General features: G+C 33.8%; 4 protein-coding genes across 5 annotated transcripts; 1 reads left to right on the forward strand and 3 right to left on the reverse strand.

Annotated features, from left to right (window-relative positions):
* Positions 1–1,180: 1,180 nt before the first annotated feature.
* LOC100376579 (protein AATF-like) lies at positions 1,181–28,055 on the reverse strand. Its single transcript, XM_006818746.3, has 13 exons — positions 27,910–28,055; positions 27,199–27,450; positions 25,810–25,992; positions 25,545–25,673; positions 25,291–25,428; positions 19,020–19,149; positions 16,129–16,339; positions 14,040–14,204; positions 10,116–10,193; positions 9,518–9,579; positions 9,253–9,333; positions 7,403–7,474; positions 1,181–1,309 (listed from the first exon to the last, which is right to left on the reverse strand). The coding sequence occupies exons 1-13, from the start codon at positions 27,998–28,000 to the stop codon at positions 1,246–1,248; spliced, it is 1,656 nt and encodes a 551-aa protein (XP_006818809.2). The 5' UTR covers positions 28,001–28,055; the 3' UTR covers positions 1,181–1,245.
* Positions 28,056–29,777: 1,722 nt separating this feature from the next.
* LOC100376731 (BET1 homolog) lies at positions 29,778–37,654 on the reverse strand. Of its 2 annotated transcripts, none has more exons than XM_078010841.2 (4): positions 37,522–37,654; positions 34,146–34,243; positions 33,307–33,363; positions 29,778–30,941 (listed from the first exon to the last, which is right to left on the reverse strand). In XM_078010841.2, the coding sequence occupies exons 1-4, from the start codon at positions 37,538–37,540 to the stop codon at positions 30,786–30,788; spliced, it is 330 nt and encodes a 109-aa protein (XP_077866967.1). In that variant the 5' UTR covers positions 37,541–37,654; the 3' UTR covers positions 29,778–30,785. The 2 variants fall into 2 exon arrangements, with proteins under 2 accessions (XP_077866967.1, XP_006818810.1); XM_006818747.3 differs by having other exon boundaries at positions 34,146–34,246.
* Positions 37,655–37,872: 218 nt separating this feature from the next.
* LOC100376881 (membrane-associated tyrosine- and threonine-specific cdc2-inhibitory kinase-like) lies at positions 37,873–59,507 on the forward strand. The gene is made up of 15 exons (XM_078010849.2): positions 37,873–38,106; positions 40,637–40,772; positions 42,761–42,861; positions 43,232–43,314; positions 43,482–43,607; positions 44,184–44,259; positions 44,543–44,665; positions 45,335–45,426; positions 45,852–45,958; positions 46,272–46,417; positions 46,861–47,038; positions 49,143–49,272; positions 55,702–55,806; positions 56,832–56,979; positions 57,231–59,507. Exons 1-15 carry the CDS (start codon positions 38,035–38,037, stop codon positions 57,264–57,266), a joined length of 1,659 nt encoding a protein of 552 aa, XP_077866975.1. The 5' UTR covers positions 37,873–38,034; the 3' UTR covers positions 57,267–59,507.
* A 2,562-nt stretch (positions 59,508–62,069) lies between these two features.
* Positions 62,070–70,322, reverse strand: LOC100377185 (brevican core protein-like). The gene is made up of 6 exons (XM_002736573.4): positions 70,196–70,322; positions 69,810–69,876; positions 67,631–67,856; positions 66,645–66,725; positions 62,616–62,952; positions 62,070–62,355 (listed from the first exon to the last, which is right to left on the reverse strand). The coding sequence occupies exons 2-6, from the start codon at positions 69,873–69,875 to the stop codon at positions 62,268–62,270; spliced, it is 798 nt and encodes a 265-aa protein (XP_002736619.1). The 5' UTR covers position 69,876; positions 70,196–70,322; the 3' UTR covers positions 62,070–62,267.
* Between the last annotated feature and the right edge of the window lie 1,767 nt (positions 70,323–72,089).

The following is a 72,089-nucleotide window of genomic DNA, read 5'->3' on the forward strand; positions in this document are numbered from 1 at the left end:
GTACAGGATGTATTTGAAGGTCATGCATTTTATTAATTTTTTCACTATATTTTAATATTACGTACATTTAGCATTTCATTTACCAGCAAATAAATTAAAATAATACATTAAAAAAAATAATAAGCCCAAACTAGTGTCTTATTTTAATCTGATTGCAAAAAGAAGCATCTTCAACAATGAATCAATAATGCATATGTGGCTTTTGTCACACGAATTGATTTGACAGATGTCATGTCGTAATGAACCAAGGAATAAACAAATTTAGAGTTAGCTGATATTTAGCTGCTAAGTTGTTTTTGCTTTTTTCTCAGTTAACAAAAAAGCAATTCATGGTAACTACAGACAATTGATCCAAGTATTTTCTTCACACTCTTTGACATACTTCCTTTTCAACTGGCTTGGAAATTTCCCCATTTTCTTCCTTGTTTCAAAATGGCATTCTGATTTCTGAGTACCAGAAACAACCAATCACTTTTTTTTTTCAAGATAGCAAAGTTAATTTTCCCCCAACTACATGTACTATGTAGATAATTATCTTAAACACAACAAAATGGTGGTAAGTATCGTCTGAAAAACTATTTCGTTCCACTAAATATCATTGGTTCATTTAATTTTTACAGCAAATGGCTTTCTATGTTTACACAGAGACGATGTGACTATACACGTGGATATGCAAAATATCCATCCAATTTCCATTAATATATAGCTTTGTAAGGCTCAGTAAATATTTTATATGAAAAAATCTGTTTAGATAATCACATCCTTAACTGAATCACCCCTACATGGAAACACTGTATTTTGAAACCTCTGTCACATGTTTGGGCAATGGGCACCTTGATACTGGTACTTTGATGACCCTGTGAGGTCACACATCCTGGTATTTAAATGACCCTGTGAGGTCACACATCCTGGTACTTTGATGACCTGTGAAATCACACATCCTGGTATTTAAATGACTAAGGTCTGGCATCCTGGTACTTTGATGACCCTGTGAGGTCACATATGGTACATTGATGTCCCTCTGAGGTCACACATCCTGGTATTTAGATGACCATGTGATGATACTGTTCATCCAAACACATCAAACAAATGAACAACGAAGTAAAAAAAAAAACCTTGGAAGATTTGTTTCCACACAGAATATACCACATATACCATAATCTCAAACAAACAAAAAAAATACTTCAGGCATTTTTTTTTTATTCAAATTATTTCAAATTTAATTTGTTAATCATCATGACTTCATTATCTGAGATCTTCTTCAACTGATGATGATTTTTTTCCAAACAATGAATGGAACAACTCAGTCCTGCAAGATGAAAATAAAACCAAACATTCAATAAATAAGTCATGCAAAACTTAACAGGGTGAATGCAAACTACGAAAGTGGCACAGTTCCATGCAACATAAACACCATGTGTAGTATACATATTTGTACGATGGCTATACACGATGTGTGAGTCATCGCACCATGTCACGTATGATATGGGTCATATACAACACAGATAAAATACATTGTTTTGTTTCTTTAATATGCGCTGCATGACTGCGACACTGCCTTCTTGCTTTACCTATGTTAATGCTAAGAAACGTTCTCCAGACAGATCTCCAGTCCTTTGGAAATTAAGTATTCTTTGTGACTTTGATCAACTCACTGAGACTTTGCTAAACAAGTGTTTTTAACATATTTAACATGAAAATGTTTCTACCATATCATTTTTTGGCATATATATAATACTCATATCAAATACTTTATAAATAACTAATCACATTAAGGTAGCGGGACTATTATTTGCATACTTGTGTTTATCTTCTAATTGTGACCAAATGACTACAAATAGACCCAGGAAAGTATATTTTTTTAGAATCGCCAGACTTCAAGCTTTACAAAGGTGTGTTTGCCATGCCCATATCTGCATTCTATGACCCGTTACTTAATCAAAGGTGAAAAATTACTTTTTCTGTAAAAAAAAAAATTACGCATTTATGCTGGCGATAAGAAGTATTTTTTTCACTTTTCCTAGTTGTTCAATAGTCTGGTAAATTGAATGTGTCTGGTCAGTTTTATGCAAGCAACGTGTTTTAAAAAATAGTGTGCTGAATTTCAATTACTGTTTTAGTCGCATTGCCCCCAACTCAAACCACAACTCGTTGGTAAATAATCGATGAAATAGTTTGTCTGAACACATTTAAGTTCCTCTCACTGTCACCTTAAAGCTGTGAAAATTTGGTGTTAATCCGACGACAATAAGTATACGTTATTTTTTGTTAAAGACCTTGTATTTTGAAAAACATAAACTCCTAGAAAACGTCCATGAAGTAACAGCAAAGATTTTCAAGCTTGTTTATCGGCACAATCAATTTGTTTTCCCATCAAGGTCTGCTTAAACATGTGTAGGGACATCCAAATGTGTAAGGCTATTGGAAACCAAAAAAATAAAGGAATGGGATAGCTATTATTGGATAAATTCGGCATATGAAAACACCAAAATCAATGATTTTTTTTTAGTGGCTGTGTGACCTTGTGTCTGACCATTCATATGCAAATGACTAATCTGTGAAACAAACAGGGGCGGAGACAAACCACCCAAATGTTTGGAAACACTCATTGTGTGTCAGATCGCTACTGATAACACATACTAACATTGCTTTGTCTTGAGTTTATCTTTGAAACTTATAGGCACACAGATTAAACCTGTGTTGTTGATTTTGGAAAACACTACTGAGGCTGCCTTGCTTCCCTTCAGAAAATCTACATTTTAACCAACTTACATGGCATTCTATGTTATGTTGACTTTATCACATGAAAGTTTATAGTGCAATTCATCAATTAATAAATAAATGTGAAAATCATAATTTTCAACACAAATAATAGTCTCGCTACCTTAAATACTATGTTACATTATTTGAAAGATAAGTGTGGCTAACACAAATTACAATTACTTTCCCCTCTGAGGATGTTTAGGGACGACGTCAAAAGAACGATGTCGGATAAAAAAACTTAATTCCTTTAGTTTTTTTCCAAACTCCCCTACCCCCCACTGAAACTTAATTGATAAATATTGGTCATGGCGTCAGACTACATTCACCATTAACCTGGAAATCTACGATTCTTGTTCCACTACACAAATCAGGCGACAAATTAAATCTTGGTAATTATAGAGCTATTGCATTAACAAGTTGTCTCTCAAAACTATTTACTGGCATAATGAATCAAAGATTGACCACATACTTGGAAGAAAATAATTTATTTACCGACATGCAGTTTGGCTTTAGGAAAGACAGGAGAACGACAGACGCAATTTTCCTGTTAAAAACAGCAGTTGAAAAAACAATTTATAATAAAAATAAAAGCAGCAGTTCTGGAAGACGGTTATACACATGTTTTGTTGACTTTAGAAAGGCTTTCGACAGCATCTGGAGGGATGCACTCTTTCTGAAGTTACAAAACAGTGGTATCACGGGGAACTTTTATGAAATAATAAAATCTATGTACAAGGATATTAAATATAAAATTAAATTGTCAGAGGGTATAACTGATGGATTTCAGTCTACCTGTGGAGTTAAGCAAGGCTGCAATTTATCACCAACTTTATTTAACATTTTTCTGAACGATCTGCCAGAATTATTTGGGGATCAAATTGATAAACCAGTTCTAATGGGCGAGAAACCTATAAATTGCATCCAATATGCAGATGACCTTGCACTTATTTCAGAAACGGAAGACGGCCTACAAAGCTGTCTGAACAAATTAAATGACTATTGTATAAATTGGAATTTAGAAGTAAACGTAAAGAAAACTAAAGTCATGGTATTTAATTGCAGCAACAGACTGATTAAAAACATGAATTTTAAAATCAACAACCAAGACATAACAGCTGTTAGCGAGTTTTGCTATTTAGGGGCAATATTTACTCCAAATGGGAAATTTAAAACAAACTTATCTATGTTAAAAAATAAATCAATGAAGGCTCTTTTCAGCATCAGACAAACAGTCTTAAACCACAAAATAATCTCACCAGCACTTAGTTTGAAAATTTTCGACCAATTAATTTCACCTATACTCATGTATGGTGCAGAAATCTGGGCCAATGAAATCACAACTGACAGTAACAGTTTAGAGCAAGTTTGCAGTCATTTTTACAGGTTTATCCTAGGAGTGAGTAAAATGACGCCAATTAGTGGTTTGAAAGCAGAACTTGGTAGGTTACCAGTAAAATTAAAAATTAATTTGGCTCAAATTAAATACTGCCATAGACTATATAGTCTGCCAGATAATCACATTTTAAAATTAGCCCTGGATGAAATGATAACAATTAATTCAAACTGGGTAAGGACTATTAATGCTACACTGGGACATGATCTAATTAAAATAAAAAATGATCACAATATGGAAAATTGGAATCAAATACTAAAAAAAGTAAAACTCAGACTATCTGAGTTTTATATTCAAAGATGGAGAGAAAAACTAAATTTCAGTGAAACCAATGAAAATAGGGGAACAAAACTGAGAACATACAAACTATTCAAAGTAAGCTATAATATGGAAAATTATTTGCAAAACATTTCAAATTTCAGCCTCAGGAAAATGCTTTCAAAATTCCGTCTGAGTGACCACAACTTAGAAATAGAATTAGGTAGAAGAACAAAGCCCAAAATAGAATTAGAAAATAGACACTGTAATAAATGTAACACTAAAGCATTAGGAGATGAAAAACATTTCCTGCTATTTTGTACTGGCTATATAGAACAAAGAAAAAAACTGTTTGATGAGTGTTCAATAAATATTTACACAATGGATGTAAATTCCATATTTAAAAAGATTATGGAGAATAATATAGCTTTAGCAAAATACTTAAAGAGCACAATTTTTAAAACCACAGAAAGTAATTAATTTATTTTTTTATTTTATTTTACTAACATTTTATTTTTATCTCTTATGTATTGTATGTATTTATGTTCCTTACCATACAAAAACCCTCTGAAGGTTTTTTAGTAGTGTAATAAAGTTATTATTATTAAATACAAATTGATAATCGGACAGTAGTATTGCATAGCAGTTGGTTGTCGGGTTGGTGTAAAAGATTTTACATTTGACGCACAGATTTACACTCGAACCAAACCATTTTTCTGTTGTTTTTTTCTTTTTCGGTTATTTCTGTCCATGATTGGATAGAAAAAAACGAACTACAAAAATCGTTTTTGTAGGATGGAAACTTTTTGAGGTCAAAATCCCCCACCCCCAAACTAAAGAAATTAAGTTTTTTATCCGACATCGATCTTTTGACGTCGTCCCTTAAGTTCATCGTGTATACCTTGTATACCTCAATGATGATTAAACAAATTTCTTCTTCACAGGCTCTCCTACTTTAGGGGAGAGTAGGAAATCAAACGGGCGGTGCACCGCAGTCATTACCGCGGTGGTGGTGGGTGCTCGCCGGTCGACCGCATTTTATGCAAATTTATGCATAGATTCATGACGCCGGCTGACTGCAGTCGTCCGCGGTGGGCTCGCACAGCAATTCACACTTATTGTCAAGACCATTAATGAACACAAAGAACTGGGAAATTAAAAGGATCACAAAGTTCTAATGAAAAATTAAACCAATTTAGCTGAGCCAAAAGCTAGAAAACTAGTCTACAATAGTTGACATTATTTTATTTGCCTGAGCCTTGGAATAAAATCACAAAACGATCCAGAAAGACGTAGAGATCAACATAATATAAAATATGATCAAATTATTTTGTGAATATATATCATGCATGGTCTCAGAAAATGTTTAGAAAGATTAATGTTTCACATAGACCAAATATAATCACGCATAAGTATAAATTCAAAGTGTTTTAATACATTGGTGAGAGGTCGAATTTACGTGAACAAGAACATGCACTAAGAAGGAAAATCAAGCCAAAGTCGAAACAGGGTGTATCATGGACTTGGTACAACATGCGCTGCGACAATTGAGTGATCGTCGACATCATTTTGGGGCACAATTGCGAAACTTGCTACGCGGCGATGCTGACATCAAGTGTGTGTTGACCGAAGTTTGACCCCAAGTCACGCACTGAACTGGCTTGTTACATTAGGAACCCTTTTCTTTCTTGGTCCGCGCATTGATTTCGTAAAATTCTTATTATATCCGGCGATACTGTAATAACACAACCTGTATCCAACTCTGTATTGGCTTTGAATATTTCAACATCGTTTACTTAGTGTGCTGCTTTTCCAATAACGCAAACATGTTTACAGTATTGCACGGGCTCTAAATATTTCAACTTTGCAATGTATTGCTTTTATAATAGTTACGCAAACTAAGTTATTTTTATTATTGTTGGGACACTAACCTGGGCTATTAAAGTTAATATGTAATATTAACCATACAATAACATACAATATCATGCGTAATGTTAACTTTTTCTATAATAAACTCGCAGCACACTTCGATCGCATTATTCACGTACATTTAGACTGAACTCTAATAACCACGCGTTTGAATTACAAAAATGTACCGACATTTAAATTCGGGCAAAACGCAAAACAATACAGTTACTTAACATTTGTTCAAAAAATCGATAAACTCTCACAAATACCATGAACGCGAAGAGTTAACTGAAAGGCAACGTTGTTTTTGACCCCCCAAAAAACACATCAATACAAGATAATGTGTGCAAGGTTAGATTTATAGAACGTACATGACTGCTTAATTCTGTGTTTTTTTTAATAATCATGTCGCACGTGAAACACAGGAGACATTTTAGTTTGTCTATTTCTTGTTTACCGATCTTGAACTTTTTGTCTGGAATGCGATACTGGCAAAGAATAAACACTAATGATACCCACCGGAAGGCTCGGCTATTTAAAACTTCGTAAATAACATTCTTTTCATGTGGTAGACTTTATTCAAGTGTAACAAACGTAAGTGAAATGTATGGACGAGTCATAATACTTGTACCTTCGAAAGTTACGACTTTTACTCTTGGAATTGGTGATAAATACATGCATAAAATACAATATTGTTTCACACAGCAAAAATTTGTATACAGCATTGGACTTGTGGATTTTTATATTAATAAAATATGTGAGCCGATAATATTATCATATGCTTAGTATTTCCATGCCAGCGATGCTCGTAACCTGCTCGATATTAAAACAGCTATTTGAAACAAAGACTCATGGAATCACAAAGGAAACTGTTAAGTATGTATTTCACACCTTTCTTACGACCGCGTTTGCAACCTGTACCGATGGCCACCGCGGTAGAGACCCCTAATTATAAGCAGTCCGCGGCTCTCCCCGGTGTACCGCGTAGAGCCGCGGTGATTACCGCGGTGAACCTCCCGTTTGATTTCCTACTCTCCCCTTAACAACATACCCCCACATTATAATTTGCCTATCCCTTACCTTGATTCATCTGCCATGTTAGATCTGTCTACTGGAGCCATAAAGCTGATCATCTTCTGATGGACATCATATCTACAAAAGTGATTAATTTAAATCAATACAACAATTTATTTACTACCCTAATTGTGCTTAGGAGCCTACAACTTTATAAAATTTTCTGCAACATACAACTATGAGCTGTTGGCTATTACGGTAAAGCGAGTGCTAAATCCCAAGGTAAATGACAATGTCTGTGTGTCTTTCATAACCATTTCACTGCCATTGTCACTTTCCATAAAACAGTCTCATCAAAATATGTTGAAAACAAATCCAAAATCAAACAATGTGATATGGACCAAGATTAAACAAAATTTTTCAGTTTCGGGATGCCAGAAATGCTTGAATTTGATGAATTTTAACATTTTAAAAATTGGATCATCAAACTAATACATAAACGTATGATGAATATATAAAGTTTGAAAATAAACAGTCAGGGTATGTCAGACATGTTGCCCCTCACAGCATTCATTAAAACAAAATGGCCACCAGTCAACCATTTTGAATCTAACCTGAAACATGCATCTGCCCCATCTTGTTAAATCTTTACAAGTCTGAACAAAATCCATCCAAGAACTGGTTCTGGAATGACAGAAATGCTTGATTTTGATTAACTTTAAGCCCAAAAATGATCACTATTTGGCAATCTTGAACCAGATTGTGACGTGCATCTATTTCCCAATATGTGACGATGTATTTGTGAAGTTTTAATATGATCAGTCCATGCATGCCTGAGCGAGACTAATAAGCAAATAACATATTTGCTCAATTGGTAGTGCATGTCTTTTATTGACAGAGGTGGGTCTATAGTCAAAATAATCCATATTTAAATGCATACAGAAAATAATATTTTTGTTTTATATAGGCTTCAATAATAGGCATTTGTTATTCTAAAACCAGCTTCTATCATGGCTGCTATCAAAGTTCAGTATATCTCGGGTGATTTTTGTCAATCATATGTTTATTTCACTATCAATCCCGCCACAGTATCAGTGTGGATTTAGATAACGAAATCGTCATATAATCAACATAATTTTTGCTGCAAATCAAATAAAAGTATAAAGTTCTAGGCAATTTCCAATCAGTGATTTTCTGTTTTCTGCGACATCTTGTGTATTCTGCCTCAAAAATTGATTTTGATTATGAATTTCTTTTTTATAGCTCAATGTCCAAACACCGATATTTGAGAGGGGAATACTGTGTTAAGATACCCATACTTCATTGAAATTGACCATCGTTAAATGTGTATAACACATTAATAAGCATGAACATACTCCCAAAGTGCTTTCATATTTGTCAAATCCCAGCAATGTTTTGATACCTTTGTTTGTCCTGGTTTTTTTTACACGGGATCTCGTGATGAAAGGAAAATTGTCTATTCAAATGACTTAAATTAATAGCTCAAATATGTATAGAGTAGATGTCTTCAAACAAAATTTCCACTTGCCAGTAGTATGAAATATTAATATGATAAACAGTGCTCTTAAGCATGGCAGTGACATATTGATTTATGAGGGAACTTTAATGTTAAAATGAAATTGATGCATGTAATAACTCACTGTGTTCAAATGTAGAACATAGAATAGGAGCATCTGTTTTTGGGATTCTCAAAACAAACATTGCTGTCAATATTTCTAGGAATAATGCAATGTTGCAAGCAAGGTTGATGAGAAGATAGTGAATTTTCCTGATCAGTTTATTTTGGATTTACTGTAATTGCATTTATTTAATTAGTCACAATTAGCATGTTTTATCCTGCTGACAGTGTAATTTGCTGTGATTTACTCTGTGACCTTCTCTCATCCACAACTGACCTTATTTTTCTTCCTTTACTTGCTCTTGTATCCACATGTTTTTTAATTTTACTTCTTAATCTCTGAATTTGTAACCATTGTCTGGAAAAAAATGACACATTTCTTTTTTACAATTCACATACTGAATTTAGAACTAACTTGACTTGATTTATCATTACTGAAGTTTGAGGGCGGAAAATAATTTTTTTCTTTGGAAAATGCAAATGACAACAGAAAGTTTACATGTAACATCCTGCTACATTGATATGATTCAATATACACTCACCTTCCCATTGCAATTGGATCTGATGAACCCATGGTACGTTTTTCAATCAACTCTCTCAGAAGCTGAAACAAAAATATTAAATTTGATTCTACAAAATTATTTAACCAATAAAGGAAAGTAAATAAAGGAAAGTTAGGGAATTACTGCATTCAAGAAAGTATGAAAAAATAGAATTTTTTAGTGAATACATTTTTTAACTTTTATAAAAGCTTTCTGAGTAGCTGTCCAGGTATAGCCTTTCCACTATCAGACTTTCTCACCCAAATTATTCAGTGCTTTTTCTTATATCTTCAGTATTTCTGGAAATAAACCATAATTTTGGAGCCAACAGACAAAAATTGAGTATATTTTCAGTTTTTACTCAAATAATTTGGCTATTTTAGCCCCAATCTTCTGAAGGAAAGTGCATACTATAAATGGGACTATTTCATGAATGAAAAGGGGAACTGGTGGTGAAGAGATTAGAAACTAAAAATAAATGTGACTGTAGACAGATGTTTCACCACCTGTTGCTTCTTGTAAAAAAAATCCAAAATTTTTTTCTCATTAATTTTGATCAAAAGTTATGGAAAAATACTGAAGAATTTAAAATGTTTACCTGGTGATAAAAGTCGTCATCATCAAAAATCTCTTCGTCATAGTTTTTAAGATGTGAATCAGTAGTTGGAAGTACTTCCTGTTGAAACAACATAGAAAACTATGATTTAAAAACAAATGTATTTTGTAAATGTATTTGGAAAATCAACAATTGTACAGAGGTGGGGGTGGTCGGTTTTAGGGTGTCTGGCTATAAGAATCTCATCTGTTTAGAAATTAGAGATGTAAAATTATTTTTTAGGATGTGGGCAATATGTGCTAGCTTATGGAATTATTGTTAATTTATATTTTTATTCAGATTTTATTTATTTTATATACAATGAACAAGTCATGCCATTATGTAGCAGTGAACTATGCTCACAAAAAGAACCAGTGACTAGTGGCTTTGGAAATGAACTTGAATGAGCAAATTATGACAAAAATTACAGTATTTAACATGAATTAGAGTAACCTTCAAATTGTATATGACACATAAATTACAATTTGACAACAACCTTCATAAAAATTGCTGAATTCAACAATCAACGGTGTGGCTACAGCACTAATAACAATGTGCTTATGGCAGTATAGAACTTGGGTCAGAGAAGAGAGTGACTGATCACACTGTAAGATGTAATAATTTATGGTTGCTATGGTTACAATTAATATATAATAAATAACATTCATAAAATTTCATTTATTTTTGCTGATTACTAACTTTCACCCAACACAGCTGCTACAGCTGAAATGTTAATTCAATATTTATTGAAATTACTAATTTTGGTTAATTTGATGTATTTATTGGGCATAAATTGCAATATTTTATGTAATGTGGATTATGTGCTGTTCTAAATGTAGTAAAACATGTATGACCTAAATAGTAAATGAATTTTATGAATAAAGTATCATGGTTTGACAAACATGTGAGAACTGGGCTGTCAAAAATGTGAGAACTGGTGGGAAACCATGTTGAAATGAAAAACATCAAGTTATTTAAACTACAAGACAAAATGACACCCTGACTCATTCTGACAGTTTTACATCTGTATCCATAACAACTGTTTTACAACCACACCCACACGGTATTTATGTTATGACTGATTTTAGCAGTATACAGATGGCATTAGGCTATGAGGAAAGACATGTTATCAGGTGTGTGCAATAACCAATTGTCAAATCTTTGTTGGCTGTCCTATGAGCTGTCAACATTGAATAAAAAATATTTCACCTCCTGTCTACTTTTTGTCTTTTTGTTCAGTATGAATCAACACCTGCAATTGTATGTATATAACAACTGTACCAGTCATAATATTGATTAGTGAGCAACATGTTGACATGACGACTATCACATGATCAGTGCATCAACTCATCAACGTGTCCAGCAGTCAATTCAACAATCACCACATGACTTTGAAATTCTATGGGTCAACACATTTTGTGTTTTACAAAATAAAATGCTCTGCTTTGCTGAAAAAAGCTTGTGAAAGAGAAGATAATACAAACAAGAGTGACACAAATTACAAATTCAATGCGTAAAACAAAGTGAAAATGTTCCAAAGTTTCAAAGAATTTGGTTCAGCTAATTTGTTATTGAAACACAGACAAGGCAAACATGCATCTTACTTTGTGTACCGTAAAATCTGTATTAGAAACCGCATCCCTAATAGAAGTCGCACCCATTCTTTTTAAACAATTGGGAACCAAAAAATCATCATTTCCCATATGTGTAGATGCTTTAATAGAAGCCGCACCCCCTCTATTGGATTGTACCATTTTAATAGAAGCTGCGGTTTCTAATACAGATTTTACAGTAGATACTAGTAGGCATCCAAAAAACAATTAAGGATGCTGTACACGTTTTTGGTATTGATTTTCTAAACTGATATTTTCATATAAAATATTTACTGAACAACACAAAGCTATATATTGATGGAAAGCTTATTTCACACTGGATATGAAATCGACAAGATATTGTGTGTATGGACGTGTATAGTCACGTGATCTCTGTGTAAACACAGAAAGCCATTTTCGGTAAAAAATAATTGAACCAATGAATAAACAAATTTAGTGGAACATTGGCAACAAAACAGTTTTTCAGACGACGCTCACCACCATTCCGTGTTAATTGAGATATATATCTACATGATAGTTGGAGAAGAAATAATAATTTAGCTATCTTGAAAAAACAATGCGATCTGGTTCTTTCCGGTATTCAGAAATTAGAATGTAATTTCGAAACAAATAGGAAAATAGAAAAATCCCAGCGCAGCTTGAGAGGAAACATATCGAAGAGTGTCTGTGCGAAAAATTAGTATAATGCGTCCACTAAAACTCGATATCAAAGGCCTGCAGTTGCCGTGAATCGCTGTTTTGTTTAACCGAGAAAATGGCAAAAACAACTTAGCAGCAACGTATCGTCGGATAACTCAAAATCCGTTTGTCCCATGGATCAAAACAAGCTCATAATGAATAGTCATGGTGTCTGTCTGTCATAATCACGCAGATGTGTGGATATGCGTGGTTGCAATTGGTTATAAAGTACGAAATTATGCTCCCGAATCCAATAGGAAACACTGTTTCACGGCGTGACAAAGCCGCGCCAAAATGACATCATGATTTACATATTCATTAATACGTTGTGGGAGGAGACACTCCTTTTCTGGAAGACTCATTACCATACATTGCCCTCCATGGAAGGTCATTCTCTTGCTCAGCTGCTGAACCAATAACCGTGGCTGAACGCACCACCAGAGTCAACTACATGTAGTTTTCTTTCCAAGATTTTTTTTTTACTGCGCGAGATGTCTCGACGAAGATCTGTATTATCTGATTTGAATGGCAATGAGGGGGAGAGAAGTCACAGCGAACGCTGAACTGAATCGGGAGATGCGATCGCTTAGGTTTAAAGTTGTCTGTCGATCGGGCGGTGAATTTTCAGTTTGTTTACTCCGTTATTATTTTGTTGATTTGTAAAATAACCTGTTCGCCATAAATCGTGTTTTCCGTTTTTTAGTTCCCAAAACTGTTGTGACAAAATTAGTGTGATGATTCTTTATCCATCTTCAATGCGTAATACATAGTACCGGAACAACTGCTGGCGGGGACTACTGCCGGTATCTTACATTCAGTTCACTTTCTATATCATGTTTAACAAATCTAACTTCATTGAATCTGTCAAATTATTTATTGAGAATGTGAAGATTAAGAAAAATAAAACAGGTAAAACAAGGATGCTCACACACACGCTTTTACAGCTGCTTGACTCGTGCTTTACGTGTAGCCATGGTGTAGCCAAGTCCGGGCCCATGTGTTTCACTTCCGACTCATTGTGGTCGGAGTCCATGACACGTAATTTGGTCACGAAAACTAAGTCTGCCATGTGCTCAAATTTTCTACCTTCTGTTTATACCTCCATGGTCTGATCATGATTAAATTTTCATAATAATCGCTTTACATACTGTCGACGTTCTTCTCCAAATTTCCTTGCATTCGTTTTCTTTCGTCACTGTCATAGTCGACCCCAGGACGGTTTCATAGTCGACTGCTTGAAGAGCGAGAAATTCAACGAAATTAAATTTGCGGACGATCGTAAATGGAATGCGTGTAACTTGTACCTCGGACTACTAATACTTGTAATACTAGTCTGAGCTTGTACTGAATGCAAGAGACTGTTTATATTTGCTATGGGTGGTGACTATTATGCAAATTATCTGTCTATTATGTCTTTGGCTGATTAATTAAAACATGGCTTTCAAAACAATGACATGTGCTTTTGTTTTTAATTAACAAAAATTGATTTTTACACCCTATAAAAACATCCAATTCACTTGTTTTCCTACTGAGTGTTTGCTCCTTGTAGTCCAGCATTGAAAAATACAAAAAAGTAGAATTTTGGGTTTCAAAGCAAAAAAAGGTGTACAGCATCCTTAATGAAACAAAAACTTACCTCTTCATTGGCTTCTTCTTTTTCATTTTCCTCTTCCACTGTCTCAGGTTTACCAAGTACTTTATAAACTGATCTTTTCAATTGCGTTCTCTTAACTAATCTTTCTTTATCACTCAGGATGTGCTTGATTTGAGTAATCGCTGAACGGTCAAATGAACTAAATGCCTAGAATTCAACAAAGTACATCATATCACATTAGTTGCAAGGTAAAAGACAATTTTTATTCCAAGGAGGCATGAGGGTACTTAGACTGGTGCAGTCGAGGCGATTAATTTGTTTTTATAGTTTATACTGGTTCATTCTGCATGGCCCTCTATCGACACTGCAGGAACCCGGATAATTATGTTAATGAGTGTTCTAATTGACAATTATCTAAACCAATTACAATGTCTCTTCAACTGACCTCTGACCGAGAAGACGTCAGCTGATTGTAGCAGCCGTTTTTTTTTAATTCTACGACTAGTACGAGTTACTTTTTTACACATTGTGATGAATTAGAAACGACGACTGCGACAAACTCAAATTTCAACGTGCCGCCATGTTGGGTCTGCAGTGTGACCTTTACCATGTTGACCTCATTATGCATGTATTTCCACGCCCACCTCAATATAATATGTGCATTCATGAATATTTAATAGCAATGAAATCCCTGCAGAATAAACTAGTCGGGGCTAACCCCTCCATTTCAGGAATTTTTTAATTTTATTTTTTAACAAAAACAAATTAATCGTCCCGACTGCACCAGTCTATGGGGTACTGTAAGCACATTATTAATACACTGGTTTTTAATTTTAGTAAAATCAACTAAATTAAATCCATGTGAACATGTAAAATAAAAGTCATTAATAAACCCATTAAAATTGCTCAATACATCAAAGTAGTGAAATTAAATGCCAGTGAAAATAAATGGTTTTATGTTATATAAAATAATTGGCAAAGTAAGGAGGAAACATGTGTGTAGATCTTTTTTTTTCAAACTTAATATTTCAATTATTGTAAAGCTGGTTTTCTTACAATACATCACAAAAGTAATTTTTTTGCTTATTTTTATCTCTTTTTATTTCTAATTTGATAAATACATGCAATAATTAGCCATATGAATTTTTGGTACCAAATGAATATTCCATGTTATGATCGAAGACTAAAAAGCAAGAAAAAAAAATTTTGTTTTTCCAGTAACCCTACCTACCCACAAACAAATGAACTAAAAATTATTTATATTTTATGCAAATAAGCTTGGGTCATTCCACCAATGTTGTCTTATTTTATATTCTATGCAAATAAGCTTGGGTCATTCCACCAATGTTGTCTTATTTTATATTTTATGCAAATAAGCTTGGGTCATTCCACCAATGTTGTCTTATTTTATATTCTATGCAAATAAGCTTGGGTCATTCCACCAATGTTGTCTTATTTTATATTTTATGCAAATAAGCTTGGGTCATTCCACCAATGTTGTCTTATTTTATATTTTATGCAAATAAGCTTGGGTCATTCCACCAATGTTGTCTTATTTTATATTTTATGCAAATAAGCTTGGGTCATTCCACCAATGTTGTCTTATTTTATATTTTATACAAATAAGCTTGGGTCATTCCACCAATGTTGTCTTATTTTATATTCTATGCAAATAAGCTTGGGTCATTCCACCAATATTGTCTTATTTTATATTTTATGCAAATAAGCTTGGGTCATTCCACCAATGTTGTCTTATTTTATTTCATGTACTTCCTTCTATGTAGTGAATGACTAACACTTAGTTGAATTAATAAAATAGATTATGAAACTTACTAAGATGTCATTTTTCACATCTGTAGATAAACCATGATTATGTTCTCACAAAAACTTAAGCATACAACTCATTGACAAAAATAAAGTTATATAAAAATCCCTACGCACTTACCAAAATTGTGTAATCTTGCATATAAATGTAAAACACTTAGACATCTGAAAATTAAAATTTTGTTCAAATAAAAACTAATTTCACGCTATTTGTTATTATGTAACCTGACATATTGACATTTGACCTGACATACTCATTTGGTGCAACAGAGGTCATTTTGGCCAAGTATTAAATCAATTTGCATACCTTACTGTTGAATTTTCCGGAAACTAATTTAGTTTTGTTGTTCCATTTCTGTATCGTATTATTCTGATATTTTTGGAAGTCTTTATGTCGTTTTGAAATGAACTCGTCATAATCTGTAATATCCAGCTTGCGTTTCCTGTTTACTTGAGACGTCTGTGGTTTTCTTTCCTGTTCCTCATCCCCACTTTCATCACTGGTTATTTCTTCATTACTGTAAGTAGTAAGTAGCAAGTAGTTAATTTTATTAAGTTTCACAACAATTGTCATAAGTATATTTGCAAATAATTAATAAATCCACAGTGTTGTTTTTATTTTCAGTTTAAAAACATAACACGCCTATTAAAACAAGCAGCCTCTCGGCTGAGATAGCTCCGCTGTTAGCAATGCACATTTCAATTAAAGAACAGAAGATATCATTAGAAAATGAACAATATGCATAGTATCAATGCTATGGGACTTGCTGTTTTCAACAAGAATTCAAAAATATAATTTTTCACCATAAACGATTGTGGTTTTTAACAAGAAGTCGAAAATATCACTTTTTACAAAAATGACAAAAATATTCATCAAAATTAGAGAATTGAAGATATCATCATGAAATGAACAAATTTGAGAGTGGTCCACATGTAGTACATATATATGTAATATCAAAGCAATTGGACTTGCGCTTTTTAACAAGAAGTTGAAAATATCACTTTTTACCAAAAATGTCAAAAATATTCACCAAAATTAGAAAATTAAAGATATCATTACAAAATGAACAACTCTGAGAGAGGTCCACATGTAGTACCTATATATGTAATATCAAAGCAATTGGACTTGCGGTTTTTAACAAGAAGTTTAAAATATCACTTTTTACCAAAAATGACAAAAATATTCACCAAAATTAGAGAATTAAAGATATCATTACAAAATGAACAAATCTGAGAGAGGACCACATGTAGTATCTATATACGTAATATCAAAGCAATTGGACTTGCGGTTTTTAACAAGAAGTCGAAAATATAATTTTTTACCAAAAATAACAAAAATATTCACCAAAATTAGAAAATTGATGATATCATTACAAAATTAACAAGTCTGAGAGAGGTCCACATGTAGTACCTATATATGTAATATCAAAGCAATTGGACTTGCGGTTTTTAACAAGAAGTCGAAAATTTAATTTTTTACCAAAAATGACAAAAATATTCACCAAAATTAGAGAATTGAAGATATCATCATGAAATGAACAAATCTGAGAGAGGTCTACCCAAGGTACATATACACCAAGTATCAAAGCATTCAGGCTTGTAGTTTTCAAGAAGAAGTCGAAAAAGTAAAACATTGACACGGACGACGACGACGGACGACGACGACGGACAATCACTCATATGATAAGCTCCGCTCGACAAAGTCGACAGCGGAGCTAAAAATGTCAAGTTTTATCCCATATATCTTGGCAGTGCAGTGTATTAATTTTCTATATCTCCATACAATGTAATAAAAATAATATTTTGAGATTTAGGTGATTTTACACAATATTTCTTGAACTATTATAAAGAATTATATTGATTTGAATCTTTCTGGTAGTTTCAGATGTCGGATAAAATGAGTGTGTGATATAAAGCTGCGTGTGTGAAAGACCTCATTTCAAATTCTCCTAACCTCAACTTCTCCGCACATATAAATTTGTTCCAGGCATGCCTTGCAGAAATTTGTCACGAATTGTGCAACCCAAAATTACTAATTGTGTTACCAATGCATCCCCATACCATAAATATACTGATGACTCCAAAAATAACAACATTTGACATTTCATAATGACAATAGGGTAAACTAACAGTAATTGGTGTGCATGGGGATCGGTAATATAAATGAGCTGGAACACAATTTTACAAACTACTATCTTTGCATTAATTTTTAGCCTTGAGAAGCTGGGAAATGGATACATAGAATAAACAGGATATCAAATTTGTAACACTACAATATCATATTTATTAAACATATGTAAAAATTTGTATTTGTTCCGAGACTTTTAATTGTAAGTTCATCATGATTATTTCATACAAACTCTGAAAGCAATTTTTTGTTGGGACACAAGCAACTTTGGACTACCCTAATTGGCCAGTTACTAAAAACTTGATATCATTATCAGCTATTCACAGAGATAAGCAATTTGTACATCTACCAGTCATGGACAAGTGGAAAAGCCTTAATTTTGACCTTTGTTAAGTTACTGTATTTGTTCTATCAGTAAGGCCATGGCTTCAGCAAACGACAGAGGTGTGTCAACAAATAAAATAAGTAATTTTTTTAAAGAATTATTTTTTTAAACACGTTTCTGTTTTAGATGCACTTCTAATACGGGACTAAGAATTCTAGAACTATGCTACATATACATTTATAGCACGTTGCAAATCTAAACATAAATTCATAGCGCATATCAACAATAGTACAGTATTGACAAAAAGTATAAATCATGCTAAAGTAACCTGTACAGTTCTAGTTATGTATCACATGACAAACAGGATTATTTTTACACACATCCTGTTTCAAGATATTACTGAAGCATTACCGGTATTCCAGGTATCATAAGTGACATATTGCCATAGTACACTGCCAAAATTTTTTATTAATATTTAACTAAATGGTAAATGGACATAATTTCCCACTGACTACAGATCTTAGGACAAATGCTTGAAAGAAATTAAGAATATGTAAAAAGTTACGCGACTTTGCGAAAAAGAGACATTTAACTTTTGTCAATCAAAAGTTCATTATCCACAGTTTTCCTCTCAACACTTTCTAAAATTTTGGATAAACTTGTACTTGTAATCATCATAGTGGTTATCAGATCACAAACTTTAATAATTTCTACAATATCTACTCTTAGTCTTCATGGTACTTACCTATCATTATTTTGTGTTTCTGTTTGTTTTTTGTTTCCTCCAACCACATGTGCAGTCTCCGGGTTTTGCAGTAGTAATTCCTGCTGCAGTTCTAATAGTTTTGTCAGAAGTGTTTTTAATTCTTTCCTTGCTGAAAATCAATCACAAATAAATGTACACAACTGCAGTGGATGAAAACAGAAAGAAGTTTTTTAAAAATTTAAGAGCTACAATTTTCTCCCCAAAAATGTTGGTACAACATTATACGGTCGTCGACCTCCGTCCGTCTAGGAAGACGATGGGTTGTGCCATTATGTGGTTGAACTTGAGCAGCGTCTGTGGTGGCTGTAGAGCCCAATCCTTGAGTGACAGTCCCTGTCACAATCCCCGCAGATGAAAACTGAGTTGTCAAGTGAGCTATAGATTCTTTACTGCTCAGTCGCTTCTGTCACTGTCTTTCATTTTTAGATATTACTACAGTATATAATTTTTGACCAAATCATTCAAATTTTTCAATTTTTACAATCACCTACAGAGAGTTTTATTTCTACGAATATATTTATGCCACTCGACAATTTTATGCTTTTCATTGATTGGTCGATGTGTCACAGTGGTACAATAGTACTGCTTTCATTGATTGGTCGATGTGTCACAGTGGTACAATAGTACTGCTTTCATTGATTGGTCGATGTGTCACAGTGGTACAATAGTACTGCTTTCATTGATTGGTCGATGTGTCACAGTGGTACAATAGTACTGCTTTCATTGATTGGTCGATGTGTCACAGTGGTACAATAGTACTGCTTTCATTGATTGGTCGATGTGTCACAGTGGTACAATAGTACTGCTTTCATTGATTGGTCGATGTGTCACAGTGGTACAATAGTACTGCTTTCATTGATTGGTCGATGTGTCACAGTGGTACAATAGTACTGCTTTCATTGATTGGTCGATGTGTCACAGTGGTACAATAGTACTGCTTTCAAAGAAGCCCACCAAAACATTGTCATGTTGGTGTTTGATTTTCGAACACAATGCTGTCAATACCACAAAGTGATTTCCTTTGTTTATTTTACTTTGCCTGGCAAATGGCAGGACAGTCAGCTTTGTTAGTAACACCATGACAGTAACACCTTTGTTATCACCCATAACACCCATCATCCTGCAATGGAATTTTTTGTTTGTAACCTTTTTTTCACCTTTTTCCTTAAGTTTATGAAAAGATCATTATCAGCTATCGGTAGCCTCAAAGTATACAGGGAAAGACAATAGCCAGGCATGTCTTAATCAGAATCAGACAAAACCAGCACAAACGTTGAGATGGACTGAAGGTGAAGTTGGCTGGTTGCCAATGATCAGATTTCCTTGAATTTTGCAATATGGTTTCATGTCATGTCACAAAACCCAAGTATTTGTTCACTAAACAACTTGTTGCATAAGACACATGTCACGCTAATTATCATTGGTTTCTATGGTAAAAAGCTCCCATCTGTATGGTGTATGGTGAAAAGTGGTTATAAGATGCTTATAGCTTTCAGGAATTATTTGGTAGTGCTGATTTAAACTTTATTTTTCATGAAAAACAAACATTTTTATAGAAATTGGTCCAAAAAAATTATAATTTATTGTATTTTTATTAAAAAAAGTTGCAGACTATAAACAGGACTATTTTGTGAATTTGTGATAGAAAGATGGAACTGACGGGGAAAAGGTTAAAGATGACAACTTTCTGTATATTTCACAATTTTGTGTTTACTATTAGTAATTTAAGCACTAGATCAGGTTGTTGTTCTCATTACTATATAAGCTGACCATATTTTATTCACCATATATGGTCATGTTATCCACTATGGTGCACATTTCTTAGTTTCAATAGTCTGCCCTCTACTGACAACAATAGGAAATGCAGAATTTGATTTGCCAGTATAACATGTGTAACATTTCAGTATTACGGGTAGTATTAATACACTAGCATATATGTGTTAGATTTTTGTTCAAATAGGTTTATGATTTTTTTCTGCCCAGGGAAACAGCTGACCACGGGAGCCAAACCTACAATCTCTGATGTTGATCAGATACAATAACCATTATGCCACACATCAGTTTACAAATGCATGGTAAGTTTTGAGCACTGCACACATAGAATCAGGGACATCCACCGTTGGTGGCGCTGTACAATTTTAAAATCATTGGTGGCTCACACAAATATCTTTCTAGTATAAAAAGCAAAAATCTAGTGAATAGTTTGGTATGATAGGAAGCGTGTAAAGTCTTCTAACTACCACAACAGACATACTGAAAGTCACGGCCAAAAATATGTGGTTGTAGTGTTTTATGATCAATGCTTTTGATTAATAATTGGACGTAAAAATAATATTCGTGGCATATGCCTACGTCATAACCTCATTATCGTTATTAGAATATTTTATCTGTACCACGACAGGTCAGCACAATACAAAATCTTGGGGGCGGATATCCGAATATTTCTAGGTTAAGACACAGGTTTATGATCTGCAGTCAATCTGCAGTCGCAAACTGTGGTCCTGAATGTTATGCCAAAAGCTTGCTTTATTGTCTGATGCAATCAACCCCCACACAATATGATAAATGGATAGCCGCTATATGCAGAAACAATTTAGAAGGCTCACACTGGAGCCCACTGAAATCAACTACTATGTGTATGTACGTTTTATTCCCAGTGATTATTTATAAATTATGTATTTTTGAAATTCTAGTGAAATGCCTGTTCTCTAAATTAAAAAATCAAAGAAAGCTTAGAAAGAACTCCCATGTGCTGAGAGTATTGGAGACACATTAAATATAATTTGAAATTACTTAGCTGAAAACTAATTATGCAAATCAGAAAATTAATATGACCAGATTTGAGTGTAAAACTAATGAGGTCTGCGCAATGTAACAGAAAATCTATGTCTCCAAGTTTAATTGAAATGTGATTAGAACCAAAAAATTATGAATTATTATGCTTATTAGGGAATTAATATGAACAGATTTTTACCCCAAACTAATTAGGTTTGTACATTGTCCTAGAGCATCTTTATAATTAGTACCGTGAAAACTCCAAAATTTCGACCCCTCTAAAAATTCGATCGCCTATTTATTTGCCGGGTTTCGGTATTTTATTTACCTCCAAATTTTCGATTCCACTAAAAATTGCCGACTCATTCTTATTCGAAAATTGTGACCAGTTTTAGTTTTCCCACAAACGAAAAAAAAAACGATGTGAGCGTTCAAACGGGACCTTCCTCGAAGGCATGAATCCGGGTTTCTGATTGACTGAGAGATTTTTATTTTATTGGTAACGAAAATATATTCTAAATAAACGAAGTTTGAAATAAAAACGAACACAAAAATCTCGGCATGCTGCGTTTCTGAATTGTTGATTATTACTGTACTCAGTAGTGATTATAATAATGTACACAAAATAAATTTGTTGAATGGTTATGAAATACAAATAAAAGTCAACTTAGTTTCATCGTAAGCGAATGATTCCGGTCTCGTATAAACGTTTGATGCTGTAGGATATCCGCCATGTTCTCTTAGGTCAAATAGGTCAAATCGCTAATTAACCAATCAAAAAGCTGGATGATGCCAACGTGTTCAAATTACCATAGCTTATTTAAATATGTTAATGTTATTGAACGCAATGCGGAAGAGATTGGTGTTGTAGTACGATGTTTTGGCTTGGATTTTGATGCGAAAACGGCATGATTTTTTTTAAATAAAAAAATTAGTTGTTTTTAAAAAATAAACTGGTCATCTGAAGAATAATTTAACATTGTTCACAGTGATAACAGCTCATTCTCGAAAGGAATCTTACCCGCTCACGCTAGTCACGATAAAAATCATACACGTGTACTCTTGACGTCAATGACTACGGTAAAACTTAGACTCTATTTTAGCCGGCAGGATTGATTGAAATGTCCGAAAAATGACGCCAAAATACACCTTAAAAGTCTCATTTTATTTTCTTAAATCCCATTTTATTTTTTAATCCAAGGGCGAATTTACGGCAGAATTTGGTCCCTCAAATAAGGGACACGTGAGCTTTGATTCTAACCGGATACATTGCACTGGGTCGGGGAGATAGTTTGCTAAACTTCCATGCATCTTTTGTCCAATGGGTACCTGTACTTCGAACATTCGCAAGTTTTTCTAGGTAGTGCGAGACAGCTTTGTCTTTTGACCTATTAGTTTTGTGCTGACCTCTTCTCCGCGTCTTGATGTTTTGTTTTGCTTGTCATAATACTCACTGATTGATGACTTTGTTTAGATTTTGAGTTGCAACTCGGCCACGACCTTTGCTTTTACCGTGAAACATGAGGAAGTTTACGTCAATTGACGGACATTGCATTTTTTTTAAACTAATGAAGCACACTGTCTATCATCCCCATTTTTTCATTTGCTGATTTCTATTCTGAAAAATTCGACCGTCCGAAAATGCACCTTAATTTTGACTCTAAAAACACGTCACATATCTAACACCAATTATTTAAAACCGGTCGAAATTTTGGAGTTTTTACGGTACTTTAGATATCAGTGTGAAAGCTTAAAATTGGTTAATTATGCAAATTAGGTAATTAATATGTACAGATTTTAACCCGCAATTATTCAGGTCTATTGTCCTACAGCATCCATGTACATTCATTGATATGTGATGTATAGTACCTGAGATATCAGTGTGAAAGTTGGTTAATTATGCAAATTAGGTGATTAATATGCACAAATATTTACCGGAAACTAATTGGGTCTGCATAATTCTAGATTCATTGAAATGTGATGATTAGTACTTTAGATATCAGTAGAAAAGCTGAAAATTAATTATGCAAATTAGGTAATTAATATGCACAATTATTTACCCTAAAACTAATCAGGTCTCTGCATAGTCCTAAAGGATCTATGTACCAAGTTTCATTGAAATGCGATGATTAGTACTTGAGATACCCGTGGAAAAGCTGAAAATTAACTAATTATGCAAATTAGGTGATTAATATGCACAAATATTTATCGAAAACAATCAATCTCTGCATAGTCCTTGAGTATGTAAGTACCAAGTTTCATTGAAATGTAATGCTAACTACTTATATCAAATGCTGAAAATTAATTAATTATGCAAATTAGGTAATTAATATGTACTGATATTACCATAAAAACTATCAGGTCTGTGCAGTGTCGTATGACATCTATGTACCAAGTTTCATTGAAATGTGATGATTAGTACTTGAGATATCAGTGGAAAAACCGAAAATTGACTAATCATTATGCAAATTAGGTAATTAGTGTCCACGGATTATTACCAAAAACTAATCAAAACCTAGCATTAGTTCAGAGCATCTATGTACCAAGTTTCATCAAAATCCAATGAGTGGTTGTTTAGATATCAGTGGAACAGTCATGGAACCACTAAAAAATAGCTAATTATCATGCAAATTAGGTAATTAATATGCACGGATTTTTACCAAAAATTAATCAAATCTGCGCATATGTTCAGAGCATCTATGTACCAAGTTTCATCAAAATCCAATGAGTGGTTCTTTAGATATCAGTGGAACAGTCATAGAACAGCTAAAAATTAGCTAATTATCATGCAAATTAGGTAATTAACGAGCATGGATTTTTACCAAAACCTAATCAAATCTGCGCATTGGCCCAGAGCATCTATGCACCAAGTTTCATCAAAAACCGATGTATGGTTCTTGAGATAGCAGTGGAACAGTCGGACACACATACACACACACACACATACACACACACACACATACACACATACACACACACATACAGACACACTAACTGCAAAGACTCCCATTTTGTGCTTCGCACATGGGAGTCAAAAAGTTGATGTTGAAAATCAATTTTGAAAACCAATGAACTTTGTTTTCAATGAATGCTCTCACTACTAAAGTCTAGCAACAACTGTAATATTATTTTAATATTTACTAAGATGTTGTATTTCTTACTAACAGAAATATATTGTACACTTTTCAGTTCCAAATAATTCATTTCCATTGTATTATTTCACTAACAGTTTACAAATCAAGCATATATTTTCCATGATTACTACCACTTCTTTTTCCTTTTTCCAGTGATTTCTACTTCTAGTTGCCATAATACTGGATAAGAGTCCATAATTAGGTGGAAAACAGTTACTTGGCATTTTGCATGCAGTGATACTCAAGTGGGCAGCCATGCATCTCTGGCAAACAACTCATTGAAAGCTTGCACTTTGGTTGAAAACCATCTATATGAAATGTTAAAAACAAATTGATATTACCTTTTTTGTTGGCATCCCGGTACTCCTGACCTCCAGCTGTCATGAATTGTTGATGTGTATCATGTTGTGGCAACTGATTGATAGAGACAAGAGCTTTTTGCAGACGGATCCTACCTTCCAATAAACTATCCCATAATACTATCATACAACAACAAAAAAGAACAATATTAGCAGCTTTTATTGAAAAATGACACGTACAGAGGATTGAGACCACCACCACCACCAAATGTTAGAAATGACTCCATGATTCTTACAAAGTTGGTCTTTTGCAGCTTTCCCTTTTGCTACTTCTTCTGTGACATCAGTTTTTGAAATACTTTTCACATCGTTGATGTCATCATCCATGTCAGTTTCATCTTCTGTTTCAATGGAATCAGAATTATCTAAGAAAATAAAAAGTTGACATAAAGAAAAGCTAAAACTTCATTTTGAATTTAGAATTAAATATTATTTGAAATATTTCCAGTATTTATGAAAAGAATAACAGAATTTTAAGAAATTTCAAACACTGCTACCTACCATTTTCTTCTGATTCGTCTCCAGACTGATCTTCTTCATCAAAATCATCATCAGCAAATCGACTGAAATCACCGTCAAATTTAAACTTCTGTTTGCTTCCTTCAACATCTGTGATTTTAGCATCATCTTCAATGATGTCATCACTATCAGTGTACTTGTCATCATCCATATCACTATCATTCTCTGAAATGTTTGAAGATCAGGCATTAATGAGACATACAGCCTGCATTTAAGAAACAAGACACACTTCTCAGAGTATATTAATTATTTTGTCCTGTATATCACAGTCTATAGAGGGACTGTGTGTATATAGTGTATTCCTTCAACTATTGTATATTTAATGATACTATAATTGTACTTTTAGGCCAATGGCCTTTAGTATAGAATAAACATATTATTATTATTATTATTTTCTTAGCTCAATGATGTCTTTTCTGACTTTCATACATTAATAGTTGTAGTCATATGAACACTATTTTTCATTGTACAAGATACAAGTGCAGAGTATACAGTTTTGAGGGAAAACTTTGTTATTGTTTGGGGTTGGTAAGAGGTCTGTATATTTCAAGACTTTTGGTTAAGTTTTGGATAGGTGTAATGTATCCACACAAGAAACACAAGATCAAAGCAGTAACAGGTTTATTTTGATTACGGAGCTTACAAACATGGTGGGCATCTCCAGGCGCAGATGACACTCGTTAAGGGGGCGTCTCAAATGACTAACTATGATAAGGTCAAGAGTTATCTTACAAATACAATGAAAAGTGAATATACAACAATAGGTTTGAAATATTTTAAATATAATAATTATTTACCAGCATAATATTCATATTGGCATATGATATACTAACAATCCAATGGGGGTAACATAAAGCCAATTGCTAAAACATTTGGTCGTATTTATTGTTTTTGCATGGGAAATCACTTGCTATGAACGCCTCATTACACGAAGGACAAAGACCACTTTTCAGGGGTATTCAAAACCAAAATCACCATCCAATGGAAGAGCCATCAACAGCCCCACAGTTGGATGACGATTTTTAAGATGGCTGCCCCATATAGTAAGTATCGGTAAATTAATCATTAATTTTATTATCACTTGTACACCAGCTGACTGTGCAGTAAATTTGTTACTTGACTGTTACAAATTATAATGTCTGCCAAAACCTGATTCTTGTAGTGTAGTGTAGTGTAGTGTAGTGTAATGTAGTGTAGTGTAGTGTAGTGTAGTGTAGTGTAGTGTAGTGTCGACAAATAAACATCTCAACCTGCTTGTCAAATCATAACCTTTACAGAAGATGGTCTACGAGAAAATCAATGAAATTAATATTTGAATGAATGAATGATGGAATTTTTGTAAAACTGCATTGTAATATTCAGTCAATTCACCTTCACTTTCTTCCTCCTTAATTTCATCACCATCATCATCATCATCATCGTCGTCGTTGTCTTCATCATCATCATCGTCGTCGTCGTCATCATCATCATCTTTGTGGAGTGATTTTCTAGAGACAGTCCTACCAGCATATTTCTTATCATGGTCTGAGAGTAAGGCAGCTGTTCTCCTCCTCAATGAACTCACTTGGACTGGAACATTTATCTCATCATCACTAAACTCATCAATAACTTTGGCAGCAGTTTCTACAAATAACATTGAGGAGACAAAGAGAGAATTATCTAAACTTTATATCAAGGCTATTTATTGTTGAATACTACATTGAATTTCCAGAAAAAAAATCCAGATGTATCAGGACACATGGTCTAAAACCATTGAAACACCTTTGATCATGTTTACCAAAGGCCAAGACTAAAGCAGTCTTGTTTATTTTGATTGAGTCCTACCTCCCCACACCACCACCCCTAGCCCACATTCCCAGACACCCCAGTCCACAGGGGTGAGGGAACTTCAAGAAACTTAAGGGTTAGCTTGAAAACAGAAATGTTATTAAATCAGGTCTAGACCATAGGTCCACTAAGTCATCATCAGTCCAACCCACGTGTACACAGAGAACAGCTGAGACGAAAACATAATACCAGTTACATCTCAATCTACGCCCTTCATTGCTGCAAAGTGTCAGACAACTACACAATATCACTTACCATTATCACCAAACTCTTCCGGATCATTAAACTCCGGCTGAGGATTGCTCAGTCGAGCTATTTCTTCGGCCAAACTTAGTTTCTTCGGCATTTTACGAAGCGTACATAAACCAAATACTTTGAAAGTTATTGCTTAATTTTCAGTCTCATCTTCGTCTCGTTAATATAAATTTAATAATAATGTAATCTCAAATATATATTAATATAGATTTTTTTGTTATTAGCCGAATCTGAAATATTAATTAGCTGTAGCCAATGATTCTTGCACCCGAGATGGAACGACTGGGTAGGCTTCGAATGCAGGTTTTCTTCTTAAACGAAAGTTAAGCAGTTACCATCAATAGATGGCGGTATAATTTCGGTGGTTTCGTTTTTTGCTGGTGAATGAATGAATCATTAAAAATTCCATCAATGATTGTCTGTAATGGCTGTACTCTTTATAAGATTCAAGTCTTGTATATCTTAAATTATCAAATAATAGTAAAATAAGAAATAATGAAAATTCTTCCTGGGCCAAGCTTCCCGTGAATGATATATAGTGTATTTTCGTAAGCTGTAATCAATTGTTTTTATTTTCGTAATAATGTAATTTAAATAAATAAAACACGTAACTTCGTAGACATGGGCAAGGTGTAAAATGTAATCAGCTATTTTATTCATCCGTAATTTGTACAAATATATTAATTTTTGTAAGCGTATAAAACATTTTCCAAATTAAATGATGTGTAATTTCCAAACCTATTTTTTACTGTAAATGGAATTTTCATTTTATTTCTTGTAAAAATGTAAAATGCCGTTTTTATTTCCTGTAACCTGTACCAGCTATGCCCCCCCCCTATATACTGACTAGATGTTCTGTTTTTACTTCTGTGTTAATAAATTAACTTTTTTACACCACAAGAGGAATCGTTTTCACCATGAGTTAACAAAATAACATAACATAAATGTTTGTTATATGTGTTACTTAGTCCAAGCAGAGGTATGTATGATAAATTTTGTTAGCTCAGTGTTGTTTTTGATGAATGTGCATATTGATTAATTTTCCAGAAGAATATTTGTTTTGTGAAAAATACCAATAAAAACAAAGAAAATTATCGATTTTGTTTTAATTTTTAAATTTCATGTATACAACTATGTCTTGAGTATGCATATAATATTAAACTCCATTACTTTTTGAATATACAGGTTGATTTACTTGGAAAATAGAACAAATTTTTTTTGCAAATTCTGTTGAAGGACCAGTGATTGCATTTTTTTAATTTATTTAATTTCATGGAAATAACTTATGCTCAGCATATCAGACATTAGCAAAGTAACATGGACTGTGTCATTGTGACAATGATTAGTTCTTAAATCATGAATATCGGATATAGCTAAATTTCCAAATTTATGCAAAACTTACCAAATTCTATATATCTAAATTGCAAGAATTACAGTACTGGTATTTATCTATGTGAATGTCCAGTAAGATAGTTGACATTAAAATATTAGTTGAGTTTGGTGAAACAAACCCTTGTAGCTTCCATGCTCCTCCACTGGAAATATACTTCCCAGTAAAGTTTTGCTATTTTTGAGGAAGCTGAAGGAATTCATCCACATGAAAAATAAGAACAGGCTTTTGATAACATTTCCATATACCATTTTTTGCTTTATTAGTAGCACAAGCATTTGTGGAAATGCAACAAATATGATTTTTGGTTTATATTGGCAATTCTATTGTAGAGGTACCACTAATAGACCATAAATGGTACATACTGTTCAATCAAAATGAAACAATTACGTTTATACAACTGCTTCCAGAGAAAATGTGGTACATGACAAAATGTTTCGGTTGACCTCATAAACAATACAACATAATACAAAATGTATGTGTTCATTTTTCATAATATTTTTATTAAAATAATTTAGGTACTGTACATAAACATATTACGAATACAGTAAGTCATACAACATGTAGGAAAATATTGCAGAAATTCAAAGTGAGTGTCAAGGGTCAAAAAAAGTGAAAGTAAAGCAAACATTCTATACATATGAGACTCTTAGATGGCTGTAGGGCTGAATATAGAAGAGGAGTGGGGTGGGGTGGGGTGGGGTGGTGGAAGAGCACTGAAAGTCTGAAGGTTTCTTTGGTAATAGTTTATCAATTAACAGTTCAATTATCGGTTCAATCAGACCTGAATTGATTGACATTAAACTTAACAAAAAAACAATTAATGAATGAATTATCAGACTTGCATCTTGTATTTAAAAACACTTGGATATCTACATTGAATGCACATGTGAATACTGGTACATCAAATATTGGTTACAAGAGGAAAATAATGATAATAAAAAACATTTTTTTAAAATATGATTCTAGATATTTTACTGAATACCATAGTATATTAGTCTTCAGAAGTTTGTGTTCAGTCACCCTGCTGACTTTTCATACGAATGCTGATATAAATCAACAGTCGTCGTGATGCATGCTTATTGATATGTGTACCATATGATAGATATATGTAACATTTGTAATACCACTTTAATTTGGCTGATATAAATTTTCAAGATTTTGGAATTTTGAATGAAAATTTTTCAATGGTGGATCATCCTTCCATCCATCTACACTGACCATGCAACACATGTTGTGGAAAACATAGACAGAAGGATTTTACACTCCATTATGAAATGAAAAAACAAAGTTTTACAGCATTTTTTTATTTGTTTTTGTTTTCCCACAAATGAATATTTCAAAGCTTTAGTGATTTTTACTGCCTCATGAAATTCACAAAATTGATAAAATTAAAGCGGTATTTTACACATTCTTTGTTTAACTAAAATCCTAATGTGTGATGTGTAATGACGGGGATGCATGTAACGAAAAGTGAGAAAGCATGTTACTTTGATCGAATAATATACCATGTGATGAAGAAAACAAAAAAAGCAAAAAGCATGAGATATAAAATGTATCTATTATGTCCAGATGCAGCCATTCTTTTTAGTCGTCCCATCGTTGATGATAATATACCATGTGATTTGTCAAAGTCGTCATCCTGCAAAATAATGATAACAAATACAACATTGTTCAGTAGTTGAATATCGTATGATTATGTTGTTAAAAAGTTACTTCCTGGGTAATTAAAATGCAATAATTATTAAAATGTCAACTGGTAAATGTCATTTCAGTGAATTTGACTCATGCATGAATGCATGTAACAGAACTTTAATTTAGCTGAGGTGTCAACTTCTGTAGAATACTTGGAATTTATTTTCGCTGAAGGGATGATTCAGTGAAAATAAAATCCAGCAAATATACTTTTTTTCCTATATTTCACATTAAACTCATAAAAAAATCGGTGAAAATAAATTCCATACAAAACGCCCAAAAAGCCCTTTCAGCGAAAATTAATTCCAGCGAAAATAAAGTATTCTACAGTATCTCATTAGAACGATATACTTTATTTCAAATTACCAATACATTGAATTAGGAAAATTACGAATCAGCTAAAATAACATGTTTTATAGTAGTTTCAGTGAATAGAATTGAGACTTCCTTGATCTAACTCTAACATGAATGTTATTTCTGGGTTTGAATATAACCACATAAAGATGATCTAATCTTGCCGAAATATTGTTTTAGACATAACTGCATGAGCAAAGTGAGCCTACACAATTCTAACATCACATACAATGTGAAGTCGAGTTAGTTGTCATTTCCTTAAAATTGGTCTCATGTTGGGAATGGTAGAGAGGCTGTCAGGAAGACGGTCACCTTAAGATGGCGGCATAACTATGTGACATTTTGCCCAGGTCCCTCAGTAAGTTATCATCTTGTACCATAATTCACGAGGTTCGCTTGACAAAACTGAATTCTAATAGAGGGCGCCCTCCAGCGCCAACCTTATTAATGTACAACATCATCTTTGCAATGTTTTCAATGTCCACATTTTGGCGATGGCAAATAACAACACAGGGAATGATTCACTTTTACAGAATCAAAAAATGATAGATAGCTACAACTTTAATTTCAGTCAACAAGTACATTGCAAAATGTTATATTACTGTATGGGATAAGTGATTAACATAATTAAATGACAATCAGGTGCTAAAAGATAGTAAATGCTAAAAAAAATGTGTTTTTCTGATCACTATAAATCATTTATTTTACACTGAAGACAATTCACCTTTCCATGATCAAACATTAGATCACCATTGCTAGATTGACAATATGCAGTGGCTTTTACACTGTTTTCTGTTGTATATAAATTTGCACTTTTTTTGACTTGCCAAATGTTTTTTGACTATCTCACAGTACATTTAATCATTTTTTACCTTCATGATGTAATCAAGGACGCACATATTAAGTATTCAAAGTACATTTTTTGACTGAATTTTCACTAAAGGCTGATAAGAACATATTGCTTTTCAGAGTTTTGTGGTGTTTACTGAAAAATACTTTATTTTCGCTGAAAGAATGATTCAGTGAAAATAAAATCCGGTCAAATATTCCTTTTTCCCTATATTTTACATTAAACTTGTCAAAAATCAGTGAAAATAAATAAAATCATACAAAACACCCAAAAAGTCATTTCAGCGAAAAAATAATTCCAGCAAAAATAAAGTATTTTACAGTATTTTGAAAGCCTGCTATTGCTCCAGCAAGAGATTTGATTATACAGGGTGTGATGCAACATGGTCTGAAAAATTAGTTATAATCCTTCTAAATAGGGAGAGTGTTCTTTATAAAATAGATAAACCTCCTTTTGTTTTAACAAGTGGAGATAAACCTCCTATTGTTCTAACAAGAGAAAATTAACCTATTGTTCTAGCAATGGGAAATTAACCTATTGTTCTAACAAGGGGGGATTAACCTATTGTTCTAACAAGGGGGATTAACCTATTGTTCTAACAAGGGGGGATTAACCTATTGTTCTAACAAGGGGGGATTAACCTATTGTTCTAACAAGGGGGATTAACCTATTGTTCTAACAAGGGGGGGATTAACCTATTGTTCTAGCAAGGGGGATTAACCTATTGTTCTAGCAAGGGGGATTACACTTCTACTAAAGGTCAACTCTACTGCTCTGATTTTTCAAATTCCAATCTTGTTTTCCTTATTTAATTCTCATTGTTTATAATCCCTAAAATAAATGATGGTAGCATCTTTCTTGATTTTAGACTTACAGAACCCACCCCTATAATAGCAATAGACAATAGTTGCAAATATTTCTGATATTGCAAAGCACCATGGGCAGAATTATGAAGATGTCGCTATGCAAATTTAGCATGCAAACTGAATGTCTGGTTAAGTGTAAGGACAGTGTATAAGCACAGTACCAGAGGGGGTTAGAAATACACAAAATCAATTGAAACGAAAAACATGTGATTATTACAAAAATATTATAATCATGGACTCACCATGTCACCCAGCATTTTGTTCTGTGCTCGCACCTCAACACCAATATCAATTGTAAGCTGTGAACAGAATTGAGAATTAACTTCAAAAATCATACTACAGTACATATTATTCTAAAGCCATTTATCTTTCCTTGAGGTACTGAAAGTCTGCAACATTATACACTGTAAATGATCATAGTGATTGGTAACAGTTTATGATAAAATTTTAACCAAAAAATAAAAACTTGTTTATTTCCAACAAAATGTATTGTGGTATCATGGCTCCTCATTAAAAGTTTCGCATGGCTGAAATATAAACACTTGTATGGTTTCTTTGACGTCTTTTTTTCTGATCATATTTTGTTGGTTTTTTTATTTCAGTTTTCTGCCGATCTTGTTATTTAGAAACGAAAATGCCATACGCGACAGGCAAATTTGTTTTGAGTTTAAACCGAGCGACAGGTTTTGTCAGGATTCACTGTAACAACTTACACTTTAGTATTACTGAAAGTATCGACAGAGACACAATAAAATGGCGTGCAGTTGTTGATTGCAATGAACTCTGGGGAAAATGACATCTTGATTTCCTGTATACATTTTATGTTAATTTATCACAGAATTGTACCTCTTTTGTTTCAAATGTTTACGTGCGACACGCATCCAATGAAAAAAACATGGTTTGTTTCCTAACCGTCTTTTTTTAGTAACCGTGATCTATGGCAACAAAAAATGGTGGAGTAATGTTTCTTTATTTCCTTTTTTGGACAAAATATTGTAAAAATAAAAGATGGTGTGTGAAATCACACATGTGCTGATTAGAAAAAAATTATTTTTTTTGGCTCTAATATCTAATGACTCACCTCCTTGAGCTGGGATACTTTGTTATGCAAGCCATCTACAAGTTTTTCGTTTTCATCCTCTAAGATTTCACCGGTTTGGTGCAATCCATGGTTATGATCTACTGGAAAACAATATATATGAAAGGTTTAGCAATGAAAGAAACACAAATTTATCAGCAAATGTCTACTATCTTGACCATTTCCTACAATGCACTGCAAGAAACATGTGAAAACATCCTAAAGAAGTACGTGAGTTAGTATTCAGGGTTATGGGAATTCAGGGCGTTTCATATCTGTTTAAAGGTAAGGTAATGTCCAGCATTATAACACCATGAAAAAACAAGTCATTTACTGCCAAGTCAGAGAGCTACACACATGGAGCTCCACACTACATACAAACTGGCAAAATAACTCAATGAACCAACCAACGCCGCTCTGTTTGTAGTGGGAGAATAATAATAATAAAGTTATTGCCTTTATGTAAAAAAATTTAGGATAAAAACAGCAAAAAAAGAGTTTTAAAAAATGTGTTCACATATATTCTACATTAAAAATATTATAGCGTTCATAATACAGAAATTATCTAAAAATAGAAGCGGAGCATCATGGGTATTCTCTAGTTAACTGTGCACAAACTCCAAAATGATGAGTGGCTAAGCCTTCCATCGACCATGGAGGTATAAAAGAGCTTTTTCTTTTCTACCTTCATCCATAGTCCAACTTCTACAATTTATAACACTGTCACACATAATGAAAAGTACAAATATTCATTCACAATTCTGAATAAGTATTTCAATGCAAAATGTTATGGTTTGGGTGTATTTCAATTTAGTTTTCTGTCACTATTAAAATGAGAACTTTATTTATGCTATAGCTTAACGCCATGACTGAGGACAAGCAGAGACACAAAGAATTTCACATTTTGCTCTGTTTTTGGAGTGACTCACTGTTTTATCTGATATTTTTGCCTGCTACGTATCCATGAACATATCATAGCACCTTTCGCGTATGTGTATAACATTTTGTGTTCAGTTGATGAGCACTTTGATTTTGGGAGGTTGTGCACTGACTGAAGTTTCAGTAGAGAATGACTTGTTTGTTTGTTCATAGTATTATAATGTATGACATTACCTTCAATATTTGCTGATATTTTTACAAGCTGGATAAATATTTCAAAACACAGTCATGCAATGTGGAAATTTCATTTGAAAATTGCTCACAAAAAATCTTTCAGCGTATAGAACTGGGTCAAAATAAAAATAAACTCATAATTCACAGCATTTCTTGCCTTTAAAACAGTACTTTCTGGATAGCTGTTGTGTATGTCTATGGAGACTGTGGAGTTTCTATACTAGTACCTCTTTTTCAGTTTTTCGGAAACAGGAAGTCTTAGAGGGCGCCCGACTTATGAAAAGGGTCTATGCTTTTCACCTTTGTTGCCATTATGAGTTGTCCTCAACACCATGGATAACTAGAACATTTAAACCTTACTAGGAAAATTCATTTGCATTCATTTAAATTGTGTTCGCCATGCTAGGCAATCAAAACAAATTTACTTGCGCTAAAGTATGTTCAAGGTCTTTACTTTCTCATGGCATAAACACAGTTTTTACCTTTGCTTACTAAAAGTAAAATATGTTTGGGGTCGCAATCACTGTAGCTATTGCTGCGGTAAGTACCAGTAGTCTCTCACATCTTGTTGATTATTGTCGTCCAAGTAATTCACGTCCCAAATTTTGGGTCTCCTGGTGCTTCTAATAAATAACCTAGATTACCGCTGGGCTGAATCAATAATATGTATATCACCCAAAAAATGGATGATTGGGTGAAAATCATTCTTTTTTTTGTTTTGACCTCAACCTTTTTCGCTTGGAAAGGCAATCACGCTAAATTTTGGTTCCCTTGGCGCCTCTAATAAATAACCTATCTAAGCACTGGACTGAATCATTCATATCACCAAATAAACATGGAACGAACATTTGAAACATTTGTCGTGATATTGCATTATTTGCATTACATTGCATTTTTTCGTGTCATAAACTGCATTTTTAGAGTCCTTCAAGTTTGTTTCAAAAACTGCAGTCGCTCAGAGATAACCAGAACATTGCAAAGTTTGTCATGCAGTAAATTACGTTTTTGGAGTCCCTCAATTTTTTTTTTGACCTTTGCCCCCGTGAATTACAGCACTAATATTTGCACCTTGAGAATCTGTAATCAAATAATACAAACGGTGTCACTAATAGTATCCAATTTCGAACTGCATTTATTTTTGCTGTAACTTTACATTTACAAAACATTTATTTATCTACTCTCCAAAATTTGACAATGGCAGTAACCCAAAACTGACTTTCTTGTTCAACAAATAGCTCCTCAGAGTTATTTCTGCGACCGACACCAGAAAATTTGCTACCTACATTTGTTTCTCTTTACATATAAATAATGTAATTTTAATTGTACAATTTCATTTATATTATCTGGTGTAAATAAATAAACACAAAAATGTACATCTTTGATTGTATCAATAATGTTTACATTGAGGTATGTAAAGACACTTTTGAACTAGACAATATTTACTCTCAGACCACTAAGCAAATAGATGGATATACCAGTTACATCACTCATGGAGACTGATGATTCTTATTCAGGCCGGGATAGCTGTATTTAGTGTTCATTTCTATGCATATTGTGATTCTCTATTTCTATGTGTAAAATTTTACACATTGGGTATTTTACACATTAGCATTTTGTATATACCAGTCAGACACTGATAAGTAAGTAAACAGTCCGGGACATAGTCAACATGGGAATATTAATAACAGGTACCATAAGACCTGAATATGGTGTCATACAGCATTAAATTCACAGTACAATCTTATGTTTCCGAATAATCAGATATTCATGGTGGAGAACACAGTATACAAGAACTGGACCGGTATCAGTAAGCGAAAGTTATTCCCACCTGCAGTGCCTATTTTTCTTTTCAGTGTTACCAGAAACACACTATTTATTTGGCCATAGATCTTAAAAGACATATGATTTGGCCTAGTACACAACTTATTATAAGAAGCTGTATTATACTGTTACTGTTATTGTTTACGTACAATATTTGTACACGTGTGTTTCGTAATATCAAGGGACGGAGTTAACCCAGCTATAGGTAGAAAGATTCTAAAAGCAGCGCCAAATAAATAAATAAATACAGGCAGCATGGGACCATTGTAACCTCGTAATACACGTCAGTGAGCCCATGGAACTATAGTTCCATGGTGAGCCATTCAAAGTCGCTTGTTTGGAATTTAACCCAGTCTATTTATTTTCCATATGTTCGCAACAATTTGATAGTGTACGGAAACATAATCCAACGATTATATATTTGGCTCATTGAAAATATACTTACAGCCCGCGGATCGCCTCATTTCTATGTTCCTCGTCGACTCGGACAGGACGCAAAAACTCAGACCAGCTGATTCTTATTCTTTTGCTGGAGCAAACGGAAGTGGCGTCATCTACAAGGAAAGCCCAGTCGAGTTGGCAAAATGATGTCATCTATCCTCTTTCAATAATAAAATATTAAATTAATATTATTAAAAGAAATATTAACTATTTTAATAAATAAATAATTATAATAAAATAATATATAGTGTATTCCAAAAAAATTAAAATATTATTATATGTTACAACAATATATATTTGTTTATAAACAGTTGTTAAAAAATAGCAAGGTACGAGCCTAATACTTTGCCACTCTGCGCATGCGTAACGTTGTTTACTGCCGGGCGGACTATTCAAAGTAACGCGCAAATTTCTCAATGTAGTGAGAAGATAGTCGAATTGAAGGGATTTGTAAGAAGCTGTTTTATCTGCGTGTGTCACATTTTTGCTGCCAAAGTGTGTATCAAGATGTGTAAAGATGGACAATTTCAAAAGTCCAAGACCGACGCCACAGTTCTTTCGAGAACCTGTTTCGTTTTCTCATAAGAAGGTGAGTGCTTCCAACCAGAGAAGAGGTGCCAACAACTTTATCACACTCATTCAGTCTCGATCGGCCTTTCTTTGGTTTACCAACAAAAAGAATCTCACCACTTTAGTTTTACGAGTGTCAGCTATACTTGAACTCTCTCGTATCACAGGTTTTATGTAGTATGCATCTATAAAGTGTGTATTTTTCTATCAATTCTGCTTTTACCTGGAAATAATTCCGGGTTCAAGTAAGTCATCAGTGACCTCGTCAACAATGGTACCTACAAAGGTGTCATTATTTCGATGATATAGTAATTCTCTGCTTGTGTTTTTACCCCATAAAAGATTTGATTTTTCAACTACGGGCCTCTTATTGACATCAAGTAACCGTTGTTAGTTTTTTAAATTTGATTTTAACTTCATTCTAATTTTTTCATGCATCACAACTTTTCAAGGCGACGTGTTGAGTCATGTTGTTTTGAAGCCTCCCTTTGTTTATGTATTTTACACCAGGGACGTACAGGATATGACAGCAAACATGACTCGTGTAGCTAGCTGACTAACAAATTAATTAAAATAACTGACCTTAATAGTCCTCGAATTTTGAATTTCAGTTCTCAAAACACAGCTTGTTTAATTTTGGAGATAATTCTTTTAATAAAAAGTTCACAGTTCTGTTACATGTAATCTGTGCTCTTATAGCTTCCATAAGACCCTATAAGCATAATTAAGTTGTGTCATGGTCGTCCATGGTTAGCCCTGCGTACAGTGCTGTGTGTACGGGGACGCGTTCGGTTGATAGATGTCCCCACCACAGCCCTGCGTACCTCCATAGACAAAGTCCAGGAGCGCACCGTAATTGGTGCGCAAGTTAAAAATAAGTAGTTTCCCAGCCGAGATCGGTTGAAATGACGATAGTTATCCGTAACAACCATTATAAAGTTATCTGAAACTGAAATGTCTTTAAAAAAACGACTAGTAAAGACAGACAAATTGTAAACGCGTAGGTACCGGAGGAATTATCCACCAAACGCCGCCATTTTTAATTTCATTCACGTGAGAGAATGCGTTTGTTTTTAGGGCAAAGTAGCCGATTTCATCCACAATTGGACTCCGAACTGGGAGTTCTGGATATATCTGGTAACCGATCATCATTTTTGGTACCTGGGCATATTATTTCATTAAAAAAGTTATATTTTTCAAAGTCCCGGACTTTGTCTATGGAAGTTCGCAGGGCTGTGGTGGGGACATCTATCAACCGAACGCGTCCCCGTACGCACAGCACTGTACGCAGGGCTAGTCCATGGTATACTTTCTCAGTATCAACCATGATTACCTTGAGACAGATGACAAGTGATTGTTTTTTGAATTGGACATCTCACTGGCCAGTGAAAATCAAATTTTATAGTTTATTATGTAATTTTATAGTTTATTATGTACTTTTGATAATCAAAAGTCCATTTCCCAAGTTACCATTTCGTCAAAAGTTGAACAACATCGTTACTTAATTAATCAGGGAGAGTCGTCACCTGCACACGCCCGGGAATTGTGTTCCAACTGACCATAACAACACGCGCTAAAAACGCAAAGGCTTGTGCGTAGACGCTTATTTATAAACATTGACACGCTATGGCCATCTGACGCATGCGCAGGTGACGACTCCCCCGCTTTATTATCCAAATACTAATAAATGTAGTGTGAATTGAAGGAGCAGGTCTTGATACCACCTGATTCACACTTACTTTGAAAGTTTTTTGTTGTTGAAAGCTTGTGATCTTGAATGTTAAAAATCTTTATAGTACATGTTGTTCATTTCGATATCATTTTGCTATATGTAAGAGTTAATTAAAAAATGGCCATTTTTGGTATTTTCTCACACAATTTTCACCCTGTTTAATAGGTCAAAATACCCTAGAACGATTCAATTGCATTTGATTGTTTCTGTCATGATTTCTCCAATTCTTTCTACTTGTTGGTGTGAAGCAAAGTGATCTATACGTGGTTGTATTCATAAACATATGGGCAATGTAACTATATGTTAAAATTGTTTTGGGAGAAAACTGAAAGAATCTGTTGTAGCACTGGACACTAACACTTTCATTGAAAGTCAACTCTGCTGTCATTCTGGATTATTCAAATTCCAGTCTTGTTTTCATTGCGTAATTATTATTGTTTATAATGCCTAAAATAAATTATGGTAGCATCTTTGTTGATTTTAAACTTACAGAAGTGTTCCTCTCTAGTGGCTCAATCAGATTTTGATTATGGGACATTGGGTGTCTGTTCCCTGTTGTTGTTCTCACTGTTTCTTTCTCCTGGTTCACTGTCCTTTTTCCCAAAAGTCTACATGTATTTGCATGCTTTTCAGACAATTCAAAACTTACTAGTATGTGGTAATGATCTTTCGAATCAAATCAAATCAACTAAAAGGAGATAAGGTCTGAACCTAAATCAGTTTTGCTGCGACTCCAGTCTTCATACCTTCATGTACATAAACATGCAAGTACCCGGGTATAGACATTTGGTAAAAAATAATGTTGTTTTTATTTTAGGATTTGCATACTCCACGTGACACTGCTCCTCCAAGACCTCCTGTGAAAAGTGCTCCACCAATTAGTAGACTGTTTCCACATAAATTCAAAGAACATCAGAAAGCACATGCCGTGTCATTCAGATCTTCTGAAAGCTGTATCCTTTTATCGCAATAGTTTTTGTATGGTTTTAATATGTACTTGAGTATTTATAGACACATTGCGTTCTGTTATTAACTTATTACCCAGACTATATGTAATTGCAGGAACAAGTCTTTGTGTCTTAACACCCATCAGTAAATACCATACTCGGTGAACAAATTTACATAATAATTTTCACAAATTTGCATATTTATTGGCATAATTATTCAGAAAACAAAAATCAGCAATGGCACATTTAAATAAACCATTGTGGCAGTTACTCAATACTGTTAAATACTTTTTTTTTTTAGCTCCGCTGTCGACTTTGTCGAGCGGAGCTTATCATATGAGTGATTGTCCGTCGTCGTCGTCGTCGTCCGTCGTCCGTGTCAATGTTTTACTTTTTCGACTTCTTCTTGAAAACTACAAGCCTAAATGCTTTGATACTTGGTGTATATGTACCTTGGGTAGACCTCTCTTAGGTTTGTTCATTTCATGTTGATATCTTTAATTCTCTAATTTTGGTGAATATTTTTGTCATTTTTTTTAAAAACTGATATTTTCGACTTCTTGTTAAAAACCGCAAGTGCAATTGCTTTGATATTACATATATAGGTACTACATGTGGACCTCTCTCAGATTTGTTCATTTTGTGATGATATCTTCAATTCTCTAATTTTGGTGAATATTTTTGTCATTTTTGGTAAAAACTGATATTTTCGACTTCTTGTTAAAAACCGCAAGTGCAATTGCTTTGACATTACATATATAGGTACTACATGTGGACCTCTCTCAGATTTGTTCATTTTGTAATGATATCTTTAATTCTCTAATTTTGGTGAATATTTTTGTCATTTTTGGTAAAAACTGATATTTTCGACTTCTTGTTAAAAACTACGACATGTGGACCTCTCTCAGATTTGTTCATTTTGTAATGATATCTTTAATTCTCTAATTTTGGTGAATATTTTTGTCATTTTTGGTAAAAACTGATATTTTCGACTTCTTGTAAAAAACCGCAAGTGCAAATGCTTTGATATTACATATATAGGTACTACATGTGGACCTCTCTCAGATTTGTTCATTTTGTAATGATATCTTTAATTCTCTATTTTTGGTGAATATTTTTTGTCAATTTTTGGTGAAAAGTGATATTTTCGACTTCTTGTTAAAAACCGCAAGTCCAATTGCTTTGATACTACATATATAGGTACTACATGTGGACCTCTCTCAGATTTGTTTATTTCGTGATGATATCTTCAATTCTCTAATTTTGGTGAATATTTTTGTCATTTTTGGTAAAAAGTGATATTTTCGACTTCTTGTTGAAAACTGTAAGTCCGATTGCTTTGATACTATTCATATTGTTCATTTTCTAATGATGTCTTCAGTTCTTTAATTGAAATGTGCATTGCTAACAGCGGAGCTATCTCAGCCGATAGGCTGCTTGTTTTAGCTTAAATTCATTTTTGTGGAAAAGACATTTTGGTTGTTTTGTGTGAAATTGATTTTTGCTGATTTTTGATGAGTTGAATGTAAAAAAAAATATTTTCACTGGATTATATTTTCACTGATTCATCCCTTTAGCAAAAATAAATCCCAAATAGGATAATTACTGTGGTGGTGTCAGACCAAAAGCAGTAAAACAAAGCACTGTGGCCATATTGTACTGTTTGTACTAATTTGCATTTTTGTTTTTCTATGACAAATTGTTATTTTGCTTGTCATATTTTTTTTTTAAATCGTTATGCAGATTTGTTTTTCAAATTAACCTTGTATTGGGTCTTTTATATTAAAGCGCCACAATTTGTTTTAGATGTTCAATATGAGTACCATATGAAATGCATTGTTTGAAACTTAAACCTGTGTTGAACAGCAACTATGGCATTTTACACAATGTGTATGAAGGCATTTATCTTAGTCAGGTTTCAATGTTCAAGTGAAGCATGTAGTGTGTTAGCCTCAAATACATTGTATTATTACATCCTTATTTTAACTGATCAGCATTCTTAAATAGTCCACATTATAATGAAGGAATACAGGATCTTTACTTTGACCAGTGTTTCGAGATTGACTGTAAAATTGGTGTAGGATCCTTCGGAGAGGTAAAATGTTTTCTTTTTTGATGATTTTCACGTTCATAATTCAGTTTGTGACATTATTTTTGCCAGACATGTTTGTAAACTCTTAATAATTCACTTCTCGACTCAAAATTAAAGTTGCCTATACAATGTACAATTCTTTTTATGAACAAGTTTGGAAATAGGAACCCAACTGAAACATGATATTCTTGGTTCATATTTAAGTTGCATGGGGAGGTTTTAAAAATAATTTTGTTTTACAACATTAGCAACTTTCCTGTGAGGGAAATCTGTATTTGTGATAGGCAAGTTCTACAAGTTACTGTTCTAGCAAAAATCTGTCCCTGCTTCTAGGATTTTGTATTTACTGTCGTGTCAATATTTTATTCTATAGGTGTTCAAAGTTTGTAGTAAAGAAGATGGAAAATTTTATGCTGTCAAGAGATTCAGAGAAAAGTTCAGGGGAGAATGTGACAGGTAAAAGACAGTTTACATAAAGTTTGTTGTTTGTTTAAAGCCTTCCCTTCATTATTCAGTTGTATCTGATATCTTTAAATGCATTTTCAGTCAATGTCAACATGATTGGGTTATAATGTCTTGAGGTTTATCTCTGTGAACTCTCCCTAAATTTTGATATGTTTCAGAACAAGAAAGCTGGAAGAGGTAAAAAAGCATGAAGAGCTGCCGAAACACCAGAACTGTGTGGAGTTTCATAAAGCATGGGAAGAGAAAGGACACCTCTATTTACTGACTGAGTTGTGTCATATGAGGTACAACAACTTAAAATCTATATTTCATAAACAATAAACTTTTACATAGTTACAAAGATCATGAAAAACTTGTCAGATTTATTTCTATAAATGATAAAACATTGAATATTGCAAAATTATTGTTCCAGATTGAACAAACCAATTTAGAATTGCTATGCACAGAATAGCATGGATTTCATTACACACATAGGATTCTTGTTTCTTTTCAAATATTTACATTATCTTGTTCACTGGCAAAATGTTACAAAAGAGAATATTTTGCTGTTTTTCTTCACTACTTCATGTAAACAATTTAATTTTCACGATTTGAAATTTTTTTAGCATTTCTGAAAACAAAAATTTGCAAAAATCACTGACATTCTGTGTCATAGAACCCCCCAAAAAATTTTACTACTGTAAAATTTCCCAGTTGTTACTAATTATTTAAAAGTCTTTTGATCATTTTTGTTTCTTATATTCTGCAAATAATTGTTGTGTTTGATATATAACAGCCCCTTAGGTTTGCCATACTAAAACTAACCAGAAATAAATCTTGTTTTTGGGGCCTAAAGTATGTTACAATCATTTGTATTACAGTTTGCAGCAATTTTCTGAAGTAAATCATGACATACCAGAATCTGTTATCTGGGACACTGTTATCGATCTTCTTCAGGTTAGTAAATCAATTATTAAATTCCTGCGGCTTGAAATTCACAGAAGCTAAGAAAATAGTTCCCTCAATACGGAAGTTTGTCTTGAAATTGGTTTCCCTTAGAAATACCAAAGTTTATGACATTCATGATTTTGCAATTGATTCTATTAACTTGTTTTGTTAAAGCAGGGATGACCTCCAGATGTACAATTGTGACTTGGGTGGAGTAGCTAATGTTATCCATGTTGGATACTCTATTCAATTGGTAACAATATCATATTAACTGCTTTGTCTTTTTTAAAAGGGTTTAAAACATCTTCATAATCATAACTTGATACATATGGATATAAAACCTGCCAATATATTTGTGTCATTTGATGGAGTATGTAAACTTGGAGATTTTGGTTTAATGCTTGAACTTGACAAGGTAGGATATAAGACCATGATAAGATTTTCATTTACTTTCTATTACCAATTAAACTTGCCTAGAATCTAATGTTTTCATTGGTCATTTACAAAGAGATGTGTTGAATGATTTAGCTCATTAATTATGCAAATAATATCACATACTATAGCCAGCTGTACCTTAACCATGGAATACTCAGTTGTGTACATAACTTTGTACATAATGGGACCTTGATGCACGTCATTCTATTTTTCAAATTGAGTTCCTCACACATTCCTCGGCAAAATTTTGAGAAAAAATGAAAATACAAATTTGTGCCATTTTCCATGATATTTTGGATTCTTGTTCTTTAAAAAAGCTCTTTTTTCTTGCTTTTTAGGTATTCTGATAGCATAGTAATGAAAGCATGACCAAGATATACACCCTAGAATTTGGCTTGAACCTAATTAATGTCAATTACCTGTATCTTAGTTATTTGTCCAGAATCCCTAACAATCCTGTGCAGTCAATGATAGTGAAGTTTCATGCACTGACTCAAAGGATGAACTACTTGATCATATTACCAGTACATTTTAGAATAAAATTAGTACAAAAGTAACCATTTAGAAACACTGATGTAGACTTGTATTAAGTGCATGTCCTTGTGCTGAATTAAAAATCAATGTCTGAGAATCCCATTTTTGTTCACAGGGTGATTTATCTGAGGCCCAGGAAGGTGATCCTAAATACCTTGCACCAGAAATACTACAAGGTAGATATGGAAAGCCAGCAGATGTATTTAGGTGAGTTCTATAGCTTTCTGGTAGAACCCATACATTTTTATAGTTGTGCAAATTTGCCAAATGTTCAACATTTCTCATTAGGCTATATTCAATATATCTCTTAAGAAATTGGTTAATGCCAACATTCTCTCGTATAGTTACTGTTGTGCTGGTCTGCAAATTGTTTCCTGTTTTTAATTCATTGAACTGAATGTGAAAATGTGAAAAAAATGTTGCCACTTAAATGTTGGATAGATTGCTTAATTTGCTTGACCCTACCCCCACCACCATTGTCACCATCATGTTATTAGCAAGTCTAATGAATTCAATCAGTAGACATGTTGATTTGTTGGATACTCGCCCAACTCCTTTTTGAGGTGAACAATGATACATGCTGCTGTTGTATCTTATGAATATATTACTTACTTGACGGTTTTCTTGTATAGTCTTGGTATTACCTTTTTGGAGTTGGCCTGTGATTTAGAACTACCTAAAGGTGGAGATCTCTGGCATCAGTTGAGAAGTGGTAACATACCTAAAGATATTACACAAAGTAAGTACAATGCTGGAACATTAATGCTGTTATTTGTATACTCTGAGTAACTCCTCAAAGCATTTTTAGTAATTTTGGCCTCAGATCACTAAAAAACATGTGCAGTTTAACCTGTCTTAATACATTTCCTGCTGCAAGCCTTCACTGATAGCCAAAATGTATGGGAAAAACAGTGTCATTAGGCGATGTGTTTTGTTATAGTTTGTGGAGAAGGGACGAAATGAGTATTCAATTATCTAATATTTCCAGTTTGGCAAGGTTTGGTTTAGACAGGTTTCATTTTACTAATTCTGGATTATTTGCTGCATTTCAGATTTGTCTGATGATCTTCGATATGTCATTTACACTATGATGGACCCAGATGTTCAACATAGACCCACTCTGGATCAGATTTTAGCAATACCTGTTGTAAGAAGAGAGTGGAAAAGGAGAAGGAGGGAGTTGTTGACAAGAAAGATGGTAGGTTGATCTTTTCATTCACATCCTGAATGTAAAATGATTAGATGTCTTTTTAAAAAAAACAAAAAACATGCTGTTTTGCCACGAAAATCAATCCCAAAAGATTGTATGCAACACTTCTGTGTTGCTTTGCCATTGGTGATATCTAGATGTTCACAAATACGTCTGGCATTTACAATCCAGCTATTTGATTGATTATAAACTGACTTGACCTATCAGGTCAGGTTACTCTCACTTGACGCCTAAATTAGAGTACTTGGTAATGCCTGAATTATAATACTTACTTTAGATGACTTTAGATGATCCTATTCTATAGCAGTGTTCCCTTTGAGTAAATGTAGCACTTTTATCCATCTGTTATTTTGAATTACAAAGGAAACCATCTGCTAATATCCATACGAGGTTCTCATACAATAAACATTCATGTGTATTTGTCATTTTAGTGGAGTGGTTTGGTGTCGTTTTACCATATGTTGTACATGGTATTTCTCATGGCATGGTTGACTGTTGCTGCACCATTCAAATATGCACACAGTACCAAGAAGACAAACGGACCACAAAGTACCAGTACTCCAACAGTTAAAAAACATCCTTCATATTGGGATCACAGTTTCTCTGATGGTAAGAGGCTCATAGACCATTGAAAAAACTGCAGTAAACATCGGACACTGGCATTCTTGAGACTTGAGATAATAACCATAAAACACAGTGACTGTTTCTTTTGTTCTTGTAACCAATACTGAATTTGCTCTATTAAATAGATCATGCAGTTGGATAAATGACAGAGGTGTGTCTATACAATGAATGTGTATGTGCTCTTTATTTCGAGATGCACTTCTTGGTAATTAGCACATCTACCAGATTCGGATGATACCCTGCCCATGGGCAATGTTTCAAATAGTGGGCGATGTTTTGATCCACACATTGCCTGACTGAACCAACAAACATTTTTACAGACCCCAATTTTCCCGTTCGACATCTTGTATCGAGCGTGCTATTTCAAATATGACGCTAAAATAATTCACTGTGAAGTCGAAAAGCATTAAAACTTCAATAAAACCAATGCTGTATACGAATTGTTGTTGCGTATTATGACTCGTTAAAATACATTTCACTTACATTTATTACACTCGAATAAAGTCTACGCTTGAAAAGAATGTTATTTATGAAGTTTAAAACATCCAAGCTTTCCGGATTCGAGCCTCTTGGTTGTTATCAGCAATGTTTAATCTTTGTCTGTATCGCATTCCGATAAACAAGAAATGGGCGAACTAAAATGTCTCCTGCGTTTCACATGCGACATGATTATTAAAAAAAACACAGAATTAAGCAGTCATGTACGTTCTATAAATCTAACCTTGCACACATAATCTTGTATTGATGTGTTTTTTGTCCAAAAAAGACGTTTCCTTTCAGTTAACCCCCAGTTAACTTTTTGCGTTCATTATATTTGTGAGAGTTGAAAGATTTTTTTTAACAAATGACAAGTAACTATATTGATTTGCGTCAAGCTGGATGGCCCGAATTTAAATATCAATGGGTTAACTCTGGATGTCATTGCCCAATGCCGCACGTAATTCAAACGCGTGGTTATTAGAGTTCAGTCGAAATGTACGTGAATATTGCGATCGAAGTGCGCTGTCCAGAGTTTATTATAACTTGACACATGGTATGGTTTATATTACATGTTCACTTCATTTCGAATAAAAAAATCACCATTTAAAATATTTTCTTGACTTTCCGTAGATACCCGACTACTATCATTTTTAATGATTTAAATGCGCCCATGTTTATGTTTGCGTAATTATTACGAATGCAACGCATTATTAAGTCGGTAATATTGAAATATTCACAGACCCAATACCCTGGGTCAGCATCCTAACAATAGTAAAAATTAACTTGAGTTTGCGTAATTATCATGGAGGCAATACATTACAAAGTTGAAATATTCAGAGCTGGTACAATATTGTAAACAAATTTGCGTAATTAGAAAAGCAGTGCACTATTAAAGTAAACTACGTTGATATATTCAAAGCCAGTACAGAGTTGCATACAAGTTGCGTAATGACAGTACCGGTTGGATATAATAACAATTTTACTAGATCAACGCGCGGACCACAAAAGAAAAAGGTTGCTAAGGTAACGCGCCAGTTCAGTGCGTGACTTGGGGTCAAACTTCGGTCAACACACACTTGATGCCAGCATCGCCGCGCAGCAAGTTTCGCAAAGAAGTACTTGAAGTTCAATTGCGTTCCAAAATGATGTCGCTGATCACTCAGTTGTCGCAGCGTGTGTTGTGTCATGTCCATGATGCACCCCGTTTCGACTTTGGCCTGCTTTTCCTTCTTAGTGCATGTTCTTGTTCACGTAAAATGCGACCTCTCACCAATGTATTAAGATACTTTGAATTTATACTTTGCATGATTATATTTGGTCAACGCGAAACATTATTTTTTCTAGACAATTTTTATCAACGCAGGGTTATTTTTCAAAAAAAGATGGGCCTCGTAATATCTGCCAAAAGATCGCCTGGGCAATCTTTTGGTCCACATTTTTCTATTAAAAAAATCGAATCCTCCATAAGATCGCCCAGGGCAGGGTATCAGCCGAATCCGGTAGTTTAAAATCTTTATCTTTCTATACACATTGAAAGACTTGTTTGATGAATTCTGTGTCAGTTAAAATGAATTGTAGTCCGTTTATCAAATCTCTCATTGTGTTTTAGATGACTGTTTTACTGACGATGTGAGTATTACTAATAATTCTATTGGCGTGCCTATACTGAATAGCACTACTACATCTAGTGACGAGGAGATACTCAAACACAGGATTTCTCAACTCAATGGATCTGGAAGGTCAGTCTCAACTTTCCATCCTCTATCCCCCTCTTTCATTTTTGACTCCCGTGTGCGAAGCACAAAAGTGAGTCTTTGCAGTTACCCTGTCTGTATGTATGTATGTATGTATGTCACTTTTTTTGTTCTACCGTTATCTCAAGAACCACTAATCAAATTTTGGTGAAACTTGGTACATAGATGCTCTGAGATAATGCGCAGAGTTGATTAGGTTTTGGTAAAAATCTATGAATATTAATTACCTAATTTGCATGATAATTAGCTGATTTTTAGCTGTTCCAAGACTGTTCCACTGATATCTGAAGAACCACTCATTGGATTTTGATGAAATTTGGCACATGGATGCTCTGAACTAGTGCGCAGATTTGATTAGTTTTGGGTAAAAATCTATGAATATTAATTACCTAATTTGCATGATAATTAACTGATTTTAAGCTGTTCTATGACTGTTCCACTGATTTTTGAAGAACCACTCATTGGATTTCAATGAAACTTGGCACATGGATGCTCTGAATTAATGCGCAGATTTGATTAGTTTTGGGTAAAAATCTGTTAATATTATTAATTACCTAATTTACATAATGATTAATCAATTTTCGGCTTTTCCACTGATATCTCAAGTACTAATCGTAACATTTCAATAAAACTTGGGACACTGCACATACCTGATAGTTTTTAGGGTAATATCAGTACATATTAATTACCTAATTTGCATAATTAATTGATTTTCAGCTTTTGATATTTCGAGTAGTAATGATCACATTTCAATGAAACTTGGTACATACCGTATTTGTCTTCAGTTAAGCGCCACCTTCAATTAGGCGCCAGTGCCACAAAAACTTTGTATTTTACACCTCAATTAAGCGCCAGACAAAGTTGAAATTTTGGCACGTAATGATCGTGAATTGGGCGCCGGCGGATCGACTACCGGTTCGTAGCGATGGACGCGATCGCGGAAGTCCCTCGCTGTTACTGTACGAATGGCTTTTATGTAAAAAAAAATTGGTTTTGTTTCTAACAATTTTTAAGAAATCGGTCTATAATCTCTTGAAACATGTCTTTTTAGTCTACTGTAGAAAATATCAGCGTGGTTTTTAATTTCGCAGTAAGTCCATAAAAACGAAATTAAAACAACGCGAAAATGTTCTGTTTCAAATGCGCTGTTGTCTCAGTAAACAGTGTTAAATTATTCTTTAAATGCTCAGTTTACTTTCCAAAAATAACTAATTTCTTGATTTGAAAAAAAAATCATGCCGTTTTTCCCACCAAAATCAAAGCCAAAATATTGCAAACATCGGCAAATCACTTCCGCATTGCGTTCATACATTATTTAAATGAGCTATGGTAATTTGATCACGTTGGCATCATCCAGCATTTTGATTGGTTAATTAACGACTTGACCTATCAGGTCAAAAAACGCGTTCCAGGTCAAGTCCTAGACAGGAAGCATGGCAGACATCGAATCGCGCCGAGCGTTTACATGCGACCAGAATCATTCGCTTACGATGAAATTAAGTTGAATTTTACTTGCATTTTATTTTTTGTACGTTATTATAACTACTACTGAGTAATAATCGTAACCGTGGAATGCAGCATGACCGGATTTTGCTACCGTGATCATTGACTACTAAGCGTTGAATTTGTGTTTGTTTTATTTTTCTGTTGATTGTACGGCAAACTGTGAATGTTTTCTAAAGAATGATATTTTTTGTATAACTTTCTAAACTGTCTGAAAACGGGTCATTTACTCAGTATTTAAAATAAAGGCTACAGTGACTAAGCGTCAGACTGTAATGTAAAATATTGTCAATAATCTATCACCAGAATGGAGCAAAAACAATGGCTTGGAACACAATTACCGGTACTAGAACTTGAAGTGCTTGAAATAAGCGCCATTTGAAACAAAGTTGCTCAAATTTAACCACAAATAAGCGCCACCATGACATGAAAGTGTAACAAAGTGGCGCCTAATTGAAGACAAATACGGTAGTTACTTGAGGACTGTGCAGAGACCTAATTAGTTTTTGGGTAAATAATTGTGCATATTAATCACCTTATTAACATAATTAGTTAATTTTCAGCTTTTCACCTGATATCTCAAGTACTAATCATCACATTTCAATGAGACTTGCGACATAGATATTCTAGGACTATGCAGAGACCTGATTAATTTTGGGATAAATAATTGTGCCTATTAATTACCTAATTTGCATAACTAGTTAATTTTTTGCTGTTCTATGATGTCTAAAAACTACTCATTGGATTTCAATGAAACTTTTAAAGAGTACCCATCACATTTCAATGAACCTAAGACTATGCACCATATTAGTTTTTGGTAAATATTTATGCTTCTTAATCACCTAATTAACATAATTAATTAATACTGATATCTCAAGTATTGATCATCACATTTGAATAAAACTTGGTACATAAATGCTCTAGGACAATAGACAGTCTGATTAATTTTGGGTTAAAATCTGTTCATATTAATTCTCTAATTAGTATAATAATTAATATTTTTGACTCCCATGTGCGAAGCACAAAATGGGAGTCTTTGCAGTTAGTGTGTCAAATTCCATGCTCGTTAATTACCTAATTTACATGATAATTAGCTAATTTTTAGCTGTTCTATGACTGTTCCACTGATATCTAAAGAACCACTCATTGGATTTTGATGAAACTTGGTACATAGATGCTCTGAACATATACGCAGATTTGATTAGTTTTTGGTAAAAATCCGTGCATATTAATTACCTAATTTGCATGATAATTAGCTATTTTTTAGTGGTTCCATGACTGTTCCACTGATATCTAAACAACCATTCATTGGATTTTGATGAAACTTGGTACATAGATGCTCTGAACTAATGCTAGGTTTTGATTAGGTTTTGATAAAAATCCATGCTCGTTAATTACCTAATTTGCATGATAATTAGCTAATTTTTAGCTGCTCTGTGACTGTTCCACTGATATCTAAAGAACCACTCATTGGATTTTGATGAAACTAGGTACATAGATGCTCTGAACATATGCGCAGATTTGATTAGTTTTTGGTAAAAATCCGTGCATATTAATTAACTAATTTGCATGATAATTAGCTATTTTTTAGTGGTTCCATGACTGTTCCACTAATATCTAAACAACCACTCATTGGATTTTGATGAAACTTGGTACATAGATGCTCTGAACAAATGCTAGGTTTTGATTAGTTTTTGGTAATAATCCGTGGATACTAATTACCTAATTTGCATAATGATTACTAATCATTAGTCAATTTTCGGTTTTTCCACTGATATCTCAAGTACTAATCATCACATTTCAGTGAAACTTTGTACATAGATGTCATATGACACTGCACAGACCTGATAATTTTTATGGTAATATCAGTACATATTAATTACCTAATTTGCATAATTAATTAATTTTCAGCATTTGATATAAGTAGTGAGCATTACATTTCAATGAAACTTGGTACTTACATACTCAAGGACTATGCAGAGATTGATTGTTTCAGATAAATATTTGTGCATATTAATCACCTAATTTGCATAATTAGTTAATTTTCAGCTTTTCCACAGGTATCTCAAGTACTAATCATCGCATTTCAATGAAACTTGGTACAAAGATCCTTTAGGACTATGCAGAAACCTGATTAGTTTCAGGGTAAATAATTGTGCATATTAATTACCTAATTTGCATAATTAATTTTCAGCTTTTCTACTGATATCTAAAGTACTAATCATCACATTTCAATGAATCTAGAATTATGCAGAGACACAATTAGTTTTTGGTAAATATTTGTACATATTAATTACCTAATTTGCATAATTAACCAATTTCCAACTTTCACACTGATATCTCGGGTACTAATCATCACATATCAATGAATGTTTATACATGGATGCTGTAGGACAATAGACAGACCTGGATAATTGTGGGTTAAAATCTGTACATATTAATTACCCAATTTGCATAATTAACCAATTTTAAGCTTTCACACTGATATCTAAAGTACTAATTTCCATTTTAATGAAACTTAGTACAAAGATGCTCTAGGACAATGTACAAACCTAATTAGTTTGGGGTAAAACTCTGTTCATATTATTTTCCTAATTAGCATAATAATTCATAATTTTTTGGTTCTAATCACATTTCAATTAAACTTGGTACATAGAGTTTTTGTTACATTGCGCAGACCTCATTAGTTTTACAATCAAATCTGTTCATGTTAATTTTCTGATTTGCATAATTAGTTTTCAGCTATTCCATCAATATCTCAAGTATAAGTAATTTTGAATTAATTTTTAATGTGTCTCCAAAACTCTCAGCACACGGGAGTTCTTTCTAAGCTTTCTTTGATCTAGCTTTGTGTGAGAACAAGTTCTAAAAAATCTCTTTCATTTTTGCTTTCATTTGTTGCTGGCAATCACTAACTGATCATCAGCCATTCATTGACTAAGTTTTCACTACTACGTATCCAGTCATGCATTGCTGTTTTGAAATCTAATTTTCTAATCAAAGAAGTATGTGATGTTCAAATTTTACTCATACATGGAAGAACTCAATCCCTGTCAGGTTTTGTCTAAAAAAACTACACTTGTCAATGTATTTAGATAAGTAGCAGTGTTCTCCCCAGACTTCATGTCAAGCATCACGGCCAATTTGCATAACAATGCATCTAATTTGCATAATTTTTATTTGCATAATAATCAGTTTTTCCCAACAAATATTGTCAATCTACAATTAATTAAAGACAAGATATTTTTATATCTGATAAATTTTATATCATTTTACTGCATTGTATTTTTTGTTTTTGTATCAAGTCAAATAAAGTTTGAAATGGAACATCATAAAAAGGAAAAAAAAATTTAAAAACTTGTGTTATAGCCAGTCAGTGAATATACTGCTATCCATGGATGTAACTGGTTCATCATTGTGTATAAGTTTTTAGTGCCCATGTCACTGTCGGTTCATATAAACGTCGGGGAAAACATTTTTTGGTTAAATATATAAAGTCGGCAAGATATCGAAATATGTTGAAATTAATATATCAATAATTAAAAAAAAATTCTACAATGGCAGTTCGGCGATTTTTCATTGCAATATACCTTGTGAGTACAATGCTACGATCACCGTAACATTGTCAGCTGACGGCATTGCGTTGGACGGGTATTCACCGCTGCTATTGCGATCATCGGTATCTGACTTTTTGGTGTGAAATACACAAATTGTTTATTAAAACGATTCATTGATGATTATCATAAGCATTAAATCTAAATTGCCAACGAGATGTTGTTTTTAAACATCGCGGAAAATCATGCATTCTGCGCCGCCATCTTTGTTACCTCGATCAGAACCCCTAATAGCCCAGCATGCATCGGTCACAATGTTGCAACGTGCATTATGTCGCCTAAGGGCGGCGTTTTTCTGTACTAAGGTACCCTATGAATGGGGTATTTCCAGAGGTCAGAGTTTGTTTTGTCTCATCCCGTCTCGTCTGCTGTTGAATTATTCATACTTTTCTTTCCAATGCGACTTAATTTCACTTGTTCTTTTTTTAATTTTGGAGTAAATAATGTCACCAGTGATTGAGTGATAACAAATCAGAGTGCAGCAAAAATGGGGTTGATCTTCCCGACGTACGCCGTGACTTGTTTTGTCACATTGTTGCCGTTGCGTGCAATGGGCAAATTATTGCTATTCTAGTTATTTTTTTTTGATTTGGAGGCTCTGCACCTTTGAAAGACTTCGCAACATATTGCAGACTTCCGTTTTTATCACTGTCTTTGTATGGCTAACAAAAGCGGGATTACCTAAATCGATCAATACATGTTATTGTTTTAAATACGTGCAAGACGAGACTGACACTTGTAAACAAAAATATAAACATCACGGCTGAGTGACCAAGCGTCACGGACAAAGGGCAAGCATCACGACCGAGTGTCCAAGCGTCACGGTACCGTGTCGCTTCAGAGGCCTGGGGAGAACACTGAGTAGGGTATGGGAACCGACTTATTATTAGAGAAAACTCGTAGCAAACAAGTCATGAGTCTCACGGTCTCGTGAGCATCACAGACCTGACATCACCTTGCCTGCTAATGACATTTTTTTTCCATTCATTTTGGCTATCTGTGGAAAATTTCACCAGGTGATTAAAAGAATTTCTGGTGTAACGTCTGACTTGTATATTGTCCAATTGCTCCATATGATACATACATACACTTATGTAAATTAGAGGTGCTTCTATGGTCAAAATAGATTTTTTTTTTATAATCAGTATACAACAATGCTATTTTTGGTTTATTTGCACTTCTGCTTGTACAAATACGATAATTTACATGTCAAGGGCTTCCAATAAAATATTGGAGTCAATATAACTTTATTGTTGTCACACTTTGATAGGTTTTCCTTTAATTTTTGTACTTGCAGAAATTCATTAGTATTCAGCCCATCTATAGCAGAAACTTACCGACTGCCAATAAATCCATGGAGTTCTTCACCTATAAATGGTACTTACGATACTAAACTTGGAAGGTATGTTTCAGCTTTTAAAGATGATCTAACTCAAATTGTTCTATTCAATGCATGTACACAATAAATATTTCTTAGAATATGCTGAACAGTATATACTTTTTAACTTTGCTGTTGGCTTTCTCGATCAAATATTTGTGATGTTAACCTTTGTTATCTAATTTTAGTGAACTATTTCTAATGTCTCTTTGAAAACAGTCATCATGATTGTTTTGATATTTTACAGCAAGTCTCAGAAGTATTGGGCAGCCAATTTGCAAAACTCGCTAGCGAATTGGCTAATTGCTTGGGTTTTGACCAAATGGTTGGCTTTCGAATCTCGCTGGTGCTGTCTTGTGTTCACGCCCACTTAAGACGAGTCTATGTAACAGTAGGGGACGATCCTCATACTTAAGGAGCTAATCTGCGACTGTCTTATAGTTGGATGGCGATTTTGCTTTCAAATATACCAGGGAAAGTGTTCTATGCTCTTTGTGTCCACACAAAAACGACGAATGAAGTTGATTTTTTCAGCGGTTGGTTTAATGTTAGCCCAATGGATCGTTTGAGTGTGAAAGTTCCTTATTTTCTCCCTGATTTGTAGGAAACTGTTTCTCAACTTGTCTATTTAGTTTCAAGTAGTGTTCAAGTTAACCTTGTATAATAAATATCGGTGGATTAATCGCATTTATAATATTATCACGTCAGCTGACTGTGGCCATTTTCAGCTCAAATCATTCAGGGGAATCCAGACATGTACCAGCCTGAGGATGTGTAAAAAACTTTATGTCCCCTAATGCAATATAGACTCGCCAAGAGTGGACGCGATCACAAACCCCAAGCAGTTAGCCATAGAATGCTCCGTTTTAACTTAGAATTATCAAAAACTCCACATCCTGGTAGGGAGAACCCTATCTTTCCCACTTAGTGGCGCTGCTGAATTGCAGTGCTCCCTCTTACAGTTTTTTTCTAGAAAAAACCCTGGTATATCATAAATATATTCAATGGTGCAGTCACTGCAGTATGATTTTTTTTGTCATTGATTTCAGATACACTCCACCAAGTACTCCAAGCTCCATCAATAGTTCTATTGGTCACCCATCTCATACACCTAACAATAGTAGTAATGGTAATAGTTTACTAGATAATGATGATATTCCTATTAAACCAGGAATAGAACCAAAAAATCTTATGGTGGTAAGTTTATGATTATATTTTAAAGTTATTTCTGTCATACGTAAGAATTAATAATAATAACTTATTCATACTCAGCTATTACCAATATTTTAATAGAATTACATGACACAAAGAAATTTCTATGTTCTCTAAAAAAAAAATCCATTTTTGAAAGCCACTGGCAAAATTGTTTATTACTAATAATTGTGCTGAGAACAATGTTTACTGTAGTTACAATAATCCTTCCTCCTTTTTTTTTTTTTTTTTTATAGATTTTTGATGATGCTGCCCTGTCTGATTCTGACTGAACGATTCATTCATTTCTTAATAAGTTGAAATTTCTGGCATATATATATATGACATATATGCATATATTTTATCATGTTGCAAATTTTGTTTTGTTCTGTCCAGTAATGTGCAGATGCATTGCATGGCATCATATACAGCATTGCAAAATTCTGTAACCACTTCAAAGTGCCACAGTCGCCGTGTTTGATACGAGTTCCATGCAACGTGTATATAATGCTAGTGAATTGCATTGTGTACATGAATTCAACTGCTAGCTGTGCGAGGATTGTGGCTCCTTTGATTTCATGAGACACAATTTTGCGAGTTAGTAAAAATTGCAAAATTATATTTGAAATACAATATTATTAGTAGTTTCATGGTACTATATATTTGCCATATGACAATCATTTTTTTGTTAGAATTCATTAAAATTCTGAGCCCAGTTTATGACTGCTTCTGAGATCTCAATAATCTGTGATTTGTTTCAAGAACAGTTGTAGTGCTCTCATGGCCTATCTATACAGAATTCCCATGGGATGTAGTTCATTGTTTGGTTGTAGAGGTCTTTAGTATTTGCAAGAATGTTTGATTTAGACAGATTTCTTGTTGATGTTCAGTTTAGACAGGTTTTACTTTTAATTAATATCTGTTTTCTAGTTGCCTTGCCACCAACTATTAGCATGTTGCCTTGCCACCAACTGTTAGCATGTTGCCGTCATTATGCAAGATTAGTTCCAAACTTTATCATCAAAACTGTAGATTAGTTTACAAATTTGATGGTTAGATAAAATGTAATCTTGTATCTATTATAACTTTTTTTTTTGATCATGAATTTTTTAATGTGTAAAGGAGATGTAGATGTTTGGCTTTTTGTTTTATACACAGTAAAGCATGACCATCCGTATATGGAAGTTTACTTTCCGATGAAGTCGACAATCGGGGGATTTCAATGTGTGCATTGGTTTTTAATTTTGCTATTTTCACTAATGAGTAAAGTTTATTAAAGTACCCCTGGTATATAGACATGCAGAATAACAATATAACTCATTGTTTCTCTGCCAAGTTCGTGAAATTAAAACCCAGTAAAATTGCTCAAAATAGTGAAATTCAATACCAGTGATAACAAATGATTTTACAATATATCTGTAACTCCAGGTTAACAATGCAGGAGTTGTCTACCACACTCATTTTTACAAAACCTTCATGTATATGGTGTCGTATAAAAATTTCCTATTTGCATTGGTAACCATCTGGACCATTGACATTTTAACCAAAATGAAAACGGTAAATTGCCATTTTTCAAGTAGTAGTACAGATGGTCAAGAGATTTACTTTGGAAGTAGAACTACATTAGAAATATTTGATTTACGACAGAACATTTGTATTACAAGAAATGAAAACATGCAGAATACAAATTTTGACGGGGGTTTTTGGAAGTGAGAAGGAATTAATATTTTATATGTAACAGTAAATTTTTTTTTCTGTCTGAATTCTAATTTAAATATTTTCAGGCAAGACAATCTATGAATTGAAACCTCTTGCTCAACCATAGAAAAGTTTGATTTAAATCATTTTGTCAAGTGCGATAGTATAGTTTTTGGTTGGGAAAGATCGATTATTTTTTTTTAAATATTTAATTTGTATCTAGCTATGCCTTATAGCTTACATTTTCACTTTTGTAATTGGGGCGCATGTATGTGTTTGAGGGGGGGGGCATGATGATTGGGATTGGATACAATCGAGTATTTTACAAGATGTTTTTCAGTGCCATAGTTTGACTAAATAGAATTTATAAATGTAATCTTTTACAGAGTTTTGTTGAAGTAATTTGTTACATATATTGTTAAGAAATTAATACACATTTCCTTGTTGGAAATGCCATCACTGCCACCTGTATCAAATGGGCATGTTTCTTTTGTTTTATTTGTTTCTTAATGCAACTTGATCTATTATATGAAGGTCACGTACATTTCTTCCACTGCCAATTCAAAATTTACAGATTTGAAGAGATTTTATGTCAAAGTACCAGGATGTCTGACCTTGAGAATGTGAGACCTGTACAAGTATTTATTTTGAATGTTGTGGTAGTTGAACTGAATTGTGAGAATTCATGGTTGTATTTGTCATTTTTAGATAATTATTGATAATTTGTTGCAACTGAATTTTCATTAAACACAATTCTTGGTTCTTCTACCTTTGAATCCAATACACTGCCATTTTGTATCGGTATGAATAAAGTTACTATTGTTTCACTAGAACAACTTGTTTGTTTTCATTCAGTTCAAAGTCGTATCTTTTAGGCTTTTGCTGCAGTGTTTACTTGGCATTTGCATCTGTTGCTAAGTGATATGAATGAAAGAATGAGACTGGAGTTTACAAGAATGCATAGGCGACTGGAAGAGCTTACATAATAGGACAGCTAATGGGCACTTTGCTGTTCCCGAAGCTAAATAACTATAAAAGGGCACAGTCACAATGATAGTACATGTATGACGATTATTGCTGGTTTTGTCATGATATAAGTCTTTTAGGTAAACTTGAAAATAAAAACTTTTCAACATTTGCAGATATATGGCCCCTATAACTTGATGATCCTATACATACAAATTATCTACAGGTAAAACAAACATTGCACCAAAAATACCAGTTTTCAAAACCGACAATGTTCTACTACCAGGAAGCAAATCGAGTGTCGCGTTACCATTGACCATTGTTCTTGCAGTCTACAACATACTTATATTTAATAAGTAACTTTTTTTCTATAGACCTAATATACGTAGCAATATTTTGATAGTAGTTTCAGTGTCGTATATGTAGGAGACAAAACTGTTGTGATGTTGTCGCCTCCTGTGGTGGAAAGCTGAACACCTCAATGTTATAGCTGTAATCTTGCTGCGTGAAAACAAACCTATATTTCAGTAATAATTACTTTGCAGAAAATAGAGTGATGATGTCATCTTCTGAAGCAACACCCTGTAGTCAACATGAACTAATTTTACTACAAATGTAGTAAATGGTCACAACAACTGCGATGGAAACCTTGCAGCGACAAGTACTACCGTAGTATTAAATTCAATACACAGGCCATATGTGCTTCGACTACCGTAAAGTTTAATGTAACGCTTCACGCCATATAATATTAAAACGAAATCTGCTGTTCATTATTTGATTAATTATTTTGTTGCCATCAAAACTGGTTCAGGAACGACCATTTTATTATATTATTTCTTTTAATCCATTCAATATGATTATGAATAGTCAAGTTAATTTCGAAGACTACAATCGTTTATGGAATTTATGACATGTGCTCAAAATGTCACTTCATCTGAAGTTAAGTAATACTCTCACCTTAGGAAGTGTGACAAAACGTCACGTCATCTGAAAATAGAACAATACCTCAGGGTCAAAACAATCGATTGGGAAAGAATATCATTAATCTGTCTACAGAGATTTTTTGTGAAGATCATATATTGGTTGCCATAGTAACACAGTTCTAAGATGATGTCCGTTTTCTTTTTAAAAATGATTGATACCAGTACGCATGCACATAAGAGAATTTCATTGTTTATCATAAAACATGTTATCTTCAATTGACATTCAATAGTATGTTTTGGGGGGCATTTTAAGTTGTGACAAAAATGTTTGCTACATGTATTAGAAACAATGAGAATAGATTTTATTTTCGTTTCAATTTTGAGAAAATTTTGCCGCAGTTGTGTAACATAATCCTGCTTTTTAAGTACTATGAAATATTTTATTTTCAATAGGAATTAATTTACGCTGAAGAAATGATTCAGTGAAAATAAAATCCAGCAAATATACCATTTTTTTGCTGTCTTTTACATTTAACTTGCCAACTAGCAGCTTGTCGGCTGAGATAGCTCCGCTGTTATTCATGCACATTTCAATTAATAAACTGAAGGTATTATTAGAAAATGAACAACATGTATAGTATTAAAGCAAGCAGACTTGCTGTTTTGAAGAACAAAATCATCTCGAAATGAACAAATCTGAGAGGTCTACCTGTAGTACCTATGTAGTTTATATAATATCAAAGCAATTAGACTTGTGGTTTTTAACAAGAAGTCGAAAATATCACTTTTTACCAAAAATGACAAAAATATTCATGAAAATTAGAGAATTAAAGATATCATCACGAAATGAACAAATCTGAAAGAGGTCTACATGTATTACCTAGATATGTAATATCAAAGCAATTGGACTTGTGGTTTTTAACAAGAAGTCGAAAATATCACTTTTTACCAAAAATGACAAAAATATTCATGAAAATTAGAGAATTAAAGATATCATCATGAAATGAACAAATCTGAGAGAGGTCCACATGTAGTACTTACATATGTAATATCTAAACAATCGGACTTGCGGTTTTTAACAAGAAGTCGAAAATATCACTTTTTACCAAAAATGAAAAAAATATTCATCAAAATTAGAGAATTAAAGATATCATCACAAAATGAACAAATCTGAGAGAGAACCACCCAAGGTACCTTCCTGGAAAGTTTCACAGCTATACAGTTTGTGGTTTTTAAGAAGAAGTCGAAAATGTAAAGTTGACGACGGCGACGCCGACAGACAATCAGTAATACTATAAGCTCCGCTCGACTTCGTCGACAGCGGAGCTAAAAATCAGTGAAAATAAATTCCATACAAAACACCCAAAAAGTATTTTCAGCTAAAATTAATTCCAGCTAAAATAAAGTATTTTACAGTACGATAGTTACAATGTTGTCTACATTGAGCTTAATTATAGTGTGATACCTATATACAACCCATCGAAGAAGAAGAACTCGAGTACAAACAAGTTATGTATTTAGTTCTATTCTGTTCATTGAAGTGTCAGTAAAATTGGTAAACAGTTGAGAATACATTGCTATATTGAAATCTAGACAGCTCTCGTAATTATATATTAAGAATGATAAAGTTTTAAAGATGATCAAATTTGATGAAAACAACTGATCAACATAGCTTGTGTGCATGCGCCGCTGTAGTGTACAACTAATTCATCCCGAGTAAACCTGGGATGTAGAACAGATATAGTTGGCTGTCATAGAACACACTTCATCTTCCCATACGAAGCCACCATTATTCCTGGAGAAAAGACAAATGACATTACGTCACGTTAAACTGTATACTGCTGAAGAAAAGAGCCTTTCAATCCGCGTGTAATTTGACATGACAACATGATGCCATGGCAACGTGATGTCACCATTTACTAGCTAAACTAACTCGATGTAATTATATATATATATTATTTGTGGATGTGTTGGGATAATGTATTTAATTCTACCATACTCACACCGAGTTAATATCGCATCCATTGTTAACAAATTAAAATACCCTCCACTCACCATTTTAAAAGTGCGCAGTCTTCATTATCATTCTGTGGCGTTACACCTGTCTCCCAGTTGTTGTAACAAACTTTATCACTTTTGGAATCGCCATACACCCATGTTCCCTCCGTGATTTTATCATTTCCTCCGAGCCAATAAGCGTTGAGTGGATCGAGATTGGTATTTAACAGTTGTTGCGTTCGACTGTCGATGATCTTGGCAAGGTACCCACCATCATTCTCGCAAGTGGTGGTAGACTCATCCCACGTTGCAGTATCTGAATGTATGGTATACGTCACGCATCGTCTGATGCCGTCTACATCGGGCAGTGTCGTAGTGACTTCTGCTGGTATTGCTGAAACGAACAAATAAACAACAACAAAAAATAAACATATTTCTGCTAGCAACAATCGAAGTCCCTCTATGTTGAAGGACTGAGCAACAATGCAGAGGGTATAAGAGGGCGCTATTCCTGATACTAGCCCTGAGTACAGTCATGTAGGCTGGCCTCCTTCCGCTGATCATTCGGCTCCCACAGTCCAGAAAAGTCGCATAGACCGAGGATTCGACACCGTTTGAAGGGCTGTATCGGGCGATTTAAGAGGCATTCAGCTTTGCAGCTAAAAATAAGCAGGTCAATACGTCTAACTATTCCAAATAACTTAACTGGAAGCTAAATTACATATGATTTCTTATGGGGGCCGAATGATCAGCGGAAAGTGGCCAACCTACAGGACTGTATTCAGGGCTATCTTGATACTCACGCTAGATATAACCATGGAAGGTACTTCCATGATATAACGAAATGACGATGGAACAAAATTCACAAATTCTCTCGCCACTTCAACAATAGAATAGAATAGAATAGAATAGAATAATGCTTTATTAATACCGTAAAGAAAGAGTTAACATTTCCTTTTAGGTTTTCAGATTAATAAAGTAAATAATAAAAGTACATGTACATGAAATGTAAAAATTGATTTAAAAAGAATTCAAAATTAGTGAACGACAAAAATACTACAGACAATTATTAATAATATAAGAAATATTAAAATACTGTGATATGTAAGAATCACTGTATGTAGCATAGAATATGTAAAAAATATAAAAGAACATGACAAAATAAAAGAATTAGTCTTGTTTAGATTTAACTAAATATTTGCAGAGAGTGATAAGATTGTTTGTATTTGGTGACTGTAGTACAAGTATAAATTGTTCAATAGATGTCGTTGCACGAATTGAGATTAAAGTACTTTAAGGTTTATTTGTGTTGTGAGAAATATTTGATAACATATACGTGTGAATTACAAAAGTTATTATATGGACCAAATCCCCCAATTTCTGCGATGTTTTTAGTGGCTCGTTTTAATCGTGTTCGCACGTACATTATGTATATTTACAAAGCCGCACTAAGTAGGACGAACTCCCAACTATTTGCTGCAATTTGTATATATTCATTTCTGAACTCCGACTCAGTATTTTGAATAAAATACACAAGAACTGTCCGCAATAACAATTACTAACTATGAACAAATACCTTATACGTGTGTAACTTTAGAGGGCGCTGGTCGCCATGGGAGCATTCAAATTTCGTGTAAACAAAGAATGTACAGTATAGTATAGTATATTTTATTTGACTCAAATTAATGAATTGGAAGTACATTAACCATGGTCAATAATCATACACAAAAAAAACACAATAACAAGAAATACAGATATTAAAAATACAATAAAATGTTAAAACAGATAACACTAACAACTATTAGGTATTACATTGTAAAATTATGTTAATAAACTTTCCTAGACTATTGGCAATGAAACTGTCTTTTATTCTCATAATATGCACAAACATATCTTCTTTTGGTAATTTTAAAATATTATCATTGTATAATGATAGAGTATTCCAAAAGTAGCTACGTGCCTTTACAATTTCATCCAGTTTGCAGTCAAAAAGAGCATGCATTTCATCACTAACAGACTGATCAGAACACAGTGTGCAAAATTTTTGCTCTGAGGGTATTTTTTTGGTATCTTAATTTTTCAATTGGTAATTTATGTGCTGAAATTCTAAATTTGATTACACTTACTCTGTGATTTAAATTATTAATTTTATTCAGATATGGTTCAAATTCATAATCTGATTTGTATTTATTGTAAATACGTAGTTTATTAAGTTCCTTTTTGGATAGAGTTGGCAACCAAATTTTTTCATAGTAAATTCTTTTAAGATTGTTTCTAAAAATGTTAGCATTATGATCCGTTTCATTTGATCGAGTTATTTCAAGTAGTTTGCTAACAAAGTTTGCCCATGAATTACTATTGATTGTACACTTTTTACTCTTAACCAAAACTTGTACATTTGGGTACAAATTTCAGTAATTAGGGGATAACTACCAAGCTCTGCTCTAACAGCAATATTACATGCCCTTTTGTGAACATTAAGTAGTTGTTTGCAGAATTTGATGTGGATTGATTCAATTTTTGAGCTATCACTAAATAATTTCTGAATAAATAATTCAGGGGTGATATTAGGTTTAAAATTAAAAGCTGCCCAAATTTCCGAGCCGTATAGTAGAATAGGCATAACAGAACTACAAAATAGTTTAATTGCATTAATTGGTGAGGCAATAATGTTGTTTAATAGCAGAGTTTGTTTTAGGACCCCTAGTGCTCGCTGTGCTTTCTTTACAAGGTTATTAACAGGGACTGTAAAATTGCCACTATTCTGAAAGGTGATCCCTAAGTATGTATATGAAGATACTACTTCTATTTGTTCATCACCTAGAAAAAAAATATCATTAATTTTTCTCCCCTTTTGGTTGAAAATAGTAACTTTGTTTTTTTTATGTTGACAGTCAGTTTCCACCTTTTGCAGCAGTCATTAAAGAGATTAAGACTGTCTTGTAGCCCAGAACCTAAATTTGACAGTATGACAATGTCATCCGCAAAGAGTAGACAGTTAAATGACATGTCATGCAGCCTGACAGGTTCAGTTTGTACTAGACTTCCAGATAGGTCATTGATATAGATATAAAACAACAGGGGACTTACATTGCACCTTTGTTTAACACCACTAGAAGACATGAAGGGTTTACAATAACCTTGGTTAGTCTTGATGGCGTATTTAGTATTACTATACATTGATTTTATCAAGTGGATTATTTTTCCTGTCACTCCTGCATTAGCCAATTTAAAAAGAAGTCCTTCTCTCCAAACACTATGTAATGTATGTTACGTCACGTGCGTTGTACAACGTCGCATGGGACCCTCATCGAACAAGACACAGCATGACGACAACCGCCTTTTACTATATAAAAGACATATTGAGAATATGGACAATGAGGAAATATTGTTATTGATTTAGAATTTTCAAATACGATGACAGGGGGTTGCCACATCTCACGGACATTAAGTGAGGGGAGGCAAGGGGGTAGCTGGTACGGTTTTACTGGAAATAAAAAGGCCGTTTTACAATTTGCAAGGGAAAAAAGACGTTTTTACAGTTTACAGTGTTAAAAAAAGGAACATTGAATGGTCCGAAGAGCTCTCCGGCTCATATTCTCCGCCATTGCTGCGCCGTGTGTAGAGATGCACGCCCATATTACCCTCGTAATGCTCTTTATTCGGTTAGAGGGCCTTTTACGTCTTGACATTCATTTTTATAGTGAATTTTGTCATCTAGTCGTTTTACAGTTTCTATAATGTAATTTCCCTGGATTATTCTTTACGATTTTTTTATTTGGATGTAAATCCTTGTACGTACCGAGAAAAATGACACATTTTTACAGTGTACGAAAAAAATATTTGATCAATTACGTTGTACGTCTAGCCTGTGATTACAGAATTACGGAATTTATTTTTTCAATTTACGTAGTACGAACAAAAAAATATTGCAATTACGTTGAACGAAAATAACCCTTGCCCCCCCCTCATTGATGGGTAGAGTCACTACAACTTTTGCTGGAATTTTGAGAGTGTGCACGGGGAAAGACTGTGGAAACATATATAGGAAACTACTACGATAATGAATAACACAATGTAACCCACCTTCGCAATCGAAGTCATTCGACAGGTTGATGCATGTAAACCCCGGTCCACACGGCTCATCAGCGCAATGGTCAACCTCAACTATAAAAAAAACCATAGTGAAACTATAAGAACTTTGCCCTTGCTTAATCTCAACTTTTTGTCACGAATTAAAGAATGATACAATCTAAACTATCCAATAATTGTGACACTTTCATTCCTAACATAGATTGAAATGAAACTGTCCAATGAAAACTATTTAAAATAGGTTCGCCCTCTAGTGGCAAAACGTTTTCGTGACGTAAATTGGCTTAAGGGATATCATTTCCAGCTTTTTTATTGTTTTAATTTGGAATTGCCCGTTAATAAAGAATTACTATACCAGTATTCTAAATGACCAGCGGCTATATAATCACTTTTTTTATATTTCTGACACCGATCTACACATAGTTGGCGCCAGGGAAGCTCAAAAGAAGGCACAATTTATAGAAAAGCAGTACAAAGTACATTATCTAGATACTTCATACGAATTTTGCTTTATTGAAGCCCCTAATTTGTTGTCTGAGATTCAAGTGACAAGTAGAAAAAGAAGGGTAGAAAAGTAAAATTTATAACGGACGCTCATCGCGAGAGACACCCACCGTGACACCTACCGGATGCATGACGCCACCTAGTCCCCGAACGAACAGACAGCAAGTCAATATCATTTTATTATATTAAAGATCAAGGTCCAAAATGATTTGAAAAAGACGTCATTCTAAGTTATAACATTAGAACAACAAACAATGAACAACTTTTCGAGAAACAAGAGTCAGAGTGGTCTTTGAAAAAATGCAAGTTGACTGTGATGAAAGTATAGGCTGGATATGTTACACATTGATATTGATGTGAATCTTAATATTGTTACACGTTATTGAGCCCCAATCTGAGAAAGTTGTTTATGGAAATGTTTCTCCCACAATGCATTGAACACACGCTCGGTATCGTGCTCAGTAGATGATAGTTACCGCAATTGAGTCCACATTGTACGCTTGGCAAGTCATCGGGATCACAGCCTTCACCGGGGTATATGTATACTTCATAATTCACACAAGTAGCGACATTATCCGGCGGATTATGGAACTGTTCGCAAATAGTACAGTCTTCGGTGCAAGTAGGCGGAAAACTCATCCACTCTACAATCTCACAATCATAGTCCTGGGGTGGGTCTACCAGACGAGAGGTCACGACTATCTGAAAATATACCGTTGTTCACGAATGACGTCAATGAGCATTACGTCATATGATTAATTCGGAGAAACAACAAATAAGATAACAAAAAATGATATTTAAACATATTATATACATTTGTATCTTGAATTCCAATGTGTTTATCAACATGATTGTTTAGTCATTTTTAAAGAAAAATCATATATATCTGATCATTCTTTGAACATCTTAGAACTGTGAGAGGAACACGCTGTTTGATGAGCTTTTGTAAATATTTTTCATAATTTGTTCTAAATATAATTTGTGCAATACACTTTGTTTTTCATTACATTGCAGCACATGCAAGTGTTTACCATACTGAGTACATTTTGCAACATAGACTACATTCACGTGTTTTTCGTTTATGACAGTGCTGTGCAGTCATTTCTATACTGGTATCAATCAGGTCCAGTCGAACACAAGAATCTGCGGACCCTATCTAAGCTTTCCCTAAAGTCGCACATGGTAGGTCATATTATGTTGTGTTCAACTTCCGGTTGGCTTTTAATGACCAGTAAATTGTACATACTAGTAGATCATTCAAGTAAGTGCATTAATATGTTAGATTGTTTTTAATAAGGATCACTATCAACCTATGTGTACTACACTATCAACCTATGTGTACTACACCGTGGTAGTTGATTATAGTATATTGTATGGACAACAAATCGATAAATCAGTTATGCAAATTATTAGAATGTCTCTGGTCTAATTATTTCCTCCAATGTGATATTCAAGTAAACATATCCAGAAATGGTGCGACGAATGGTAATGGTAATGTTCGTACCAAACGTTATTATTTCATCGAATGAATCCTAGCTGCGTGCCGACGACAACGTTACATAAAAACACAATTCATAATTCAATAATTAAATTTAAAAATTACATCTTTCATTCATATTGCATTCCGAATAATATCGAAAAATCTTTTTTTGTCTGACAGTGAAACACATTTGAGCATATATTTTTTGTCATCAAACTTAATGACTGAATTTTTTAAAAGTCTTGCATCGTTCAACATCGCACATTGTTCAACTTTTACACGCCATGAGCTATACAGGCGAAGCGATATGTCAACGAAAACTAAAAATAATTAGAATATAATTAGATTTTTTTTCTTTAAAATTAAAAGTAACTTGGCTTCTAACTATGATTAATGTTTATAAAATATTCTAAAATGTCAGACCTCGTATTCGGAGAGAGTCTGAGATCGAAAGGTTTAGTGGTCAACTGTTCATGTAAAAATTCGAAAATGTGAAGGCGCACTATCATCTTCATTACATTTCTAACCAGATCTTAGAGTGTAAGTAAGTTTAATTACTAGTATTAAAGTAAATTGATATTTTTTTACCATAGAGATTTCGCTGTTCGACGCTTCAGATTTATGTCATGTCTATTTTTTTCAGAAATGTTCTTGAACAGCGCTAGTTCTGTGACAAAACCTGCAACGATACTGTCCTTAGAAAGTGTTTAACTAATGTTTTGTGAGAGTGTGGACTAGAACGGTACACATAAAGATGGAATAAACTGCTCAGCGCGTGCTTTATTATGGTTCATTTGAAATTTACGACACCATGGACCAGATCTGACGTACAAATTGTCAGGTTACAAAGTTCAATTTTTCTCCCGTTATTGCAACCATTTTCAACGACTTTCAAAATACAATGTAGTTGTTTCTGCCTAATGTCGGATTCATTCGTGGAAATTTTGAGCACTACTTAATGATTTAATTTAATTTAATTAATTTATAAAGCCTTTGGAGACGACAGACGACAATTAGTAAACGATAAGAAATACAATTGTTAGAAGAATAAGGGTGTCAGCGCCATAGTTACGGTAATCGGGTGATACGGAAAACATCGTGACAACAAACCGACTTGGTTTTTGGTTTTAAAATACACACAGGTCGGGATTACAAATATTATGAAACTGACTCACCGATCGAACACATGTGAGAGAAGATACGAACACCCACAGCAATATGCAAAAATATACACTGGTCATCCTGCAACATATACATAGTTTTTAGATATAAAGTTAATTGCCCGTTCAACTCGACAGATGAAAAAAACACATATGGTCATTATAGTTCCAACCAACAGCCCACAGCAACAACTGACATTACTTTTACAAATTCAAATACTAGTAAGTGTAGAACAATGCTTTTAGTGTCCGACAACTGAACACAAACTCGCTGTAATCTTTAGAACTACCATGTAATCTTATGGATTGTAAAAATTATATTAAATTTTAATTTTTTTAATTATAACTTCACAGTTACTGTACTGCACTGAGCAAAAACGAAGCTAATGACGACCACCTACCTTGTTTCCGTGGCGTTAGATTGTCGATGTGCGTCTCTTAAGTAACTCCTGCTAGATATCCAACGCCTCACTTGTTCACACTTGGTGTTCCGTGGAGACTATGGTATGTACAGCAGGTATACCACGTGTCGGCATATGTGTTCGTTGATCGTCATATATATATATGAATATATACACCCCGATATTATATAGTTTAATTAGTTTTCGATATTTTCAATACCCGAGGGTCAGGATGGCAAAAAACACGATTTGCCAGTTTTAGAATATTAACGGAACACAAGATTTGAGTAATTTCCTCCCTCGTCACTTCATTAAGCACGTAAAATGACTTGTTGGTTATGCTTCGTCGGTTGTTTCTAGCTTATTTCCATAGTATCGTGCTTTTGACAATCATCTGACATGCGTACCACTATCACGCAGCGTTAATTATGTTCTAAAGCTGAACAAAGTATATATATGATATACAATACAGAACGTGTTAAAATATTTAGTTTAACCATATGTCGAATTCATTATTTTGTGACATTAATTTATTTACCGGTTCGGAAAATGAAAAAAAAAAACGAATCATTTTATAGAAATTTGACATAATTTTAAGACACCTCTCAATGTCACGTGGTACGGACAACTTTTCGCATGTTGTTTGTCACAGGTATACCTTGAATAGTAAGGTGGTTTGCGCTGGCACGATTCGTAAATTCATTCACTTAATAAATTATAAACTGGGGTTAGCCAGATACACTTGACCCATTGTTACACTTCACACTTTCATCAGAATACTATCACATATTAATGGGCGTGGCTACAAAGTGAGAGTCGAGCCCGAGAACAAATAGATGCAACTGCACATGGCGTTCTAAGAACATATTATATTATTGAATGGAACTTTTTTGTTATCGGCATACCAATTCTCGCATGGGAGTCACCGTGACGGGGTTTAACAAACCACATACACTGAAAGCCGTATTTTTCCCTTTTCAGCCTTAAAACATGTAACATGTATATACGGACCCACCTGTGGACATATATCAACTTCTTCACTTACACGAACAAAATATAGAATTTTGTTGAAAGAAAATATTTTTTCCTCGGGATTAGATTACAATTCAGGTGAATTCGAAATTTACTGATGTATTGATGAAGATGAAGAACAACTGGATAGACAGGACTGTCTAAATCCGACGAGACTGTTCTATATAATAAAGTGCAGTTTTCGCAATTTTGTTTTTCGTCTAACACGTTAGTATCATGCTTCAGACGTCAGCCAATTACGCTTCAGACGTCAGCGAATCACGCGAAGAAGACATGTATACTTCATATATAGTGGAGGACTAACTGCCACCTAAACAATTAAAGATTGTACGATCTTTATTTACCCGCCAAAAAATATCGAATACAAGATAAATACGCAGTAACTGGACACAGTCTGAAATATTGCCTTTGTCATCACGTGACTGTATGTACCATACGGCAGCGCTACACTACAATTGACTAACTGATTTCATGTAAATTAGCATCAATAGTGGTATCGGTACCAATTTAAATCAGACCTAATTACTTTCAATTATTTGCTGGAGTCACCTTATTGCAACGCTGAATATTCCATAAATTGAAAGAGAATTGATATCTTTGTGGATGTACATCTTCTGGATGGTTAATTCAGTTCATGCATCACATACGCCTCTCCTCGCATAGAGTAATCTGAACACTCTCTATATTACGATAGGCAATGGAACTATTAAACTGAGACATAATTAGTTCGAATGCGCTACTGTGATTGGTCAGAATGACAGACGCGCGATGCATAAATAAAATATAGCATTATATTGCGTAATTAACAGTATATGTTTTTTAAACAAACAACAAAACACGTCAGTAATACTTTATTCTGTAG

This window comes from Saccoglossus kowalevskii, chromosome 7, assembly GCF_978046115.1.
Source record: "Saccoglossus kowalevskii chromosome 7, keSacKowa6.1, whole genome shotgun sequence".
Classification (NCBI taxonomy): Eukaryota; Metazoa; Hemichordata; class Enteropneusta; family Harrimaniidae; genus Saccoglossus; species Saccoglossus kowalevskii.

Bases quoted from the DNA above. Each gene is read 5' to 3' on its own strand.
- LOC100376579 (XM_006818746.3), bottom strand. From the start codon at position 28,000: ATGCCGAAGAAACTAAGTTTGGCCGAAGAAATAGCTCGACTGAGCAAT. The intron at 25,429-25,544 runs GTAAGAATCATG...GTTGTATGATAG, and splicing joins AGCTGCAAAAGACCAACTTT to TATTATGGGATAGTTTATTG. The intron at 14,205-16,128 runs GTATGCAAATTG...GTTGAATTCTAG, and splicing joins CCGGAAAATTCAACAGTAAG to GCATTTAGTTCATTTGACCG.
- LOC100376731 (XM_006818747.3), bottom strand. The intron at 33,364-34,145 runs GTGAGTCATTAG...TTCTGTTCACAG, and splicing joins AAGTATCCCAGCTCAAGGAG to CTTACAATTGATATTGGTGT. The intron at 30,942-33,306 runs GTGAGTCCATGA...ATTATTTTGCAG, and splicing joins ACAAAATGCTGGGTGACATG to GATGACGACTTTGACAAATC.
- LOC100376881 (XM_078010849.2), top strand. From the start codon at position 38,035: ATGGACAATTTCAAAAGTCCAAGACCGACGCCACAGTTCTTTCGAGAA. The intron at 38,107-40,636 runs GTGAGTGCTTCC...TTTTTATTTTAG, and splicing joins TTTCGTTTTCTCATAAGAAG to GATTTGCATACTCCACGTGA. The intron at 45,427-45,851 runs GTGAGTTCTATA...TTTCTTGTATAG, and splicing joins AAGCCAGCAGATGTATTTAG to TCTTGGTATTACCTTTTTGG.
- LOC100377185 (XM_002736573.4), bottom strand. From the start codon at position 69,875: ATGACCAGTGTATATTTTTGCATATTGCTGTGGGTGTTCGTATCTTCT. The intron at 62,953-66,644 runs GTGGGTTACATT...TGTTCGTTTCAG, and splicing joins GAATGACTTCGATTGCGAAG to CAATACCAGCAGAAGTCACT. The intron at 62,356-62,615 runs GTGAGTGGAGGG...TCTTTTCTCCAG, and splicing joins GACTGCGCACTTTTAAAATG to GAATAATGGTGGCTTCGTAT.